At 38.2% G+C, this 72,089-nt stretch overlaps 1 protein-coding gene across 1 annotated transcript; it reads left to right on the forward strand.

Annotated features, from left to right (window-relative positions):
* Positions 1–17,084: 17,084 nt before the first annotated feature.
* On the forward strand, positions 17,085–56,250 carry LOC149012611 (helicase-like transcription factor CHR28). Its single transcript, XM_089159861.1, has 11 exons — positions 17,085–17,342; positions 22,071–22,266; positions 22,353–22,957; positions 28,979–29,050; positions 29,131–29,208; positions 29,319–30,228; positions 33,928–34,058; positions 37,528–37,749; positions 50,123–50,704; positions 51,402–51,611; positions 54,781–56,250. Exons 1-11 carry the CDS (start codon positions 17,271–17,273, stop codon positions 54,883–54,885), a joined length of 3,183 nt encoding a protein of 1,060 aa, XP_089015987.1. The 5' UTR covers positions 17,085–17,270; the 3' UTR covers positions 54,886–56,250.
* The last annotated feature ends 15,839 nt before the right edge of the window (positions 56,251–72,089 follow it).

Consider the following 72,089-nt stretch of genomic DNA (forward strand, 5'->3'; position numbering starts at 1 on the left):
GGGGTCCAGTGGATGGCTTCCTTAGGCTCAATAATATTTGAAAGACTTGTCCAATTTCAAAGGGGACCCAATATGATACAATTGCATGGGAATGGACCTAATGGGCCTGAATCCATTACATATCAAGACCTACGAAAGGTTAAGAATACTAGAATGCAATAGTTGAGGACATTGTTATCTTAGCCATAGAGTTAGTGACTTTATTAGCTTCCCTTAGTTAGAGCCAAACACGGCCACCATCAATATTATTTATAACAAATACATCCTTTACCTTTTTTTATTTGCTTAATTTATTTAGTAATAGAGATACAAAGTTGTAATACTGAGAGGTAATTCCAAACTAGTATCTTGATTTTGGATTTTTGACGAATCAAGCCAAACAAAAGAACAAGAAAGTAAACAACCCACGTTAACACTACAAGAGAAGGCCTAAGAATGACTAGGATTGAATCACAAATTGGTCCAAATCCAATTGAAAAACCAATAATCGATTCCAAAGTGCTTCTCAATCTTGAGTTGGAATCCATAATGAATCGACTTGAATAAATATTTTATGTTGTACACCATTGTACACAACAGTGCACATATATATTAATAAAAAGCTGAGAAAACAAAGGAATTAAAAGACTATTTTGAACTTTTTAAGTTTAAAATTATGATTTTAATCTCAGTCTTTTATTTAGTATGAAAAGTGCACTGCTGTGCACATCACATAATTTTTTTTCCAATCGACTTTCACCTTATATGCTTATATCCGAGACAAAGTTAAATTGGGAAACCCTAGCCAACCATGGAAATGTGCACCATTAATTCTAGCCGGCACTCACGCTCACTGCTTTTTTATTTTTCGCTTTTGCTAAAAAAAGGTCGACTCCGTATGAAGGGAACAAGTGAACAAGGCAAAATCTCTTCTCTCCCTCCTATTGGCTCGTGTGCTTCACACTTCCTAGTGTTCCCACAACCTGCATTGTTTCGATATGTTGTTTGACATTTAATGACTAGTCTTTATTTATTTTTGGTAGGAAAATAAAGACTTTATTTATTTTACTGGAATCCTCGTGGGATCTTACACATTAAAGAGTCAAAGAGTAAAATCCAAGATAAAGAAGGGGGGGGGGGAGAGATGATACATGAACCAGTCATGTGAGTGGGCCGCTGATTTAGCGAGTTCATCGTCAGCAAAGTTGGCTTCACGCAGTATGTAGGAGAAGGAACATTCAGTGAAGGACACTGCCAAGCGAAGGATGTCCGCAACGATGTGTGAGATTTTCCAACTTGTACAAGACTCTGTATGCGTTATAGAAATAAAAAGTGGTTGGTTGTCGCTCTCCACTTGAAGATGTGAGATCCAGAAGTCGAGGGCGAGGCTTAGACCCCTTCGAACTGCTTGTGCCTCAACGATAAGAGAGTCCTGACAGCCCGTGCCTTGTCCAGTAACAAACACTACCTGATGAAAAGAGTCACATGCTATACCTCCAATTCTTGAGCGATTTGGATTCATAAAGGAAGAGCCATCCACATTTAGTTTGATCCTGCCCTGAGGTGGAGGTTCCCAACTGATGAATGGTATAGTTTGCGAGGGGATTGAAAGAGGGGGGGGGGGAGAGGGTGAACTCATGGATCGCATGTTGTAACCACATCATGACAACCTAAAGCCTTGGGGTCATGGAAGAGTGGGTACTCGAAGTATAGTATCCCCAAAGCGCCCAAAGGGTGATAAGAGTGTGAAAGTGCTGTTGACTGTTAGGGGCGGGGTTAGCAGAGTGGGTGACAAGGTTGTGAAGTTGGAGGTCGAATGGGCGTGTGGGATCCCATTGGTGAAGATTAAGAGAATGCCAAAGATGATTAGGGAGCTGGAAGCATGACATTTAATGGCTAATCACTCAAAGTGAAAAACTGAAAACGGTTTAGTCTTCCATTTAATATGCTTTCTGTGCACTCCATAAGCCACTTTCTCAAGTTCTTTGAACGGGCAAGTCAAGGATGAGAAAACTAAAATGAGAGACAAAATTTGAACAAGTGAGACAAGCAGTTCTTGAAAGTGGGAATGATCGAACCAAGAGTCTCCCAAAAAAAATCAAACGCTGAATATAGATCTAGATCTAGATCCACGTACCGTTTGCAATTTCTCTTCTGTATTAGTTTCTCTGAAGATTACACAGGGTTTTCAAAGGGTTTTGTGTTTGTAGTATGAACTCGCCGTCTGTTCATGAGGTCTTACAAGAAAGCAAAGTTTGTTGTTGATGCCTTCCCGGGTTTCGCTTTGAGATTCTTAAACCAACGACCTCCAACTGAAGAGACAAGCTACGGACTGAAGCGCCAGTCTTGTTCTTCAAATTTTCCTACGAAGTTCAAACATGGGGCTAGGAGTTATGGTTTTTCTTGTTCATTGTTGATTTCTTCGAGAACCTGTTCTCGAATGATTGGAGTGAAATAGAACCACTTTCCCTTTCTTGGCTTTGGGAAAATATTTTCTTCGGCTCTACAATTCATACCCAGAAGCCTTAAACGATGGTCCAAGTACCCTGGGACCGCGATCGTTGCTATTCTTGTTGGCTCTGGTTTGGCGATTACTATTTATTTTGCGAGAAGACCGAAAGTGAGAGACATCATTGAAGCTCTTCCAAGTCCTCAACCAACTACTACAAATCATCTGGAAGGAGGTTCTTGTGGTGGATGCAGAAAGGAAGTGGAAGCAAGTAGAAAGCTAGAGAAATTGAAAATCCCTAAATCGAGTTCATCTAACTCGAGTGAACATCAGGCACTTCTTTTTGTAAATTTTAAAAAATTTGGTGAGATTTTGTAAAAAATAATAATTTATATTTACACTTGAATCCTTGCATTTTTATTTACAACCGTTAGATTTATATCCGTACACGTGGCATTATCGCAGCGGCTAGCTGCTGGCAACAGCCGCTGCCGCAAATAAAAATCTGGGGTTATTGATGTTTGCAGAAACAGGGTTGGGCAGTCCCAGCTTTGATAGGATTTTTGTTTGTGCCTGCACGGGCATTAGATTTGGACACGTAGCTGTGGAGACAACCGATGACTCCGACTTACTTGATTGAATTTAACAATTAAAAAATTTTAAATATTACAATTACCTACCCCTGAAAGTTTTTAAATTTACAATATCAATCCTTTTTTTCCCAAACAATCAAAACCCTCAACTCGATTTCGCCGAGTACCTCATGGTGTTGATTAGGTTGAAAATCCCTTTGCCGATCGCTCGGCGAAATCTGGTGTTGAAAGCATCGAAGTTGAAGGTGGATGAGGCGGTGAAGATGGGGATGATCAACTCGGCGCACGATAGCCCGGAGGAGACCGTCGAGGCTTCGGTGCACTTGGCAGAGCAACTGAGTGGAAGGAACCGGGATGGACAAGTTTATGCCCGTATAAGGAAGCCTTCGTTTCGGAGCTGTGCGAGGTTTTAAGGTTGAACAACGATAAGGAAGCTATAGCCAAAGCGGCTTCGAAGCTTTGAAATCTTCGAAACTTCACCTTCTAGTATTCGAGGAGAATTCTTGCCTTGTTGGATTAGATAATTGAGCAGAGACAGAAGCATCCGTGTGTCTTCGAAACTGAAACTGTTGCAGCCTGTAGGTTATGGGTACCATTTCGCCATTAGGATTGAAACTGCTCGCTATTGTGTTTCTGAACCTGAACTGTGTTGTTGCCCTTTGATTTGACTTTAGCAGAACACAAGTAACTTGAGATAATATTTGTCTATAAATCTGCCCCAAAAAAGGCTCAAGCAGAGAGGTTCTTCGGGTTAGAACTAGTCACTAGAGTAGGTTAGAGCTTCACCTGACGGAGAAGATGGATTAGAATACCGGAGACGGAAGAGAGGAGGATAGTTGGGTTAGGGTTTGGTTGAATCTGAATAGTTTTTTACCATCCCAAAACTTGCTTGGTTTTTTTTGTAAATTTTCTTTGCATGAAGGGTGCGTGAGTGTAAATTTGTAAAAGTTTCGAACGTTAAACAAAAATGTAATTAATTGAAGCCATTAGATGAATACCTCTACAGATGTTGAAAATCTGAGGCTGCGCGGACGATATCCACCCAGCCGCCAACAAAAATCCGCTTTGATATGGTCTTCAAACCGTTGGATCTCTGCTCAAAGGCCTGATGCTCACGATTGATGTTGGCCCCAGCTCCACGCCTCTCAAGGAAGAGGACAACTCATGGTTGTGGGATAGGGCGCACGGCGAAAGGAGGTGAAGGGAAGAAGAAGAAAAGGACTCATGGCGGATCTCTCTCTAGTCTTCATGAAGGCAGCCAATTGGGAGTGTGTTAGAAAGGTAAAATCTTTGATGGTAGAAGACTAAGATGAGATTAACTTGAAAACCAAAACCTCTCTTTGAGGTTGATGTTTTCACCGGGAGTTCTCTAATCTCTTTCCCTTAACTAGAGTTTTCGTAGAATTCAAAATTTTGAACAAAACCCATCCGATCCGGGGATGATCAACATCGAAAAGATCATCCAAATAAGTAATTTAGGAGCAAAAAATTGTCTTCACCAAACAAATTATCAATCAACAAGTTTCTTATATACATTACGGAAAATAACTTTCTTTTTATTTATTTGATTATTCTCTCAAGAGGAGAATATCTTATTTAGATTTCAGCATCAAACATAATCAAGATGCACCAAACATAAATCATTTGGTAACTCATCCAAGCCTTTCAAATGGACATTTTATGCAGACACAAGTCGAATAGTCAATGCATTTTCCACAAGCTCCTTTGCCAAACGCTTTGCAGTATCTCTTACATTCATCAATTTTTTTAGGTGTACAGGAAGCCATGGGATCTTCACGGTGAGAATCACTGCTTTGTACCATCAATTTCTTACCTATATCTGCACAAAATAAAAACTTAAGACTGCAGAATAAGAAAAAACAAATATTACTTTGAAATAAGAATTGATTACTTCTTACCGCTTGAGAATACGATCACTAGGAGAAGAAGAACACGCAAGAACGTAAATCTATTCATGGCTACTACTGGAGATGAAATTTTAGTCGGGGCATTGATCAGTCAGAGTAGTTTCATATTTATAAGCCCAATTTGAATCAACCATTACATTTCCATATTCTCTATTACTATGAATTCAATGCCTAAAAATCTGCATGTATGGATAAGAAGCAGTTCCACCTCTATATATTTTTGAAAAGACAAAATTACCCCCAATCCAATAATGTGAAATATCTGTTATACCTGTTAGGGTAGAGGATCCGGACTCATAAAACTAAGGGTAAAATTTTCATTTCAGACTCCTTAGGTTTGACCCAAGATATTCCATCTTTTACTTTTCAAAAGATAAAAGTACTCCAAAAATGTGAAATAGTATTTCCATTCATACCTTTAGTTTTTTTATTTTTGGTATATGATTCATACCCTGAGTTTTGACCCAAGATATTTGATATTTTACTTTTGAGAAGAAAAAAAATACGCCCTCCAATACTATGAAATATCTATTATACCTGTCGGATAGAGGATCCTGACTCATAAAATAAGGATATAATATTCATTTCGAACCTAGAGGTTTGACTCAAATTGTAACAACCCCCATTTTCTAACCCGGAATCCGTATTGTAGGTCCGAGAACCCGAAGGTCTAGTCGGATTAATTTTATGGAGTGTCCAGATAGGAGTCCATGATCCATATCCAGAACACATGGATCTGGGTTCTCTTGTTGAAGAATCTACCTTACTGGGAAGTTGGATCTCCGGTAGAAGGCATGTGGTGTTTGGAGATGTCCGGAATGAAGGTAAGACATCACCCATGTGTTGTTTAGGGCTAGGTTGTGTTTGGGTTTCAACCCCCTGAGCAAAGCACCCTTTTATAGCAATATACTTGGGGGCGGTTGCTAGTGGCGATTGATTAAACCAAGCGAACGCCCGGTTCTGCTTGCGGGAAAATGCCCTATTTTGCCCCCTATTCGTTATAAATAGCATCCCTCTCCCTATTAACGCATTATTATGTTCGGGATTGCTATTTTGGGCGATTAGGCAGCAGTGGAAACGTGCTAGAAGGTGGGCGAAGTGCTATTAATGATATGGAACCTTTTCTCTTCTATTCTTGATGATTCTGATTAAGGTAATGAATCTCCATCTGCTATTCTCTTCTTTTTAACCTTTGATTGATATGAACCCATCCCCATTTTGTTAGTGGTTACCCAATTGATTAGTTGTATCTCCCTTTTCAATGTTCTTGACGAGATCCTGTCCAGAAACGAATCCCTGCATTTGTTTAATGGATGGATCCCATCAAGGGGAATGATTTGGGTAATAAACCTTGGTTAATTTTAGGGTTTTTTGTTACCCCTTTGTTCTAGACCTATTAAGCTTGAAATTCGGACTAAGATCATCCCAAAACGGATTGAAATCGGATGATCAAAAGTCTGACTTTCGGAGTTGGAAACTGTCTGAAACAGGGGCGGTCACTTGTGGAGGTCGCTTAACTTAAGCAACCGCCACAAGCAACCGGCTAGTTTCCAGTGACTGTGTAGGTTTGATTTTTGAATTGTTTTGACTCTTGACTCTTATACATTCTTGCAACCCTATGCCTAGGTGTTCTCTGTTTCAAATAAAAGTCTTATAATAGTTTTTGGATTGCAAGTTAGAGGACTTCTACTAAATTACAGGTAAGGACATGCATTCTTATTTATATGCAATTACATATACATGATGATTCTGTTGTTCTATTTACTATTCTTTGATCATGTAACTTGCTGTAATTGTATAAAGCATGTGAATCTTATTGTATACTTGCTGTTAGTGGTGTTCTTTGATGTATTTCATCTTTTATTATATTGCACAACTGTTCATGGTATGATAAAAAGTGATGTAGTGTAGTTGTGATGGAGGAGGTATTCCATTGGGATATTTTGGCTGGAGATATCAGAGGGCTGTGGTATGGGACACATGCTCACTGATGCCTCTAGCACTATCATGATTACTTGATGACATACCTAGGAGAGTCTAGAATTGCATGGCTAGGTACCCCACATGCTATTACCCTTTCGGCAGGGGAATTGAAGCCGGGTGACCCGTGACAATGGTGACTATGTTTCATCCTATAGCGGTAACCAGTCCGTGCGGAGACTCAGTGGCCCACTGTTGGTCATGAATGGTAGGGTTGCATATGTTAGGGTTGGGCTCATGGACGCCCAATGAACGGACCGGGTGTCGTGAGGATTCATGAGAGCATCCGCCCTAACAATATGTGGATGACCATAGGGTTAAGGAGTGGAGTCCAACAGCGGTAGCCAGCCCGTGAGGGTTCTCACTCCTAGGTTGCGAAGGATACTGAACCGAGTTGGTTGGTGCCATAGGGGAAGTATCTGGACTCCATATAGTATGTTACCATTATGACTTGCATTGGATTAGAAACCCCGACATGCGCCAGTACTCATTGCCAATGGTCGTGGTGAGAGAGTGTTGACTTAATCCCCAGCCATGGTTTGAGAGCCAGTGTGGACTTACCCTTTTGCCCAAGATCCCTACAGAGGTAACCAGTCCTTGCCGGATCAGAGAGACTAGACCTACCCAAAGGAGGGCTGGTGTATATCTTAAAGCATGTCAGCTATTAGAGACTTGCATAGTTAGATCTTAGTAGCATTCATATTTCTGCATATCATCCATATCATTTCATATATGCATTCGTGGATTGTATTGACATATATATGAGAATTGTCTGTTCCTTACTGAGTTCGTTGGAACTCACTCCTTTCATTGTATATATTATATGAGTTGTACAGATGGTGGCTCAATGTTGGAAGTTGGAGATGATTCATATGAAAGAGCCTTCTCGTATGAAGCTGATGTGAGATAGACAGTGGTACATGGACTTGCAGAGCATGGAGCCTCCTGAAGATGCTTGTGTGCACTTTTAGCAACCCATTGATGGCCGACGGAGGCAGATTCCCAGGATTTTGATGATCGTGTGAAGAAAGATTGGAGGACATCTTTACTTGCTAATTTAGAAAACTAGTTTTTAGATTTAGAAAAGAAAACCAAAGAGAAGATTATCTAGTTTATTTATTTTGCTTCCGCTGAACTCGATATTACATTTGATTCTTGATTCTTTTCTTTGGCTATTTCTTGGATATTTATTGGAGTATTTGGACTCCTGTAACCTTTTTATTAATTATTGCTCTATTCTTGCTCTTGATTACATGTATTTGTATTTATTATTATTGATAGACTAAAATCGTGGATCCTGTGACGGATCACACCCACGGGTTGTCGGGCGGGAAACCGAGGCCGGCGGGCGGGGTGTGACACAAATTATTCAATCTTTTGAAAAGACAAAAATAACCTCCTCCAATAATGTGAAATATCTATTACACCGATCAGGATAGAGGATCTAGACTAATAAAGTTAAGGTGTCCCAAGTTTGACCCTAAAAATTTCATTAGACACCTAAGGTTTGACCCAAGTTTATCCCAAAAGAGTGGCATTTTGCATTTCTTTACCCCAATGTATCAAAAAAAAGACTATTTTGAATATTCAGTTTGAGAACATTCCCTCAGACTGCAGTTTGCATATGCCAAGGCAGATATGGGCATCTGCACTACTAGGGTTGAGAACAGAACAATTCCCCTAGACAAATTTGCTATGTCACTGCATTCAGGTTTTTTAGTGATCAGTTTGATAAGGCTATACATGGTACGATGGTTCTTCTCTGTTTTGCTTGGACTTTGTGTCTTAATGGATAAAGGGACTTAATTTTAGACCCCCAGTATTGGGAGAGACAATACAGGAACTACCTAAATTTAAAACAACCTCAGAATGCATATGTCGACCATGGCCCGTATTAGAAATGAACATACTGCTATTCTAATGTGTGCAATAGTGTACCGGGAAAAGAAGAACCGGACAGGATGAGCATGGGGACTCTATGCGAAAGACACCATTTCAACTATGGCTTGAGGAGTGAGTAACAATGCGACGATGGTAACAAAAGGGACTCTTCAAGCTGTATCACAAAGGGTATAGGATGGTGTCCAGACTCCAGAGGCAAAAAAGTCACTTCCAAAAGTGGATCCAAGAACTATCACCAATGTCGTAATCCCGATCAGACATCTTGACAAAATCGGAGTAACACATTGTTGCTCCAAAATAGTACTTAGGACCCCTTGGTTCTCTCTTGGTCCAAACTTAGTTCCTGAAGGCAAAACAAGGGTGAGAGTGGGCCGCCTATGAGGACGGGAAGCCACATCCAATTATTGAGTCAGTAAATGAAGAAACCAGAATCCTCCTTTAGAGGAATAAATGTTCAAGAAGATGAAGAAGAGAATGTCTTTTTGGAGTACGTGGTTGTAGGTGAGTAATAGCTGGAAATTCAAAGTTACCCTTCACAATGCATAGTGATGATATATATAGCTGGTCCATACCTCAGAAGAGAACAGACGCCCCACAACCCTACAAGATCCTTGTTTTTGAATGAAGGGTGGAGATTGCCTCTTGATGGTAACTTGATCAGCAAGCTAGGAAGTGGATCTGCCATACAGTTTGAGATTATATCGTTGAATCACAGGGTCAACATCATGCTGACACTGAGGTGACACCAATCCCCAGCTAGGCAGACAAAACGTGAGGACGCTGCACTCAAGGATGGTTGTGAACGAATGAGAAGCTTCCTTGCCAACAATGAGCATTTAATGATTCTCAGTGCATTCAATGCTGAAATTAATGTTGTGATTGACGTCTATACGAAAATACGTTGGATCTTTTCACAACGTCACTTTCTCCGGGAAGTCCCACTATGACAGCTGGGTCTCACCACCAAATCCACTTCTCAGCCAAGCATCCCCCCAGAAGTGCCTGATTGAGAAGTATCAAGTGAACCATCCGGATTAGGTTTGAGCCCTTGGATCGATTCAAATGGTCCATTTCGGCTCAGTGGTCTGAATCATAATGAACATAACACACATCAACTCATGAGCACATAATTAAAAATGGGAAACGTGAAAATTACTGAATTCCAAGACCAAACCATCCAAAATTGTTTTATCAATACTGCAATAGGAGGGTTAAAGAACAATAAAACTGGTGAATGCTTGAACTTCTCCGACCATGAACTATGTACTTGTGCAACTTTTTTATCAATGAATATATGTCTTTATCATTAAAAATCTCAGTTTGAATAAAATGATCTTTGCTCTTAATATCATATGATGCTATTACATAGATCACATAATGCCTCTATAATAATCAACTTCCACAAAACATTTTTTTTTCTCATTGAATCATATCTACTCTAAAATGGGTGATTAAACTGTAGGACATTTTGAATACCTATATGATCATGAATATGTGACAAATCGCACATAGGCAAGGTTCAAAACATCTACAACGTCTAAACAAAGTTTGAACGTACGTGTCTCCATGCTGCTACAACTTGCTTCAGCTACTTCTGCTATCTATGCCCAGTATGCCTCACAGCATTTGACACATTCTGCTACTGTGCTTTCAAGTGGAGCTGTGCACCTCTGATCGAAGTAATCCTTTCATAGTTTAACTTCTTCCATCATGCTACCTAATCCACAAGAAAAATATTCAAAATTCTCTTACGCAAGTAAAAAAAGACATTAATATAACTTCCATCATGAGTTAGGGTTAGAGAGACGTTTTTGGGTGATGGAGAGAGAGAGAGAGAGAGAGAGAGAGAGAGAGAGAGAGAGAGAGAGAGACTCAGTTTTACGTGGTTCAGTTGATCTCTGCAACCTACATCCATGGGAATGTGATTTGCTTCTTTGAAATTTATTGTGGTACATATTACATATTTATAGTTACTAGAGTTTTGCTCAACATTAATCTTGGATTCTTAACTCTAGAGTTTGAATTACTCAAGTTATCTATTTGTGTTTGTTATGAACTATGTCTTTTGTGTGTATGAGTGCAACTCTGAGTTTGATCCATTTGTGGATAAGATATAATTTGTTGGAGTCTTTTGAGTAGTTGAGTTTGAGTATGGTTCTTAAAATTTTGCACACATGGAGGTAGTTGAATTTTAGTGGAGTTCTTGAAGCCTTGCACGAATGGAGTAGTGGTAGCTACGGCAACCCTAGATTCGGCTAGGGTTGCCCGTGATTTTCCTGTTTTGCCTTCAGACTATAAAAAACCGTTATTATCCTTAACACGCCCTCTTAAACTCAAGGGTGGAGATGAGACTTTGAGATTGGACAAAAAAGTACTGAATCATTGATGTGATAGAGGCTTTGAGAAGAAATATGCAAGCTGATCCTTAGTAGATATATACCAAACTTGGAGATCACCCTTGGCAGCCTTATCTCGAACAAAATGAAAATGAATATCCACGTGTTTAGTACGTGCATGAAAGATAGGAGTGGCTGTAAGATATATGGCCCCCACGTTACCACACAAAAGAATAGGAGAAAAAGGCAAATAAACCATTAACTCTGTTAACAAAGATCGTAACCAAGTGAGTTCAGCAGCCGCATTAGCTAGGGCTCGATATTCCACCTCAATACTAGAGCGAGCTATAGTTTCTTGCTTCTTAGAACTCCAAGAGATAAGATTGCAGCCTAAAAAGATAACATGCCATCAGTAGATTTTCGATCATCAGGGCAACTGACCAAATCAAGATTAGAGAAAGCCAATAAAGAATTCGGAGATCGACGATGAATAGAAATGCCATTAGAGGAAGTGCCTTTTAATTGAATATTAGGCCAAGTCATAGTTGCATACTGAAGAGCACCAACGATGCTCCAATATAGAGTAGGATCCGCCATTAATTCACATGTAAACTTATTGAGTTTGTCAGTGGTGGAGGCTGGAGTAGAGACAGGCTTGCAATCAGACATAGTTTTCTGTTAAGAAGATCTTGAATGTACTAATGTTGAGAGAGATGAAGGCCATCATGAGATCGAGTGATAGACATGCCCAAAAAAATAATGAAGAGAGCCCAAGTCCTTTAGGGCAAAAACAGAGCCAAGATCACTAAGGAATCTGGCCAATAAAGTGTCAGAACTGCTAGTCAGAATAATATCATCAACATATACCTGAATAAACATAGTGCCAGCAGATCCACGAAAAATAAATAAAGAGGTGTCAGTTTTAGAGCCAATAAACCCATATTCAACAAGAAAGGAGCAAAGCTGGTTGAACCAAGCACAAGAAGCTTGTTTTTTAAACCATAAAGAGACCAGTGAAGTTTGCAATCAGGGTCAAGATGAAGGGAGTCAATGAAGCCAGGTGATTGCTTCATATATACAGTTTCATGCAAAAACCCATAAAGGATGGCATTTTGAATATTCAGTTGGCAAATAGGCCAAGATCATGAATTTGCAAGAGTCAAGACCAGCCGAATGGTAGTTGGTTTGACCACTGGGTTAAAGGTTTCATTATAGTCAAGGCCTTCCAATTGATTAAAACCCATAGCCACTAAGTGGGCTTTATGTCTTTCAATAGAACCATCTACCTTTTGCTTGACTTGAAAAATCCATTTACATCCAATGACATTATGAGAAGAAAGAGGAGGAACAAGAGACCAAGTACCATTCTTCAAAAGTGCAGTGAATTCTTCATCCATAGCCTTCCGCCAATGAGGGTATTTGTTGGTAGTAGTAAAGGACGTAGGTTAAATGTGGGTGTGATCAATTTGGGGTGAGAAAAGCCCTAGGGTTTGCTTTTGATCTAGTGATCATGGGATGAGTATTTTGTGAAGGTTGGGAAGTGATGGGTGGTAGAGTAGCCTAGGAGTCAAAGGGTAGGTCAACAACTAGATGAATAGGAGAGAAAGAGACTCGACCAAGGGAGTGGAGGGAGAGGATTCAGCCAAGGGGGTGGGGAAACCCTAGAAACGTGGGGACTAGGAGAAGATGCCATAGGGGAGGAGGTGTGGGACCCAATGGGAGAAGTAGGGTTGAAGGAGTCTCCAGGAGAGTTCAGATAAGGTGGGGCTCCTAAAGTTGAGGGAATGAGGGTAGGGTTTCCCACTAAAAGTGGAGGCCTAAAATGGAGGGAATTAGTGGGGAAGGGGAGGGAGTTACCTTATTGGCAAGGAAATGAAATTTTCTTTCATCAAACACAACATGGCGAGAAATAAAGATGTTTCCAATAATAGGATTAAAACACTTGTATCATCTATGACAAGAACAATATCACCAGAAGACATGTAGTTCAGATTGAAATTCTAGGTTATGTTTGTTATACGGTCTCAAACATGGATAATATGCACAACCAAAAAATCCTCAAGAGTCATAGTCAGGCTGAACTTTAAACAATTTGAAATATGGAGAGGAATTTTTCAGCATTGGAGTAAACAAAGCGATTAATTAGAAAAACTGCAGTTTCAAAGAAATGCATCCAAAACCTTTTAGGGCAAGATGGATGTGCTATTAAGGGTTTCTGTTTCTTTGCTACTAGAACCCGCAAATACCTTTTAATAATCTTCCCAATCTTGGGGACAAGCCCACACAAGCAAAGAAAGCCAGATGGGTTCTGATGAAATACTTGTTTTTCCCTTTTTAGACCCAAATTGTGAAAATAATGTGAGGGAAAAAATGAGTGAATTATGGTAACCTTCTGCTACATCTTTTGACAAATATGTGAACTGCCCGTGTTTTTGACTTTTGGACAATTACTCCCATGCATGGTGAACTTTTACCCATTCTTGCTTTTGAATCTGAAGAACTCGCATGTAAGCAAAGCAGAAGCTCCCATCAGCTATTTCCTTGCACACGACCCTTCTCCTCTAGTATTACCTAGTTGAGATTGTACTCCTCCAAGCTCTAGAACAAGGACTTCAAAAAATTTAAGGGCGGGTACAGAGCGGAGACAAATTAGAGATTTCAAATCTTAGATTTCAAACGGAGTCATAATTTAAAATTAAATGTTTGGTTGTGGAATGAAATTGTGGATTCATCTTAACTTTGACAACGTGTTTTTGTGAATGACAAATGTAGAGCATTTTTGAAATCCCCGGCCCCCCCCCACCCCCAAAACACACAAACACAGTTAAAAGAAAAAAAAAAAAAAAAAAAAAACAAAAAAAAAAAAAAAAAAAAAAAAAAAAAAAAAAAAAAAAAAAAAAAAAAAAAAAAAAAAAAAAAAAAAAAAAAAAAAAAAAAAAAAAAAACCTAAGAGAATTTCTCAGGATCGCCACCCTCGCCTGTGTTTTCCAACATTCCTCGCAAAAACCAGAGCTCCAACCGCGGAAGGAAAGTTTCTGATTTGGTATGAATCTCCTCTCTCTCTCATTGTGATTCTTTTACCATGTTTCGATTTCTATTATTGAATCGATGAATTTTTTGTGACAACTCCGGAATAACCTGACCATCAAATTGGCTTGGATTTAGGGTTATAAAAAACCTTTCCCTAAAGAGGGACTCGATAAAAGTTTTAAGAGGTTAGGATATTGGAAATTTCCATATTCTACAACCGTTTCAGATTTGAATTGCTCCCAAATTGGTGTTATCTTTCATTTCAAATTCATTTTCTTTATTTAGTTATAACTTAGATCGTTCAATGAAATCATTCGTTTAATTAATAGACTTGAAGCAGTCAAATAAGAAGGCAAGCCTCCCTATCACTACTATTCTATCTTTGACCTCCCACACCATATATGTTGGAAATACGGAAATTTTTAGTCCCACCCTCTGAGTTATCCGTTAATTTTAGTGTCATCCCTTGAGTTATTCAATTTATTAGTCATACCCCCTATTGATAACGCTACTAGTATTTGTTAATTTCTGTTTATCAATTTCCAATATTACCTTCACATCTTAAGTTAAAAAAAAAATATTATTCATGAACAAAATCTCCAAAACATTTGAGAATTTACGATTGGGAGAAGAAGAAAAAGTTTTAGACGGTAGAGGGAAACAAAGAAACGAGTCAAGTGTAGGGTTCTTTGTTTAAGATTTTCAACTTGCTTACATTTAGGGGTGTCAATAGAATCCTGTTGACCCAAAGCTGCCTTGAGCCCGACCCGTTTTCGGCCTGATTTTTTAAACTCGAAGGGCGAGCTTGGGTAACAAAATATTTAGCTTTAATACAGTCAGGTCGGGTTCAAGTTTAGCCCTTCGGGCAACCCGGCCTGGCCCAAGTCAACCCTATGTTAGTTTAATTTAATTAAAGTTATATGCATAGTTCCTCGTGTCGGCGATATATCGCTGACATGGGGCGACATTTCGACGTGTCGGCGGGGGGTGACACGACACCCCCCAGCGATACCGATAAAACAATAAGTCGGCGACATATCGCCCTGTGTCGGCGATATATCGCCGAAAAGTCGATATATTGCCGAAAAGTCTATATATCGCTACATTCGCCATATCTAACAGCCTTTCGCTTGTTTTTCGCCGATTTTTCTTTCACTTTTTGCCAAAGTGACATAGAGCCGGACCTCGTGTCCGTCGGCAACAATATGTGAAGTATGAGCCATATTCAACATAATTGTATAATGAATTGTAAACTTTAGTACATCTCTTTACTAATTGTGTATTTGTGTTCTCTTTGCATATTTACATTAGTTTATATGAATTTTCCAAACTTCCAGTTTTGCCCGCATATAGCTGGACATGTGCCAATTATAAACTTTAGGTTAGGTGATGTTTTAGGTCAAAATAACACTCCCAATGTGTTTATTGACCTCAAATTAAGTTACATGTCAAATTTCAGGTCAAAATGACCTGAAATACCCTTCGACACAGCGACACGGGCCAACATGTCGAACCTTGGTTATATGTAAATTTAAAATGGTTTTAAAAAAAAGGGAAAATCCTTTTGTTTTGGTGAGTAACAATCTGAGTGTCCGTTCTTTTTTAGTAAGTAATAATATTAGTATCTTTGACAAAAAAAAAAAAAAAAAAAAATTAGCATCCATTAACCCTAAAAATCTAAATATTATTTTACAAATTATTAATCTATCAAAAATAAAAATTAGGGGACAAGATCAAGGTAAATTAGGGCTAACGTAATCCTACCCAACCCTATCAGGATTAATTAGGGCGGGTTGGGTTGAGTAGGGCCTTATTAGGGTCGGGCTAGGGTTAGAGACTTTTAAACCATAACTGGGTTTGATAGGGCTGGTTAGAATTTCACACCCTTACTTGCATTAATACTTAATAACTTCTTAATGATAGGAAATCTTTGATATAGTTTCATCCTATAGGTCTGATTGATAAAATCGATAATTCAAGAAAAGGCATTAATTTTAGGGACAACTCAAAAATTGGTGCTGAATATTTCTAAAAAAATAATTAATTATTAATTATAGATAATTGGGTTATTCGTAAGTGTGATTGTTACTAGAGACGAGTACCATGCAAGCTTTGCTAATGGATGAGAGAGAAGCTTGAAGAGAGAAAAGCTTGAAGAACATTAGTTCGGTTAAAAGTTGTCACAATTTTTTGACTTCTTGGCGAAATTTTAAATTCTACCCATTTGAAGACGTCATTACTTAGTTTGAAATCTATTCAAATGGCCAATAGTAGCAGACAAAAGAATTAAGAATAGCAGCCACTGGTACATGGTCCCTACATCAGACCAGCTGACCAGACCAGTTCTAAACAAACCGTTTCATAGACCAAAACCTTAATGCATTTCCAATCAAATCAACCCAAATCATTTCGTCCTGGTTCATAAATATATGACTCAAGAGTGTGACTGAAGCACATAGATAGAGGATTCGGAGTCATTGTGTAGGTACATCAGATCGGTCCATACCAATCAGATTTGGTAATAAGAATGAGAACCCAAATCTTCTACATTCAAGTGATGTGTGTATTCGTTTGTTTGATTGTTGGATGCTCTGTCTATGATATTAAATAATCAGATCGGATATTACAAGTAAGGTATCCAGCAGTTGGATACGCTATGGCACGCCCTGCCTGAACACATAAAATTTGGATCCTACAAGCCATGGCATTTCATAGATGACACGATGAACTAGGTCTTGGTTCGATTAATCTATGGTCTGGTTGGTCGTCGAGTAATTTGGTCTGATCTGGTCCATTTAAGGATCAACCGTTCAGTCAAAACCGCGGCGCACGTTTGCTACGTGGCCGGCTGCAACTGCGCATGTTAGTCGCAGAATCGTGCGGGAAAGCCGCGAATTTTCCCAACTCTCTAATTTCCTTTTCCATATTGTTGTGGGAATCAGATTAGCCGTTACTGTAATGTACATAGTAGCGTTTACATTAATTTCTTTTGGGATGAAGTACATATTAGCGTTTCAAGAACCAATTTTTATGTTGATATTTGAATTAAGGATCGCCCAAGCCACTCGATTTTATGTCTCTCTTCAGTAGTTTGTTTCATCTACGGCAAAGTAATCTGGATTATTTGTGGTTAATTCTTCGCAGTGTAAGTTCAAATCGCCAATGTAAAAAATTTGTGTTTCTTTTTTTCGAATTAATCTATTTAGCTTCTAGGTTTTGGACTTCCATTCTCCTGCAAATTTCAATTGCATGATCTATTTCCTTCGGCTTAATTTCTTAGTTTTTTTCCTTTTTTTCTTTCTTCCGAGATGGGGTTGGGAAGTTGTTTTTTTTTTTTATTTGGTTATATATCTGGTTGCTGGAATTTTTGATAGATTTTTGCTAGGTTTTTGTTGTTGAGATTTGGTATGTTCTGTCACTAGAAGTGTTAATACTTAAGTTCCTCTTTGTCTGTTAGCTCAGCTTCCTTTCCAACCCCCTTCTTCAAGAAGCATGTAGAGAGATTTTGTGCTTTTTTCGCGAGGAAAAGTTCCAAGAGACAATGCTGATTATCTGGGCATGTTACATAAGTTAATGCATTATACTTTGGGTTTAGAAAAGGTTTTTCTTTTGTCCAGGGCTTTGGAAACTTAGGCTGGAAGTGCTATAACTCTTTATTGGCAGATGAAATTGAGATGGTAGTTGCTCATGACACTTGGGCATGGAACGTCTCTTTTCAGCTAATTGTTAGCATCACTAAGTTCTATAACAATATGCACTGATTAAAAATGATTACAGTTCTAAAACAGAACAAAAATAACCTCATAACTATTAATAGAAAATGCCTTAAGTTTTCTAGAGGCACTATGTTGAAAAGCAAGAGAGAATTTCTACAGGCACTATGTCGAAAAGTGAGAAGAATAGGACATTAGTTATGCAATAGAGAGATGAAATTAGCTGTTTTTGGATATTATGGTTTCTTGTTTGGCAACTTGTCACTATTTTACATACTGGTTTGTATGTACTCATGAACGTGATGGTTAGATGTTATTTGTTTGGAATGGTCAAATGTATTACATGAGGGTGACTGGATATAATAATGTGAGTCAATCAGCATTATGGAATGCATTTCTGTTTGTGGGTATTTTCTTTGCAAGATATGTTTTTGTATATGCTTGGTTTTTGCTTATTGAGGCCTACGTCTTTCAGTGCTTTCTCCAATGAAGAAGATTGCAAACTGTTTGGTTGAGGGACTATTAGATTTGCCTCTGGAAATCGATTAACTTAAATGTTATTGGGAGATAGGCTTGGACTGCAAGATTGATCGAGTTGCTTGAATATAGCTACAGGATGCTAACAGTTCAACCTCCACCACCACCATCAAAGCCTTTGCTGACCTATTTTTAGTAGGCTAAAGTGAATCTAGTTCTGTCTTTTTGTTTATTATGGGGCAATATCTTCTCTTACATTAATTGCCACTTTTCTTTTACTTGAAAGCATACTTTTCTGGTCTTCTTCACATTGAATTGAAGGGATCAGGATTGGGTCTAGATTCGCCGTAGTAAGTTCCCTGTTCTAGATTGGGATGAATGCTCAATCTTTTGATTGGATCTAAAGGTCCTGCATGGATTGGTCCAATCCAGTCTGGTCCTCTGCCCCACTCTCCCCCCCCCCTGCCCAAAAAACAGAAAAGAAAAAAAAAAAAAAAAAAAAAAAAGAAAAACACCACAAACACTACATAGTTAGAATCTTACAACAGGAAGTTCAAATCCTTCTTGAATGATGCATATGTTAATGGATAGCTGAAGGTTTCTCACCAGTCAGCAATCTCTTTTTTTATTTATTTTTTAATTTTTTATTTCTAATAAGGAAAACCTTGAACCTGCCAGGCCTTGCAATTCAGCCGGTAACACCCGGCCACAAGAACCCCCCCCCCCCCCCCCCACAAAAAGAAAGAAAAAGAGCCCACCCAAAACCCCGACACAACGGGCATGAACCGGACCCAGGACCAAGCACAGTGAACCAGCCGCGAGCCCCCGGGGGGAGGGTTGTTATGGTTCTATTCCTCCGCCAACACCTTCAACCTTGTAGTGGTTGATCATTTCATTTCAGGATCCAATAGTGTGGATTGGATGCATATTCTTTGCGTAGCACTTGGTTCTTTGCAAAAGCATTGTGCTTGCTGTTTGTCTCGTGCACTCTGATTTTATACATATGATGTAGGGAACAGGGTTACGATCAGATTCTGGGAAGACTTGTAAGTAATGATTTGTATATTTGGTTCACTAGATTTCTGCATCCAACTGTAGGGAGCACTGATTGCCCCTTCCTTGTAATGTCATGCCCGAATGTGTGTCTTTTTGAAACTTCAGTTCTTGTTTCCCTATGTTCATGGACATCTTATGTTCTCTGGAGTACATGTATGGACAAAAAATGACATTACTGTGGCTGTATTGGTATGGTAAATGTGTGCCAAATGTGCCAAAAATCCATAACACCTGGACATGGATGTGAAGAAGAAGGTTGAGACAGTGTCCCACTTTTTGACATATCAAATCACCTTCTGTCTATATGTTCAGTTGAGTCCCAGGACCTGCATCCTTTTTTGGACACATCCCTGTCTTTTAAGTTTTGGAGAAAAGATGGATCAGTACATACTTATCCCTGACCATGTACTGGTCCTAATGTAAGTCTGCAACTCAGAGGTTGCAATCCCAAGTATGAAGATTGACCTCCAGTAGTTTAGTAGGACAACCCAGGTACAATACCAGAATAGAAGCAAATCAGAATTAGTAATTTAGTAAATAGATACCAAGTCAGCCAGCAGAATTGATTCAAGTTATGATCAAACAGGTGCTGAAAATCTCAACAACTTCTGGTGGCTCAAACAAGAGATTTGAGGCAACAGCTCCCAAATTTGTAATGTGGATGCTGCAGACCAGACTAGCCACCACTAGCACCTAAAGTTGGACCCAGTGGTGCTTTGGTGATGGTGAGAATGCGTTTGAAGTTTAGTTAAGTTTTGATGGCTGGAATGACGGTCTTAAGGAGGTGGGCAGAAAATAGAGAATATGTGGTCATAGGCAATTCAGAAGGTGAATGGAATGAATTGGTGGGTCGAACGAAAAAGGGGATGGGATGGAATGGCAGTCTAATAAACCAGAAGGGTTTATAAATGTAAGAAATTGAAGGTTGCAGCAAGTAGTAAACTCGCAGAACAGTGACAAGGCCTTCTTAATAATCAGCAACAAATAGCTAGCAGTCAGTGGTGTGAAGGATTTGCGACTGTCTTCGATTTTTTTCACAGTAGCAAGAGCAAATTGGTTCAATTGGAAGAAAACAGCAACAGATGCTTTCACAGTTGCAATTGCAAGCACGGTACACATGGAGAATTGAATTCAAAGATGGAGAAGAGTAGTTGGAAAAAGAAAGGGGGTCAGGGGCATGGGGTGTCTCAGAACTGGCTCTCTTCCTGCAACTATCTCAGCTGCTGAACTTGTGGTACTCCATAAAGCAATTGAAACATGGCCTGCAAATTTGATTTCTCCAGATCTGTTTTAATTACAATTGAGGGGCCTATTAATAGCTTAGGCAAGCTTAGACTGGAAACAGGAACTATTAGAATTCAAAATAGAAAATCTTAGAGGTAGCATTCATAAAAGTAGAAACTGGAAGTCCTAAATCTTCCATGCATAAAGACTCTATGCTTGGGCCCCACAAATCTTCTAGTAATTACCACTTAAGTCAAACATGGCACTGTGGCACTTTGTATGTGAACAGTAACTACTAACCAAACAGTGTTTTGGACTTTGTTGAAGACCACCATGGCTGATTGAGCTGGCTTGAACTGGCCTGGTCCAGTGCTGGTTCTTTTGGTCCTGAATCCATGCTGTTGTCTAATTCTTCTTCTGCCAGCCTTTGGTTCTGCATCAGGTCAACGGAATCCATGTTAGAATCTTATACACTGCAGCGTATTCATTTATTGAAGGTGGGCCGCAATTTGACTATTAGGTTGCTCTGTTATAATCTGGTTGTCATGGGTTTGAATATGGGAACATCCTCTCCACAAAAAAATTGTTTACGATTGAGCATGCTGCCTCTCCTCAGATCCTGCTGTAGTGGTAGCTTCTTGCACTCAGGTGTATGGCCCTTTTTCTTATTAAGCGACAAGCTATAACTGTAGCATTTGATGGCTGGTTGATGGCTTTGGAGTTCTGCCTTCTCTCCTCTCTGGGGTAATAAAACTGGAAAAAAACCTCATATATAAATTCACTTGGGGGTCTGGACCTACGTTGGTACTTGCCATTGTTGCTGTCATTGTTCACTTGTATCAAGTATGTTGTGGGTCCTATCTTGAAGGATACCGGTAGCATAGTTTATTCTATATGTTGAAAATTGTTACCCACTTGGAATATTCAAAAAATAATGATGGTTGATAATTGATTCTTATTCACCAAACAGAAATTATTCTTCAACTGTTGAAACTATATGCTTATTGCTTGCTCCAGTCAGCTTTTATTTGAAATCAGCTTTTTTCTGTTGTTGTATACATGAAATTTACAAATCTTAACACAATATCTTGTAGGTTGCAGTAACTCAAAGATTCATTTTGGATTCTGATCTAGTGAGGTTTCTTCCCATCAATGTGCAATTTCTCTAGAAAACAGTATGCATCTCAGTAGATGCAACTGATCCAATTGCCCATGCATCTCTGCACAATTTCTTTGTCTTCCTTCAAGATGCTTCTCTTTCTTGAATAGATGGATGCAGATTAATTTTGAGAAATTGCACTGTCTTGGGGATTGACCTCCGCTTGTTAGTTCTCTTTTATGAAACCTGTTGTCTGATGTTTCCGGTTGATGATTAGGATGTTGATATTTTTCTTCAATTGCAGATTGGGCTATCATCCAGGGTTTCTCGTATTGAGTATTCTGCAGAAAGACATTGTTCAAATTCAATGGATCTTATAGATTTAACATCTTCAGATAGTGAAAAGGAAGTCAGTCTTGAAAAGCACACCTCACTTGCTGAAGGTTCTACTGCCTCACAAATTCCAAGAATGGTTCCTTCACAGGCTTCAACGTCTACATGTAGAGACTAAATTCTTGTGAAAATATTCTGACTGTGAGGTTTTTTTCTTTTTGTTATGGGTACTGAATAATTGCTTAATATGCAGGTTATAATGGGTCTTCTCAGAAGTCTGTATTGCTTGAAAATACATCACCTTCTATTGAAAGGTCAACAAACCATGATCACTATCCAAGGACTAAACTCCAAATGAACCCAGCTTATGGTGATACCTGGAAAATCTCAAATCAGGAGAGTGCCCTGATGGATGATGCTAAATGCTCCAGAGAAAATGAAAATACAAGTTGGTCAATGAATTTTGTAGACATTGAAAATCTTGGAAAAACAACTGATTCCTGGAATGATGAGATTCTTGGTACAACTTCTGGGAAGGTTTCATCCCAACAAAATTCAAGGAGAATTATTTCACCAATTCATAATCATTCTACACCAAGTACTAAATCAAAAAGTTCTTTGGAGAATGGGACTAGCAACTACATACCAGATAATTATGGCAAAACCTATCATAATGACGATGATGATGTTATTATGTATGAAAATAGAGGAAGTAGGCTTCTACCTACATCTGTGATGCAGGTCAAGCCTACTAGTTTATTGTACAGTAGTTCAAGTGATCCTGCATATCGTCTTCGTTTGGGAGAAGAAAGATCTGCAGAGAATGATGAGAGAGTTATCTTTCAAGCAGCTCTACAGGTATATTCCAGTTTGAACTTTAGATCTCTTCCTATTGTCTTATTATGTTTAAACTGTGTACCGATTTGTTAGTAAACCTTTGAATTTATTTCTATTGTCTGAAATCAAATGATTTATCATTGTTTCCTAACAAGTGACTGTTTATCATCTATTCTTTCCACAGTGGAAAAATGATTACATCAAGACTACATAAAATGAAAAATATTAGTGGAGTCATTGCTGAATGCAGGATCATATTGCCCGGTTGAAACCGGGAGGTCTGAATTAGAGTTGTGTAAAATCTTTTAAACTTGTTCTGAGCACCTTGAACACCTTTGGTATTCCATCACTGGTGGCATTGTCTCAATCAACATTAACTGCATGAAATTTTCAACACAAAATTGATAGTTGTACTTTACAATGTTTCTTACTTCCAGCACACATGAAATGCACAATCACAAATACTGACTGGCTGGGGCAGTGCAAAGTTTGACAGTCCCACATACAGTCATTGCGCTTTTGCTTTACCACCACAAGGTGACCATGATGTAACCCCAGGTCAAGGGCCAGTCTTCAGGATCCTCTTTCAGAGAAACCAGCAGTAATTAGGGTTTTAACTTTACTGTTTTAGGTCAAGCTTCACTTCTAATGGACAGCAGCTGTATATGGTCTAACATCAGCTAGGGTTAAGGAGGGTCTAGGGTTGATTTAGGTACGATGAGAAGGAGAGTAGGATTTGACTAAGCTGTAGTCAGGTGGGAAATTGAGGAAAACAACTCTGTTTTAGCAGAATTTTAATTATAGTATTATTCCTCGACTAGGGTTTTCAAATTAGGGTTTTTTTGTTATTTATTTTTTTTATTTTCTAGGGTTTTGGGGATAGGGTTAGGGGTGGGACTGGGAGGGAAGGTGGAGACTGGAGAGGGGGAAGATGATGGTTATCCTAGGGGAAAAGGTTAGATTAATGCTTTGTGGTCAAATATGATGTGCTCTAAGATGATATTTAGGATCTTGAGGATACATAACCCATCCAATGGGAGATATAAGATAAATTCCTTGAGATGGAAGCTTGGGTCTCTAGGTGTCCGAGTGGGTTGAAACTTGGAGGGAATGTAGGTACTGATATCGGGATATGATCCCCCAAGTTTTGCTGGGTTTGGGTGACTAAATTAAAAGATATTAAGGTTCTTGTTTTTAGGGTCTTGGGAAGTACGAAAATTCAAGAAAATAATTATATCTTAAAATTGGACGGTCAAAATGGGGTCAAACTAGGGTCTAAGGTCACCGAGTTTGTCCCTTAGGCAGAGTGCTTAATCTACCGCAGTTAGTCCAAACTTCCTTATTACTTGAAAGTTAGTCCAAACTTCCTTATTACTTGAAAGTAGCTCTTGTCACTGTAACCTTGATAATTCATGGTAAGTTAGCTATTAGACCTACTTACTCTTCACTAAAATGCACCAAATGCTGTCAAGGGTTAAGAAACATCCTACTGGTACTAGAATTTGTCAATTGCAATTGTCATTCTTCAGTCTAAGTAGAATTTTTTTTGTAATTATATCTGTTAACAAACACAGCTGGGGACTTATTTTCCCTTAACTTTTTGTTGCTTATAATTGGTGAGTATTCTGAACACTGAAAGCAGCCATTAATTTTGATTAGGCCATGAAAACAAATATGGTAGTAAATTCTGTTGCAGCTGTTAACACCCAGTTAGCATGAACTGTAGAGCATGTAGTTTACCTTGCAAGCAGGACCTGAATTGTGTCTCCACTAATTTGTTAGCTAATGCAACTATGAGCTTGGCCAAGTGGGATAATTAAGCTTAATCATTTAGGTCCTAATTATCATGCCTCTTAAAAGGGCTGCAAAAATTCAAGGGCAGAGTGGAAATGCACTCTACATTTAAGGTGATCTCCCTTGCATTAGTACATGCTGATGGATACATTAAGCAACAAAAGCAACACACCCCAAACTAAAAAAAATTAAATGATTAGCATATATTACACAATAAGTACCCAAACAGAATCACCATTTCAGTTCTAAAGTTAAATTTAAACCTCAGGGTCATACCAACCTACACTATGCATGGACCCAAATGACTCCTCTTCAAATTTCAGTCCTCTGCTGGGTGAAACAACTTACAGGTGGCTATAACAGAAACATGGTTGATACAAGAAGTAGTTGAGCAGTTGTTCAATTCTATCAAAATCTAAGGATTGAAGAGGAAGACAAACCCAGAAGTTAGGAAAGCAATCAAAGACAGCAGTTCAGTCAAAGTTGTTTGACCAAAAAAAAAAAAAGTTAGTCTCCATTTTCTTTTCAAAAGGCAGAAAGAAAGGAGGAAAATGGATACGAAAGAAAATATAATATGAATAGAACAATGCCATGAGTCCCATGACTCAAACCATTCCTCATAACATGAAAAGGGTTTTTCTAAGAGAGACACAAATTCAATTGACAGATAGATCTAGATATCAAGTCAATACATGAACATTCAATATATACTGGTATTAGACATTCATTATCAAACCAGAACTTCACAAAATAGAGGACAAACATAGATGAAATATAGGTTCAAGTTCCACTACCTTCTAACACGAGATATACATTAAACAGACATCTACAATATCACCAACTTCCATCTAATTCATTGAGTCAAAAAAGGGTGAAAAGCTAAAAAAATAACAAAAGCAACTCCAAGTAAAACCACAAAATAGAGAATATTTCAAACCAATTGTTGATGCCTGCCTTTGATTTGGTAGAAGCCGAATAAGAAGAAGATGTAGGACCAGCTTGATTTTGCAGAAGCCAACGAAGAAGAAGATCTGAGACTTGCAGCGAGAGTTGCAGAGAGACAACTCAAGAGTCGATCGATGGAGTTTGCCTTTATCATGAAACAAGAGACTAGGGTTATGAGTCGATGGACATCGCCTTTCTCAACATTTTGCAGAAGAAGAAGATTTGAGAGACTTGCAGCGAGAGTTGCAGAGATACAACTCAAGAGTCCATCAATGGACTCTGCCTTTCTCGGGAGACAGAGACTAGGGTTGAGAGTTAGAGTTCGTATTTCTCAAGATACAAGGCATTCTATGGAATCACCCATATTTATACCATGCTTGAATTTTCATGATTCTATTTGGGGAAACCACCTCTTGAGGTGGCTTCTATGGAATCAAGTTCTTACACTAAGTTGCGGAATCCACTGGATTCCATGGAATCACGTTGATTCCGAGTCAATATAGAACCAAACGTTTTTTTCTTCTTCTTGGAATCATGATTCCCTGGAATCCGGGAATTGCGGAACCAAACACAGGCTTAGAGTTTTAGTTAGTTGACTAATCGAGATAAATTAAAGGGAAATTGATCTGAAGTGGGAAGGAAGCCCGGTAACCTTTGAGGTTCTCTGGCTTCTTCAGCTGTAGCAGCAGTAGTGATGCAAACCAGGGTTTAGGGTTGGATATCCAGGATCCTCTTAAATAAGAACCAGCTCTGATTAAGGCTTCTAGGTGTTTCAGCTATGGTTTTAAAGGGCCTAAAAGGTTGCTGGAATGCTGAAAACAGGTCTGAAATTTAAGAAAATTCTAATTCAGAATTCAAAATTTGAATTCTAGGTCAAGACTAGAGTTTGGTTGGGTTGGGGATGGACTGGGGTGGTTGTGATTAAGTTTCAGAGCTGTTTCCCAATGATACTTCAACAACCTTAACCAGTTTAGAGGGTTAGAACTCAGAATTCTAGAAGTCTCTAACTAAGGTAGGTTTGCATAAAAGAAGACCAGATCCCTATTCAGCAGGCTTGGCGACTCTAGGAAGGGTATAATAGGGTGTTTTGGGGCTGGAATGAGGTAGTCATAGTTAGGATGGATCTAAAAATGTGGGAAGAAGGTTTGGGAAAGGGGCTGGAATGATGGGGAAAGGGCTGTACTTGTTTGTGGAGAAGGATGGCTGTGATTGTTGATTGAATGCTGGAAGAAGAAGAAACAACTTGAAAATTGCAGAAACAAAGCTCAAAAAACAGCTGCAGGTCACCCTCTCAGGGATCCCACGATTATACCAAGTCTTTCTTCAATTCACGATTTCATTAACTCAAAACTGAAAAATTGCATGAATAACTAGGCTATTTATAGCGTCCAGGCCCTCCACTGACCTTCCTAGGCTCAACTAATGAATCCTTACTAAATTGGGATCGATTACCCACTTAAATAGAACTTGAACTAAAATAGACCTTTTAAGATAAGGTTCCTAAAATTGGGGAATCCCATCCTTACCTACTAACAACTCCAACTAACAATCAAAGACCAACATTAACTCAACAATTAAGACCCCAAATTAGGAAATAAAAATATAATTATTTTTCTAAAATAAAACTGGACTTGGTCAACCAAATATGACTCAATCAATGGGTAGGAAAATGACCATTCTACCCCTGGATGGGCTTGGGCCCCTTTCTTGGCTCTTTTGGGTTGGTTGGGGACTGGATACATTTAGTAGGTATTTAGATCACTTCATAAGTTTCTTGAAGAAGGATCTAATGCATGGATAAATCAGTAATGGGTGGCCGAACACCAATAAAAGCGAAAGAAGGAAAGGTGATCAAAGCCGAGAAGAAAGGGTTCCTTGAAGGTGATCAGAGGCAAGAAGAAAAGGATTCCTTAGGCTGATACAGAAGCTTTGATACCATGTCAGAATCCAAGATCTTGTAACCAACCCAAGAGCAGAGAAAAGAGAGAAGAATAGAGAAGAAGAAAGAAAAAGAGGAGAAGTGTCATTGCAAGTCAAGGAAGAAGGCCCGTAATTAGATGATTTTTCTAATTTCCGAAATCATAGGGTTGGTTTCTAGACGATACCTGCATATCTTATTGAAATGCTCCTCCTTTTCATTACAAATGGACCAAAATTGTCCATTTTCGGTTTGATCCTAGTGGGATGATCAATCTTGGTTGAAATTTCGACCTAGATGGATCGTAGCTTAGTACTAATTTTTTGGCTGGGACAACTCATATTGGTTTATTTTGGTCAGTTTGACTGAAATTTGAAACAATTGGTGGCACGACCACATTCATCGGAAGCTTTTACATGCCCTTGTATGGAGAAGTGATCCAATTGAGATCGAAGGAATTAGAACTTAGAAGAATTAGGGGCAGACCTAAGATAACTTTTAGGGAAAGTGTTGAAAAAAGATATGCATAAGTTAGCAATGTACCTAGTATGGCCTCAAATAGAGCTGATTGGAAGGCAATGATCCATGTAGCCAACCTAATTTAGTTGGGAGAAGGCTTATTGTTGTTGGTGTTGTACTCTCTCAACTTCTTCATCCTCAAGATGCTATTGAATCTCTCAGCTTCGTAATCCTCAAGATGCCAGATGTGTCATTTTTTCTGATAGGTGAGACAATATCCTAGGAGAAATCAAAAGAATAAATACAGTATCTTGTGAGCTATCATGGTGTCCAGGAGCTTTGTTACTGCTTAAGTGTCTGGTGTTGCCTCAGCTCTCAGCCCCTCAAGCACATTGAATTGCCTAGATGGGTTGACAACTATGGAGCCTACATCTATGGCATAATGTGCTCATAGGGCTCAATCTGCGAGGAATGCTTTACAGAAACAATGGCTTAGAATTCCTTATGCTTCTTCAACTCTTCCCAATACAAGTAAATGATGATTCTTGCTGCGACAAAGACTTAGGAGATCCTTCTACTGCTCCAATTCCTGATGATGACAAAGGCTAGGACAATAATGCCAAATCTTAAACAAGCACCAACTGGATGGGTTTGTAATTTTAAATCATAAAATTGTAATAACCCAGTTACATCAGTGGTCTAGGTCTTTCAAAATTCAACACTGCCTAAAACCATAAAAGTGGTATCTGTGAATGTGGATTACCTTGACTGCTCCCCTAGACATAGAAATCAAACAGAATTTGGGAAAGGATTTTTTTGGGGTCCTACGTTTCATCTTTCAACCACAAATGATGTTTGATCTGATTCAGTGCTATACTGTTTTGCTATATGGAACATTTGATCCTCTCCTTTGCTTTTTGTTGCAGGATCTTTCACAGCCAAAGCTAGAAGCTACTTTACCTGATGGTCTTTTGGTGGTGCCTCTATTAAGGCACCAGGTATGTTACTTTGTTCATGGTTGCATTTCTCCATAATTGATGTTTCTTTTATATTAGACGATGTTATGTTATTCATACAGAAAATTGCTCTGGCATGGATGCTGCAAAAGGAAACACTTAGTATGCATTGTTTAGGTGGAATTCTGGCCGATGATCAGGTTTCTTGTTCTTCTTTATCTGATTTCTCAATTCTATTCTGTTTATTTCGTAGATTTTTTGGGTTTTTGCTTAACATTTTTCCTGGGCTCATCCTGTTGCTATCGAACAGGGCCTTGGTAAGACTATATCGACGATTGCCCTTATACAAATGCAGATGCATTTGCAGTCAAAATACACTGCAAGAGATCAATGCACATCAAAACCTGAACCCTTGAGTTTGGATGACGATGATGATAATGGTGTTTCTGATTTTGTAAAGTTAAAGAATGATGAAGAATCGAGCGACGTTAAAAAGACTCCAAAGTTAGTTAGTGCTGTTCCTGCATTTTGTAAGGTTAAACCTTCAGCGGGTACTTTGGTTGTGTGTCCAGCCAGTATTCTTCGTCAGTGGGCCAGGGAACTGAATGACAAGGTCCCTGATAGTTCTAAATTGCAAGTTTTGATTTATCATGGAGGCTCTAGAACAAAGGATCCTGTTGAGCTAGCAAAATATGATGTGGTTCTCACAACCTATTCCATTGTAACTAATGAAGTTCCAAAGCAAGCTTTAGTTGATGATGATGATGATGGTGACCAAAGAAATGGGGAAAAGTATGGATTATCATCAGAATTTTCAACCAGTAAGAAAAGGAAAAAGATGTCTAACTCCAGCAAGAGAGGAAAGAAAGGTAGGAAGGGAACTGATGGTTCATCTCTTGACATTGGTTGTGGAGCACTTGCTAGGGTTGTTTGGTTCAGGGTGGTATTAGATGAAGCTCAAACCATAAAAAACCACAGAACTCAAGTAGCCAGAGCTTGCTGTGGTCTTCGAGCAAAAAAAAGGTGGTGCTTATCAGGAACTCCGATGCAAAATTCAGTTGATGATATGTTCAGCTACTTCAGATTTCTGAAGTATGATCCATATGCTGTCTATAAAAATTTCTATCTTCAGATAAAGAACCCAATATCTAGAGATGCATCCAGTGGTTACAAGAAACTTCAAGCTGTTCTGAAGACCATAATGCTGCGCCGTAGAAAAGGTGACTTTCTTTGTTCTTTTTATTCATTGATGACAGAGTACTGGTAGCTCAAATGATCTAGGATATTTTCTAATCTAGGGGTGCATGTTAAGGGATCATTTTACTTGACTTCTATTTTACTGCCAAAGCATCCTAAGTCCTAACAGGATAACCTGAAGATGGTTAAACCTATCCAGCACCACTTTTAATGTTGGATCTGTTCTTCCAGGATCTATATGAAGCAAACTTGAACTTGCAAATTAAAATTAGGGTTTCAGTTCCACTGTTTGGATCAAACTCCCTTTTTTTTTTGGGTGGGGGGGGGGAGAAGAGTGTTGTCCTATCCAATATATACCAAAACTGATGGCTAGCATAATACTTCTGAAATTTGGGTCTTCATTGTAGAAACTGATAGAGTCCAGATCTAGGGTTTCCAGTGCAGGGTTGGGGCTCTAACTTGGATGAAGTGAAGGGGTTGGCTAAAATCTTCCAATACTGGAGAATTTTGAAGGGTGGAATGGCTGAACTTAATGACAAATGGTTTCTAGGTCTCCTTTGTGAGTTCTCTGTGAACTCTATAAACAAAAAAACAAAGATCTAGAGAAGATGAATTGGATCTCCTTAGAAACGACAACCAAATCATTATGTGGAGTAGAAAGGAATTCCCCTTTGATCCTTTGAAGATCCATTCTAGCCAAGTCATCTCCATGGTTACTATGATTGGGGTGGTCTCACAATGACTTTATGGGAAACCACTTCTTTTCAGTAACAGACTTCCCAAGGCAGAAATTTCTAGGGCAGATCTCTGTAGCAGACTGATTCCACAGTCAGAGAAAAGAACTAGGACTCTAAACACCTAGCAGCCAACTTCCTCCTGGACTTCAACTAGAAGGGAAACCAACACTTGAGCTTTAAACATCCAGCACCATCAGTTACCTGGATTTTTGACTTTGGAGATGAGAGAACTATCTCCTGTAGAGAACAAAGGCTATTCAAGTTTGCTCAATGCAAAATTTTATTCCTCAATATAATTTCATTTTCCCACAATGAGCACATTACCTGGGGGTTGTATCAGTGAAATTACAGGTTCTATCCCTATATGGAGTGGATGAAACTAGTCAGTGTAAACACTAAAATACTGCAACTTAAATTGACCGAACTGTTTTTACTTGAGTCATCTAACTTTTAACTGGTTACATGACCTCTAAAATGAAATTAAACTAATTTGTAAGCCATCTTCCTACTTAGCCTAGGTAATCAATTTTCAGCCCATGGCTACAAACCTTAGGACAAAGGCCCAACAACTATCTATTCCAAAGGAAAACAGCCCAACCCTGGTTCGATCTGCATCACCTCTGCTTAAAATCTTAGTTGGACTAGTGTATACCACACAAATAGTGTCTTATCATCCAAAGCATTTCTCTTGCCACATCGGACCTGGATTGTAAGAAGAGTTCCATTGTAGCTGAGTTACTTTCCTTTTGTCCAGCTTATTAGTCAGATAAGTACTGCAAATCTCAACTTTCCATGTCCTACGCTCACTTTGTAATTATTGGTAGAACTTACTGAGGTGTGAAATAAACCTAAAATCTCAAAGAGGACTTTAGACATGTATATGTACTCCTCGAGACACCTTCCCTGGCCAGCTCATTAGCCATGAAGATGTGAATGTCCTCATGGGACATCTTTCCCTCTTTTACATCCAAATATCTGATGGAAGACCAAAGCTGATTATCGATGCATCAAAGCCTTGGACTAACCCAAATCCATTTGGGAACCCCGATCAAGAAGCGGGTCTGCAGAATAGATTTTAGACTAGTGGAAGTTTGAGATTTTATCATTTATTTTATTTGGAAAATTATGTAAGTAGATCTTTTAATTTGGGGTGGGGAGATATAAAGGAATAAATTAAGTTAATTTTAAATTGTTAAAATCCTAATACAATTTTTTCTTATTCAGCTGTGTTTGTTTTATTATTATCATAGCTCAGGATGTTGCTTAGATCTCGGAAATAGATTGGTAGTCGGTAATAGCAGTCTTGGTAATGTGACGAGATGACATGCTAAACCAAAAAGTTAGATCAAATCAACCAACAGTTCAACCAAATTATAGAACTTTCCAACTCAACCAAGAGTCACTAGACCTTCCGAGACATTGACAGAACTTGTTCTATGCACATTGTTTTTTGCTCATGCAAATTCAACTTCTGGAACTTGCAGTTTTTGCTTGATTTCAGCTGGGAAATTAACCAGAGCTGCTGTATAAGTGTATTGTTGCTAGATACATCTACAAGAAATCCAACATAGATATAAGTAAACCATTTTTGGTGTTCCATCATCATGCCTGGTTTCTGAAGTTGTCACTGTGGTTCACATCCCTCATCTTTAGTGTTGCAGACATCATGAGCTGGAGATTCCCTTGTTGAACTCCCACTGGATTCTCCGCTGAAACTCCAGAGTTTGTTGGACGTTAGTCCAATCTCTCTCTCTCTCTCCCCATCATTCTTGCTTGTTATTCATCTCAATTTTTGTTTCCCAAAATTGGTCCCTATCCTATACTTATTATAATTTGATCTTTTTCGTTTTCACTTCCTGAGTTTTATTTTTTACTTCCCAGCATTGTCCTTCCCTCTTCTCTAATTCTATTTTGTCTTTATCAGATTCCAAGTTTAGCCCTCACCACCTATCATTGCACACAATACATCACACTACTTGTTTTAGTTTGTTGTCCAATAAATTTCATTTTTGCTGTTGTTATCGTAAACCCACTACATCATTGAGGTTGATCATGAATAGCATTAGATCGTTGGCCCATCAAAGCCGATGTTTATGAATGCTGATCTTTTCACTATATAGAATTCTCGGTTGAGGTTATGCAGCACAGAAATTTTATAAACTACGGTAAATTTTATGCAGCACAGAAATGGACCAACCCAGATCTGTTCGGGAAAGCAAATCGAGAACCAGATCCAAATGTGGATTTTAGTTTAGTGGATGTTTGGAATTGATTGGGATAATTAAGTAAGCAGATTTGTTAATTTGGTTAAGGATATATAGGAATAGTTTAGTTACTTTAAATTGTTAAGAGTCCTAGCATAATTGTTTTCTTATCCAGTTGCTTTTCTTTTATTATCTGTATGCTTATAATTAAGGTATTGAGAAATAGAAAAGGATGGTTAGAAGCTTGACATGGATTTGCTCTTTTCCCCAACCCTTTTTTTCTTTTGCAGTTCCTTGTCCCTCCCCTTGCAATTCTGATTCTTCTCAGGGTTCCTCTCTTCTCCTCATTTTCTCTTTTTTATTCTTTTTTCCCACTTTTCTGGTCCTCATTACTTGTACTTCAGGTTCGTTTCAGAAGATAAAATAACCATGTGATAGGGGGATGGATGCTGGTTTCACAGCATCACTAAATGCATCATGAACTCTTTTAAGTAGGCCTCAGAAGTAATTGCAGACGATTGACATCATCCTGGAAGGCTAGAATGCACAAAAATGTCAGTGAAGATGACAAAACAGCAATAGGATAAGCTTAGTGACAGGTTGTAGCTATTGAATTTCATGTAGAAACTGATGCCATATTCTCTCATTCATTCTAGAATAAAATCTTTGTACAATTGAGTGATGCAGTCGTGTAGTATTTGACTTATATTTCATAGCAGATCCTGTACTTTTGATCATGCTCATAGCTTGGCTGCACTGATTTTGGATAATTTTGTTATAGATACGCTGCTTGATGGGGAGCCTATCATTAATCTGCCACCAAAATCAGTATTCTTGACAAAGGTGGAGTTCTCTACTGAGGAAAGGGCTTTCTATTTAAACCTAGAAGCAGATTCACGTTCGCAGTTCAAGGTATTCATGATGCTCTCACTCTCTTTTTAATGATCTTAATTTAGCCAACCTGGATTATACTCTTCATGGCTACGATCATAGATCTGTCATTAGCAAATTTGTTGTTTGCATCAGCTAGTTTATAATAGCTTTGGGAAACCAATACTTAAAATGCGTAGTGTTAGAATTTTTATCTTAAGTAGCTCTTGATGTCTTAACTAGTAATAATGAGCTTATTCTGACCAATTAATTACTAGTGTCTGCTGGCTGGTTGCCTCATGTAAATGTTGCTTACTTTAGATTGTATTTCAATGGTTGACACCAACATGGTGGAAGACTCCCGGAGATCTCGCACCATGAAAAACGAGATCTCGACATTTTGACTTTGCAAAAGGTCCCGTAGGCTAAAACTTGGTTTTTAGCCTATTTGATGCCTTTTGAACAAACTAGTGGCCTTGGATGGGACAGCCCTAAGTATGATTTCTAAGTCTGACCCAAATTGGAACTTCAGATTAGAGAATGCAAGGTTTATAACATGTAATATAAAACCTTAAGGCATTATGAATCATGTGTATCAAATACATCAAAAAACAAAAATGTCAACAAGAAAACATACATAAGAAAAAAAAAACTAAACTTCCAAAAAAAAAAAAAAAAAAAAAAAACCCAATTAAAAATTTTAAAAAAATAATAAAAAAAAGTTATAAAAAAAAGGGGGGGGGGGTGTGTTTTTTGTTGGTGTTGTGGGGGGGGGGGGGGGGGGGGGTGTGAGGTTGAGTTTGACAAAAAAAAAAAAAATGTAAGAGTAAAAGGGGGTGGGGGGGGGGGGGGGGGGGGGGGGGGGGGGGGGGGGGGGGGGGGGGGGGGGGGGGGAGAGAGAGGGAGAGGGGGGGGGGGGGGGGGGGGGGGCGGCGCGGGCCCCCCCCCCCCCCCCCCCCGCCCCCCCGTCTCCTCTGCGGTGTGGGGGGGGGGATATGGACTCAAAATGATTTGGATTCTTGTATACTACCTATTTCAAGCATAATAAACACAATGGAACTAGTATTTTGTAAAAAAAAAACCATTTAAATTTATCATTCAAGTATACTAACAAATGACTGGTTCCGACAAGTGCGAACTGTATTGCATACATGCATAAAATCAACAACATACATGAATTGTTTGGTAGAATGGTTACATATACAATAAGTCAATAAAATAAAATGACCGACTAGATCAAGTGATGGTGTCTCAAATATATTAAGCTAAAGCCTATATATCATATATACAAAAAATAAAAATACATAATTTTAAAAAATAATTATTAAAATAAAAAAAATGAAAAAATGGTAGCAAATAATAAAAAGATAAGTTTTAACAAAACACAATCATAGATCATAGTCTTAGGCTAAACATATATTAATTTCAAGGCAATACAAGATCATTTAAGGCATGAACAAAACAAAAATAAAAAAAGGGGAAGTTTGGAACTGTTGGGTGTGGCTCATGCTTCACATTCTATTGTTGCCGGAGTTTCCTTTGTAGCTGTTGTGGCTTAAGAGGTGTTTGGAGGCAAAAAAAATGAGCAAAAGTGGTGTTTAAAGGCAAAGGAGTAGGGGAAATTAGGTGAAAATGGGATAGAAATCAACAAAAATTAAGGAAAAACAAGTTGGAATGCTGAAATGTCGAAATTTTGGTTGAAATGGTCGAAATCTCTGAAATTTCGGTCGAAATTTGACACTTTTCCAAAATAATTGGAATTTCGTTTCGTTTTTTAAAAATGCAGACATTTTGACCAAAATTTCGACAATTTCGGTCGAATTTTCTTCTATGGTTGACACTCACTTGAACAGATGGTTTAACTTGTCGATATTGGTAGCCTGTTCCATTCCCTCAAGGTCACAAGACTCAATGGATGAGAACTTTCAAAGCCTTCTGCCTAGCCATTAGTTTGTACGAGAGGTCAAGTGTTTTATTCTGAAGTGAGTTGACAAGAATGTGATTTGGATGGGATTCTGTGATCTCTTAAGCATCTGGAGTCTCCTAATGGAAAAAGAGAGCAGAGTGTTTAACAAATTTCAAGGGCAGTCAAGGATTATGATAGAAATTAGTCTTCTGTTATTTTCAGATGTAAAGGGATGCTTTATAAACTAATGTAGTTGAAGCTTTATTAGTCTTTTATTATTGTTTTTAGGATTGTCTGCCTAGTTGGTTTCCCGCCATAGTTCAAGTTTGGCCGAGATTTCTTGTCGCCCTAGTTTCCTGCCATAGTTCAATTTCAGCCAAGATTTATTGTCACCGAAATCTCGGTTTTAGAAAAAAACTAGGGGTATAAATGGATAACCGAAATCCACTCCCGAATTCGCATCCGCATCCGTTTAGCAGTATCCGAATCCGTCCGGTTACTAATAGGATGAGAATATGGTATGCCCCTTTCTTACCAATTATTATCCGGCCGATTAAATTATCCGATTAAGTTAGTTGTTTGGATTTATTTTTCTATTTTTATAATTTTTTACTTCAGATATGTGACAGTTTTCTAAATTTTCTACTAAGTTAACTACCGAAGTTGCTAAATTCTTAAATTTCAAACCTAGCCTCACAAACAAAATGGTAGATGTCAACAGGTAGTCGAAAACTTGTATTAAATTTGTATTCAAGCCCATTTAGAAGAATCTACTTAAGAAATAATTCTCCCATTATCATCTGAATCTGACTGAATCCGTCCCAAAACTGATAGGATATTATTTGAATCTGTCCAAATATAATAGGATGCGGATATGGTATTACTACTATCCGATCCAAATCTGATCTGTTTACACCCCTAGAAAAAATTGAGACGAGTTGTTAAGGGAATTCGACTGAGAAGGGCCATTTCGGACAATTTCCTAGAAAAAATTGAGACGAGTTGTTAAGGGAATTCGACTGAGAAGGGCCATTTCGGACAATTTCCTTAACGAGTTAGAGGTTTTGACCAAGATTTGCAAGTTTCATAGATCTCTTCTCGATCGTCTCTAAAGTTTCGACAGGTTTGAGCTTCCAAACTGATTTTTGACTTCAAACCTCTATTCTTCACTCAAATCCCTCCACTCTTTTGTTATTCTTCCTCCCATTTGTTGGATCAAGGTGGATTGAAGCTCATTTGAAGATATGTGTATTGTTCCTTAAATCTTGAGTTTTTGATAGTTGACCCATCAATACATGTTAGTTTTTGTTCAAGTTAATATATGATTAGTTTAGGAGTATGATCTAAGAATTAAGTTTTTTTGAGTCGTCCCAGTATATTTTTAGTATTCTGCTTTAAAAAAGATTTCCCTACAATGTATTATGAAAAAGAAAATACTATTTATACATGATAGATGACATTGAATCTATTATATTGCTTGTGGACACTTGAACAATCAGATATTAGTATCTGACCCCCCTCATTTTCATGAGATATGTATTAATTATTAAAGAAATTTCCTTGTCTGTAGTCAGTCCATGAAACAACAAGAGTATTATTTTTCAGGAATATGCAGCTGCTGGCACAGTGAATCAGAATTATGCAAATATTCTGTTAATGCTCTTGCGTCTCCGCCAAGCTTGTGATCATCCTCTCCTTGTGAAAGAATATCGCTCAGATCCTGTTGGAAAAGCTTCCTTAGAGATGGCAAGGAAGCTCCCCAAGGATGTGCTGGTCAATTTATTAAATCTCTTGGAAGCTTCTTTGGCAATTTGTGGTGTATGCGGGGTATGTTCTATTACTTATATTTATTTATAGGATCTCGCAATTTTTGTCTGCTAATACTATTTTATTCATATTTGTATTTTAACTCTTATAAAAGTTGATATGGCCATTTGCTTGTATTGTATATGTAAATAAATGATTTGAAATTGGCTACTTTCTAATGATCTAGGATTCTAATGCCCAAGGTGTTGATTGTTTTTTACGGCAGAAAACCAGAGAACTTTTGACCTCATTCGGGGATATTTTTCTTTGAACTTTGTGTAGATGATTCTCAATAAAACAATGTCTTACTTGCTTGCTAGGCATTTTTTTTATTAATGGGATTGTCATTGGAACCTTGAGTTAATTAATTGTTGCTATTCAAGCACTTGTGATTCGGACGATTACACCATTCACTAAGGCACCAATTTTTGAACATATATACGGAGAATTCGATGTCCGAAGTAAAAGAAGTACTAAGGAGGATGAAACTAGGCAAGACACAAGGTCCTAATGAAATTCCAATAGAAGTATGGAAGAGCTTAGGAACCTACGGGCTAGTTTGGTTGACTAAGTTGTTTAATAAGATAATAAGCACAATGAAAATGCCAGATGAATGAAGGAGTACCATTGTGGTTCCAATTTACAAAAATAAAGGAGATATTCAAACCTGTAATTAAACTAATGAGCCATACTATGAAATTATGGGAGAGAGTAATTAAAACTCGTTTGAGACACTTAATCACAATTTTGGAGAACCAATTGGATTTATGTTGGGAAGATCTATAATGGAGGCTATTTAACTAATTAGGAGACTTATGGAAAGGTATAGAGAGTGTAGGAAAGACCTTCATATGGGATTTATTCACCTAGAAAAAGCTTGTGATAAAGTTCCTAGAGCTTTAATTTGGCGAGTACTAGAGAAAAGAAGTATTGTAAGTAAATATGTGGACATAATTAAGGATATGTATGATGGTTTAGTGACACGTGTAAGAGTTGTGGGGGGATAAAAGTAATGAATTCTCAGTTACAGTTGACTACATCAATGATCAACCTTAAGCACATATTTATTTGCACTTGTAATGGATGAATTAACCGATGACATTCAAGACGAGGTCCCTTGATGTATGTTTTTTACTAATGATATTGCGTTGATAGATGAGACTCAAGTAGGGATTAATACCAAGTTAGAATCATGAAGAGTAACTTTAGAATCAAGAGGCTATAAATTAAGTAGAACGAAGATAAAATATTTAGTTTGTCACTTTATTCATGATCGGGCAGACGATGAGGTGGTGAAACTTGATGATAAGGAGATTCCTCAGAGCGTTTGTTTTAGGTACCTAGGTTCAATCATAAATAAAAGAGGTGATATTGAGGATGATGTTTTCCAAAGAATTAAAATAGGGTGGATGAAGGGGAGAGGTGCGTTCGGGGTCTTGTGTGATCGATGTATTCCATTAAAGTTTAAAGGAAATTTCTATAGGACCGTCGTTCGACCAGCTATGATGTATAGTTCAGAGTGTTGGGCTGTTAAAAAGAATCACATAAATAAACTCAGTGTAGCAGAAATGAGGATGCTAAGATGGATGAGTGGCAAAACTAGGAAGGATAAGATAAGGAATGGTCATATTAGAATTGGTTTGGGAGTTGCTCCCATAAATGACAAGCTTTGAGAAAGTCATTTGAGTTGGCACGACCGCGTTCAACGGAGACCTGTAAATGCCCCTATATGGAGAAGTGATATAATCCAGATTGAAGGAATTAGAAGAGTTAGGGCCAGACCTAAGATAATCTTAAGAGAAGTGGTGAGAAAGGATATGCATAGCTTAAGCCTTGTATCTAGCATGGCCTCAAACAAAACTGATTGGAAGGCAAGAATCCATGTAGCCAACCCCATTTAGTTGGGACAAGGCTTATTGTTGTTGTTGTTGTTGTTGTTGTTGTTGTTGTTGTTGTATATTCAGAGTTTAAAAGAGCTTGGATTGTAATCTAGTTGAAGTTTTAATGTGGCTGTTCCACTGCTTATGAAAGAACACCAGCTGGTATATTCACCCAGCCAAATTGATATTAAACCTTTCAAAATTTATTATCAGAAAAAGTTAAGTTTTGTTGTGTTGTGTTGAACCATTATTGTCAAGGTCACCCAAGGTGGTGAGGGGTGCTTTAGCACTTCGCGACAAGGTGCCCTGCCTAGGTGCTTAAAGGCGCGCCAATGTTATTTTCTGTTTTCCTATTCTCTTAACTGTTAACAAGGGTTTGACTGAATGGTCAGGGAAGGCTGGAAGGGTAACATAAATGTATAAATCAACCCTCCGGTGCACATGTAGTCCAAGATCACATGGCACCTAGGGAGAAGCAATTTCAATAAAAAGCCTTCCGGTGCACTTCCCAAGGGGAGCACATGACCTTCCAGGTCAAATACTATATAAGCTACTATTTCACCTAAAGGTTAGAACTGTTAGGGAAGGGCAACATAACTGTATACACTAACACTAATATTATTCAATATGCTACATTATATACCATACATCACCAAATAACATTATCAAGCCACATTAAGTTGTAAAAAATGCACATAAATCCACCATCTTAGGTCATAAAAAATCATGATTAAGTCGCATTCAATATCAAGCCACATCAAGTCTTCAAATAGCAACATCAATCCACCACCTCAAGTCATCAAAAATCAGCATTAATCCACATTGTTATAAAAAGAAATCAATATAAAGCTACATAAAGTCATCAAGACTCAACGTAGAACTGGAAAACAGAAGAACTAAAGAAGCAGACAGTTGGAGGTTTAAAACAGACAAAACAATAAAACATACATTTGGTTTATACCATTCTTGAAATTGGTCATTGTCTTGGTATACCTAGTCTCAAATTTAGTTTATATTGTTCTTTGTTTATATGATCTTATCTGTAAGTATCTAAGGCTCTCTTTGGTGCAGTTTAAATTTATGATTGTTTGACCTACAAGCATAAATAGATATATTTGATATGTTGATGACTCTTGTCTCATTAAAATAAATTGATTTAAGCATAGATTCATAAGTAGATTGAGGGCTTATTTATTACTATAGACTGTTAATTTTTGTTTATATAGGTACCATTAATGAACATGTCCAGTATTACTATTTAAGTAGGGGTAAAATAGTAAATAGCAAAACTATTAAAAACTTTGTTTTCTCTCTCCAACCTTCACATTACTCCAATGTCCACTTTAACAATATTTTAGGTATATCAAAAGTCAAAACTTGCCCAAACTTGCCCAAACCAATAGAAGGAAGCCAAAACCAATTCTAAAGCCGACATATATTTTACAAGGTAAACCACAACCAACTCAAAACCAAACTGATGATACATAATATATTATCATCCAATGGTGCCCAACTTTTTTCTTGTTATGTAATATATATTATGTCTAATAGTAACCAAATGAAAATTGATTATTGATAAATAGGTCATAAACATAAATATAAATTATGCCAAAGAGAGCCTAAATTGCTCTAAATTTAGAGAAATGGTTCTTTCTCAAGAAGCTGCATGAGACATTTTATATTAGGTGAAGCACAAAACCAGCTATGAATCAAAGTCATGATTGCTTAAATCTATTTATATTGAATGAATTATGTTCTTATGAAAGCCTATTGATGTGCACAAATGCTTTCAAAGTTGCATGAATATTAATTTTCTATCAAAACAAATGAATATTTTACTGCACTTTTAGCTTTTAGCATTGTTTTACCATATTAAGGTTTATGGAATTTTTAGATTGGGGAAAAAATCCCCCATTAGAAAGTTCAAAATTTCAACTATTGTTAAAAATCCAGTTTTAGTTCCTAAAAAAAAAGGGGGGGGGGGGGGGCGTGGCTCGTTACAGAACAACAACAAGTCTTGTCCCAACTAAATGGGGCCGGCTACATGGATTCTTGCCTTCCAATTAAATTTGTTTAAGGCCATATTAGTTGTAACGCCTAACCTATGCATATCCTTTTTCACCACTTCTCTTAGGGTCATCTTAGGTTTGCCCCTCACTCGTCTAATTCCTTCAATATGGATTAAATCACTTAATCATACAGGGGCATTTACAAGCCTCCATTGAACATGACATGCCACCTCACACGACATTCTCGTCGCTTATCTCTTACCGGAGCTACTCCTTCACTAGCTCTTGTATGATTAAGATTTTTTTTTTGGAGGGGGGGTGTGTGTGGCTCTTATCCTTTTGAAAATTTGTTTTTATAGGATTCAAAGAAAGGGAGGGGGGGGGGGCATTCACTTATTTATGATTAATATCTTAAGTGAATGAATATAATGTGAGGACGCCAGTTCGTTGGTCAAGATATCTATCACTTTCTCTCCTTGTTCTCATGAATGGTATCTAGAGGTATCTAGATTGAAGTTTCTCCTTGATGAGGTGCCGGTCAACTTCAATATGTTTGGGTAGTTGGGTTGAATTGGACTGTTTGCTATACTGATAGCTACTTTATTGTCATAATACAATCTCCTTATGCTCAAACTCCAATTCTCGGATCAACTTTTTCAGGCACAATGGTTCACACTTCTCATGAGCTACACTTAATCTCTACTGCTTCACTGAATCTATTGATTGTTTCTTGCTTCTCTAGGTTTCTAGAATCCCGTCAACAAAGTTGTAATTTCATAAATTTGGTATTGGTTTCGTGACTAATTCACCTCAATCTACATTAATTTCTGCCTCATCTTTAGTTAGATATCATAAGATATTTCTAAAAAATTTGGTTAGATACCTTGGCTTGCCTTGATACCTTAATTCCTGAGTAGTATTCCAAGGTACCCAGCTCGTGTATCTAAACTGTTAGGTTCAAATATCTTGATTTTTCTCAATTCCTGCTCATCATTAAATGTTACCTCCATTTTATTAACATATACAATTAAGTGTTGTCAGTTTACTTTTTCCCTTTTAGTGAATGAGATGTGATGTATCCATATTTTGCCATGCTTGTTCAAATCGATCAAACCAAGCTTGTGGTAATTTTAGAATCATGGTGACTTCTGGAGACAACATACCTTGCCCTCAGCTTTGTGAGATTTGAATCTTGAGGTAGTTTGCAAATGCAACTCTTCTTTTAGATTGCTTTGTAGGAAGGCATTTTTTTGCATCAACTTAATGTAGGGAGGCCATTCTTGACTTGCAAGTGCAGACAATAAGAACTCTTATAGAATTCAACTAGGCTACACATGCAAAATGTTTTATGGTAATCAGCCCTATACGGCTAACCATGACCCATTGCCACTACTTTTGATAATCAACCCCCATAGTTAATCATATCCCTTTGGCCCTCATCCTATGCTTTACATACCTAAGAAGTGATACTCCTCCCTGTCCTTCTGAGTATATATTTGTTGAAAGACCTGGGTGGTTTGGTTTAGTTAGTATTTTCCTTTTCTGTAATTTCCTTATTGGGAGTTGATTTTCTAGGATTTTATTTTTCTTGTAACATTCGCACACTGGGAAGATTTCTTTTGTTTTGTATTCTAAGTTTACTGTTTAAATAAAGCTCTTGCTATGTCCTTTAGACACAAGTCAGAATTCTTCTAATTGGTATCAAAGCCATCTCTTATCCATCATTGAGCACTGGTTGAAAACATTCACATTACAACAAGCACCAACCTCTTTTCATCCTTTCACTCAATCACAAAGCATAAGAGAAAATAAAAGAAAAAAGAGGAGAAGAAAAAACTTCGTCGCCTACAACCAAAAACATCCTTGAAACACCCAACCTCCATCTTCAAACCCATCGCAATGGGACTAAATACTTGGTTGGAGCATTTCCTTCTTACCTTGCGGACCATGGCATAATACGCTAAATTGGTTGCGTCGACACTCCACCTCAAATGCGGTTGCCAAACGCAAGAATAGACATCTTTTTAAGGTAGCACATTCTCTTATGTTTACTATGCGTGTGCCTCCTCATTTTTGGGGTGATGCGGTTCTTACTGTAGCGTATCTGATCAACCAAATGCCGAGTCTTAAACCAGTGCTGCTCCTTTGAGGTTCTTTTATTGATAGTGGCCTTTACAGTACCACCTAAGGTTTTTGGTTGTGTTGTGTTTGTCTGAAACCACCACGTTTATGGTAAGTTGGACCCTCGTGGGTTAAGGTGCATTTTTTTGGGTTATCTTCCTACACTGAAGGGGTTCAACTGTTATCATCCTGGTTCTCGTCGTTTCTCTGTCTCTATGAATGTTGTGTTTCAGGAACAGGTTCCTTTTTTACCTTATACACCTCTTCAGGGGTGAGTATTAATGAAGATTTCCAGTGTTGATTATTTCTTTTGAGGTTCCTTTAGATGATCCTCCTTTCAATATTTCTCCTAAGATTCATGCAAATGATCCTCCTTTGGGAGTGATTGGATAGAAACATTTGGTGGATGATGTGTAGGGGGAGCCTAGACCTCTGAAGACCTATCAAACAAAGCAGCAAGTGACCCCAAGCCGATTGGAAGCTTCAGTTCCTAGTCCTGAAGAATCTGTTCCTCTAAATAAGCTTGTCTCTTACCTTTCTTTTGATTTTGCTTTGAACTTACCAATTGCATTAAGAAAGCATCCACGGACTTGCATCAAACATCCTATTTCCAATTATGTTTCATATAAGTCCTTATCCCCAGAATTTCAAAGTTTTACTTTCTCCTTGTCCTTTACTTTTGTTCTGAACTTGGCAATAAGCTTTATCTCACTCAAACTGGGAGGAAGCTATGGATGAGGAAATGTGAGCTTTGGAGAAAAACAAAACATGGGAATTGGTGACTTTGCCGGCAGCAAAGTGGACTATTGGGTGCAAATGGGACTATTGAGAGGTACAACTGTATAAGATAACAATGGTGGCCAAAAGCTTTACTCAGACTTATAGCGTTGACTACTAGGAGATATTTTTTGTTGTTGCCAAGATGAACACAGTTCGGACTATTCTTTCATATGCAGTGAATAAAGGGTTAAGTCTACAACAATTAGATGTGCAACTCCAAGAAGAGGTGTGCATGGATGTGCCACCTGGGTATTCTACTACTAAGACTCATGAGAAAGTGTGCAAGTTGAGGGGGGCATTGTATGGGCTGAAGCATTCTCCAAGAGCATGGTTCAGAAGTTTCGATAAGGCCATGATCTCTAATGACTATAAGCAGAGCAATGCAGACCACACTTTGTTCATCAAGAGAGATGGTTCCCACACTACTGTGCTTTTAGTATATGTAGAGGAGAGTGTGATCACAGGTAGTAGCGAGGATGATATTTCAACATTGAAAACCTTTTTGGGAATGAATTTGAGATCAAAGATATGGGAAGATCAGATGTTTCCTAAGGCTAGAGTTGGCATATTTTGCCAGTGGTATATCTCTCTTTCCGATGAAGTATACTTTGGATCCTCTTGAGGAAACTAGGATGCTAGGGTGTAAGCATGCTAAAACTCCTATTTGAGCCTGACCTACACTTAAAGGCAAAAGAGGGAGAACCAGTTGACAAGACGAGGTATCAGAAGTTGGTAGGAAAGTTGATCTGTTTGTCTCATACTAGGCCAGACATCACATTTGCATTCAGTCTTGTTAGGCAGTATATGCATGATCCCTTCTCCTTTCACTTGGACACAGTGTATCGTATCTTGAGGGTACTTAAAAGCCAATCTTGGAAAAGGGACTTTTGTTTCAGCTCATGGATATTGAAGATTGAGGCATATACAGATGCAGACTAAGCAAGATGTCTAGATGACAGGAGGTCTACCTCTAGATACTGTGTGTATGTGTGAGGTAACTTAGTGAATTGAAGAAGAAACAAGCTGTGGCTGCAAGATCCAGTGTCAAGGCCGAATTTAGGGCAATTGCTCAGGGAATTTGTGAGGTACTATGGCTGAAAGGGTTGCTTTAGGAAATTGGGTCAGATTTGAAGGTTTCTATATAGTTTTACTCAGATAGTAAGTCAGCAATCACCATAGTCCACAATTCAGTACAACCTAATAGGATCAAGCATGTGGAGATTAACAGATATGTCATCAAAGAGAAGATTGAGGCTAGGTTGATTTGTATCACTTTTGTTACTTCAGACAAATAGTGGGTTGATGTGCTTACAAAGAGCTTGAGTACCAAGGTGTTTAGTAGTATCATTGGCAAGTTGGGCATGGTAAATATCTATGCTCCAACTTAAGGGTGGAGTGTTGAAAGCCTGGGTAATTTGGTTAGATTTAGTTAGTACTTTCCTTGTCTATTATTTCCTTATTGGGAGTAGATTTACTAGGATTTTATTTTTCTTGTAAAATTCCCACACTGGGAAGAGTTGATTTGTTTTGTATTTGGTAAGTTTTCTATTTAAATAGAGCTCCTGCTATGTCCTTCAGTCACAGATCAGGATTCTCCAATTCTTCCAACAATATTCCTATTGTTTTTTGAAAGGAAATGACGGTTTGTACTGATATAGAGAGTTTTTCTCCAAAGATGCTCACTATCGTATAGGTGTTGACTGTGTAGTTGCTCTTCCTCCATCCCCTCCCAAGAATGCTACCGAAGCCATGTCTGGCATAAAGTGGACGAGAGATATGAGTGAGGAAATGATGGCCTGGAAAAGAACTGTTCTTGAAAACTTGATGATCTTTTAATGAGGAGAGTTATAGTTGGATCCAAGGTAAAAATTTCGATCGAAATGAACATTTCGACCTTGGAAAAGGTCGAAATTTGGAAAAGGTCGAAATTTCGGGTTCGAGGTTTCGGTCGAAATTTCGACCGAAACTGAATACTTTTTTCCTAATTCTTGAAAACTCAATTTCGAGCCTCAAATGCACTCAAATTGATTTGGATTTTTGCATACTAGCTATTTTAAGCATAATAAACACTATAAAACTACTTGTTTACTAAAAAACTACTGAAAATTTAACATCCAACATTCCAAGTATATAGTACATTAGTACATGAATCAGAGAAGAAGCTGGAATGTTATTACTTACAAGTCTATTCTATTCAAGCCTCAAGGTCTCCCTCTTCCGTCGGCACCCCATACAAATGACAATATAACTCCCATGATGTTTGCCCCCGCCCCATATAGTTTTGGACATAGTCAAGAACTGCACCTCTGTATGTGGCCTGATCCACATGCATAAGATTCCCTAACGGTGGGAAGTTGTGAATCTCCAAAGGAACTGGTGGTGGTGGGCCTTGTGGTTGTGGAATAGTGTGGAAGATCTGCTCAACAAATGAAAGAGCACCCTGCCCCTGGCTCTCAGGAGAAGGATAAGGATACTGATAAGGTCGCAGTGGCTGACTTCGATAATCGACAGTGGGAGGGACACCATAAGCTCCATAGGCCGCTCCATAACCATAAGGCTCCAGTCGTGGCTGACTGGCCTGACCCTAAATCTGATGGCCAGGAGGGACACCATATGGTCCATAAGGACCATAACCATAAGTCGACTCGGTAGAACCAATACTCTCCACAGCAGTATCATATGAGGACCTCGCAGGCCTATGCCATCCGGATCCTCTGGAGGTGGAGTCTCTAGCATCATCAATGCTCATCGATCTCATAGATCCCACCAAGCTCTCGGCATCGGATGGACGGTAGGACCCATATGATGGCGTGTCATCTATGCTCTAGCCATGCTGTCTCCCCTTCCCCTAACTCGAATATGTAGAGGAAACATTTTTGCCTCGAGATGCAGCTCCAGTATGGTTTGAATCATGTGTCGCGTGGGTGAACTGAATGGGATGAAAGCAAGAGAAATCAACAAAAATTTCAAAATGAGGTTGAAATGCAGAGGGCGATATCGCTCGAAATGTCAAAAATGACTCGATTTTGGGTATTTTATAACCTGTGGAAGTGTCGTTTCGGCCCGATATGGTATCGGGCCAAAATATCGACTCGTATCGACCGAAATTCCGAAGAAACGATATGGATACATTTCGTGCCTACTACTACATTTCGTTTCGATTGGATTTTTGCAGGCATTTCAATCGAAATTTCGATCGAATTTTCTTCCATTACTTGGATCTAGATGGGTATGCTCAATCAAGTAATAATCAAATGGTACTGTTGAGAGATATAACGGCAGATGTTGGCCAAACGATATAATCAAATGTGCGGATTTGACTATCTAGCAAAATTTACTCCTGTGGGTAAACACAACTCTATAAGGGCCCTTTTATCATTGGCAACCAATAGAAACTAGCCATTTGACCAACCAGATGTGAAAAAAATGCTTTTCTCTGTAGGGAATTGGAAGAGGACTGTCACTATATATGCAAACCAACCAACCCCCCCCAAAAAAAAAAGTATATCTTGTGAAGAATTTCTATATGACATTCACTAGTCTCTAAAACTTGGTTTTAAAGGTGTAGACAAGCTATTTTAAAGTTTGGATACACTTAGTGTCAGGTGGATCATAATTGATTTACCCAAGCAGGCGGTGGTTCCATCACATCTCTCATTGGGCCTGTGGATGATATTGTGGCAACTAAAAATGACCAGAAGGAGATCATAGAAAAGCAAAAAAAATAAATAAAGGAACTCAAGTCTTAGCCCATTGGTTTGAGATTAGGACTTTTGTTCCTTGCAATATTTCTTCGTTATTGAAGTATCTTGGTCAGAAAAGAGGACAAATATTTTTTGAAGGAAGTTTGTGTTGGATCTGTCAAAGGAACAGAAATGTGGGTTTAACACACAAGCTTATATATTGAGCAGAGATTAGTTAGAAAGCTTTTCTACTCTGAATCATTCAGATATCAGTTATGTTTGAGATACTGAATCAGTTCATGCATGGTCCCCAGGTGTGGGCATTGGATCGTGTTTGTCTTTTCCGTTGGCACTTGAAGTCTACCGCAAGAAAGGATCATTATATGCTATGCACATTTTGAGAACTAAAAGCTATACTGATCCTGATTGGGTAGGCTTCGTTTCTGACACAAGGTCTATATTTGGCTATTGCACATTTATGGGTTATAACCTGGTCAGATGAGCAAAAAACTGTCAGTCATGGTTGGATCAATTTTAACTGCAGAATTTTGGGTGCTGGTTCATGGAGTATGCAAACTCCTATGTTTGAGAAGGTTGCCAGTTTGATATTGAGACCTAAGTTGCTAGACTGTGAATTTGTGATGACAATGTTGCTATAATTACAGCTTAACCCCATGTAACATGACCTGTAAGCACATTGAGGTGGATCTACATTTTGCTTGGGAGAAAATTGATGCTGGATAAATTTGCACTGCTTTCGTGAATACAGGCAACCAGTTGGGTGATATCTTCACTAAGGGGACGTTCTCTGATTCTCTCACTAATCCAATGTCCTCCTGTAGCTGAGACCTGAGAATGTATGGCATTTGTTATCCGACCTGAGGGGGAGTATTTTTGTTTATGTAACAAGTGTACTTTGTTATTCTTGGTTTGTGTTTTTACCTTTTACATCCCTAGGCTGCCTTGTTTGCTTTCTTCCTCCTCCTCGTATCCTCTCCTCTTCTCTCTCTCCTTTCCTTCTGTCACATTGGTCCCTTCCATCCTTTTCAACTCTTCTATAGAATCCTTATTTTACTTATCCTGATCTAGAGTAAAAAGTGAGCTCTTTGATGGGACAGTTACGAAGAATAGATGACTCAGCAAACTATTGGTAACTGCCTCAAATATTTATATATAGTTTTACATATCAAGCTTAATCATTGATTTGGATGATGAATAAATATTTATATCTAGTTTTTAATGCTTTGACGAATATTTCTTGGATCAGATTGATCAAAGTCATCTGATCTATCTGAGTCTCTACTTACATTTTTTGGTTGGACCTACTAAGGTGTAGGTCCTGACCATCTAAAAGTTTGACATGTTGCACATTATGACTTCCCAGGCCTGAAAATTTCCACTATTAGAGAAGACTCATCGTCAACTCTTGTAATTATTCTCCATCTATACATTGCAGCTAACTTTTGCCTCCCATCTGAAGAAAATTCCTGCTGAGGAAGTTTGCACCATTCTGTGCGTGTTGTCTTTGTTTTATTTTGTGGCTATAGCTTACTGGTCACCAGTGCCTGTAGCAATTGCTCTCTCAGAGTTTTCTGGATGTGAGCATAAATAAATTGATTACATTAGCAGATAATTATCAAAGATTTCAGTTACTGTTTTGTTTTCCCTGAAAATATAGGTCTGTGCCATAACTTTTAGACCTTAGTTTCTCTTTTTTTGAAGAATTTTATTTCAATTTTCCAGAAGTGAATTTCTTTCTGCTGTTAACCATCTCTGTGGACTGTCTTCCCAACTAAATCTCGTATTTGGAGTTGTTTTGCTGGACCGTTCACATCATGAAAAACAAATAAAAAATAAAAAAATAGCTGCTATAGATTGTGTAGCTTGCTCTCTGATTCTTTTAATACTTGGTTATTTTCAGGACCCACCTGAAGATGCTGTTGTTACTATGTGCAGCCATGTCTTTTGCTACCAGTGTGTATCTGAATGTTTAACAGGCGATGAAAACCAGTGTCCTGCAAATAAATGCAGAGAATCACTAGGTTCTAATATTGTGTTTTCTGGGAGAACTCTAAGAAGTTGTATTTTTAATGAGAAGGACAGAAATTCCATTTCTGTTGAGGTTGCTGAGAGATCTGTTACTCCACAGAGTGTGTACAGTTCTTCAAAAATTAAGGCTGCTATGCAAATTCTGCAGTCTCTTAATAAATCAAATAATCCAAGTTCAGAAAACAGTTCTCAGGGCTGCGGTGCAATCCCTTCTACTTTGCCAGCCACAGGCTCAGACTCTTGTTTCTCTGATGCTAGTGATGTACAATGTGTACACCCATGCCCTCAAATAGAAGGACGTGTAAAAGCTATTGTTTTCTCCCAGTGGACTAGCATGCTGGACTTACTTCAGATTGCATTGAATGAATCTTGTTTGCAGTATAGAAGACTTGATGGGACAATGTCCCTTCCATTAAGAGACAAGGCTGTCAAAGATTTCAGCACTGATCCAGAGGTTTGGCTCCTATCACACAAGTGTTGAAAATGTACTGTGATAGTTAATGGTTTTTATTTTTATTTATTATTATTATTATTATTATTATTATTATTATTATTATTATTATTATTATTATTATTTACTTATGTATGTATATATTTTGGTTTTTGGTTGGTTGATTTGTCAGTGAAAGAGTAGAAAGGGAAAAAAATATTTTTCAAAAAAATTTATGGTGTTTGTTTTCAAAGGACAAGACTATATATGGACTTCTCTGACTCCTTCAATCCTTATCCTCTCCTCTTATTTCCCTTAACCTTTTTTTTACTCAATGTGTATAAAAAGAAGTTGTGACGACTTTCTCCACTGTTTTAAGGTCTGTTTTTTCAGTCATTTTCCAAGCAAATTCATTAATTATCTTTTTTTCCTCGACGTCCTTTCGTTGGAGCTTGTGGGACTACCACTAGTTGGATATGAAATGTGTACCAAAAATTGATAAAAATGGGGACAAGAGAACGATGCATCAGCATGCATTTCCTCAGCAATTTTGGTGTTTTCGTCTGTATTTTCCCTGCATTTGACACCAATCTGTTAGCTGTTTACTGTGTTTGATGTACATGTTTCATATCTAGGGCTTGCTGCTTTACTTGGGAATAACAATGAAGGCCTTTTACACTTAACTTTCCTGATGTGGTCGTGGTCTTTGAATATTTCCCAGGTGACAGTTATGTTGATGTCACTGAAAGCAGGAAATCTAGGTCTGAATATGGTTGCTGCTTGTCATGTTCTTCTGCTTGATCTCTGGTGGAATCCAACAACTGAAGATCAGGCTGTTGATAGAGCACATAGAATTGGGCAGACTCGGCCTGTAACTGTTTCTCGGATAACGGTCAAAGATACTGTGGAAGATCGGATATTAGCTCTCCAGGTTTATTTAATTTCTCTTCCCCTACTTTTTGTTGGTTCCAGTTATGTTTTCACCATGGATTTTGTGTTGCCTATTATTTTTTTTAGTTGTGTTTTTGAGGAAGCTTTGAAATTTGTCATGTTTTGAGATACTTTAGGACACAATATAGATAAAGAACTGAAACTCGATTCCTCTTATTATTATTTGCTTGAAGAAATATCTGATAATTGAATGTTCATTAAGTATTGGATATTTTAAACCATTTTGGTTCAATGTGGGTATTTTAGTGATTGCACAACTGATTAGGTTGTGCCCCACTGTTGTTTTAGTGTACCAGTTTATGTGGTATTCTATTTCCTTTCATTTTCCTTGCAATAGAGTTTTAGTTTATTACAAGAAGAAATGCATTTTTGATACTGATTTGCATTGGGATCTTCACGTGTTGCCCTGGGTATTTACTTTTTGATCTTTTAGCTTTGAAAAGAGAATGCGCCTTGGGCTGCCAATTTCCTTTATGAGGCTAGTCAATTGACTCTGCCATTTAATCCAGTTACTTAGAAAAATTAACATCTCACAAACCGTTATTTAATTGCATCTTCAAATATGTTCCTGGACTGGACACTGGTTTATTATCTTGTTGTATTATATTTTATTGGGAAAACGGCCCCCATACTGATAACTAATAAAACCCGCTACAAAATACGGCCCCCTTCCTAAACGGGAAGTAGCCGTAAGTTTGAATATGTAATGTCCACTTAGTCCTTCATTAAAATTAAGAAATCCAAAGACGATACTACCCCATTTATAAAAACCAGATTAAATGTCAATTTTACCCTAACTTCATTTATTTTGACTTAAAAATATTGGTTCCACCTCACTAAACTAATTTTGAATTAAAGAAATTGGCAAAATTCAAACGATTTGGTTCCCACCCCCTCAGCAACGAGGGAAGGAAACCACAAAGGGGGGGGACAGTGCAATATTGGAAACGAACGAACAACCCCCAGGGAGTTAAACAACCGCACTAACCCACCATGACGAAACCACAAAATCTGCCGAGAAGGAAACGAGAGGGATAGCCAAATTTGAGTTGAATCATCTCCTCCTCTCGGTTTCTATTTTAATTTTATTCAATTATTATCTTTATTTGGTGATTTTTTAGAGTAAAACAGAATGATTATTTTCTCTACAATAATAAGGGTAACGAACTTGATAAAAGGGAAATAAGAAAGAGATAAGTAAAAGGGATTTTGGGATTTTTAAAAATATGGAAATGCCACATCATCAGTGAACTAACGGAACTTAACAGTAGGGGGGCATTAGTAATTATAGACAAAGTTAAAGGTTGGATTAGTAATTTTGCAAAATACAGGGATACATTAGTAATAAAATCAAAGTACAGGGGGGCAATAGTAATTATCCCTATTTTATTTATTTTTTTTTTTTTTTCAAATTTACCTCCTTGAGGAGGTGTTTGTTATTCCTAATACCAATGTATTATATTAATATAAGAGAAAGGAATCCATTCTTTCTTCCATACGATTCCACTATTTTCTCTTCTTTCTTTCCTTGCTTTCATCTCCTCTTCTCAGATCATAATATCTTCTCTCATCTCTTGAATCAATGTTTCCAGTATTTCTTACTTGGTATCAATGTTTGTTTGAGAGTCGAGCAAGCTTGTACATCCATTGTACCTGTCTTTGGAAACCTATAAGAGTAGGGGCTTCCAATGGAGAATGCATACCATGTACAAAAACACACTTGGAATATCTTATGGAGTTGTTCCATTAACTATAAGACCTAACTAAGAAGATTGGAGATTGTGAAGGCTGATTTGAAGAACAAAGAAGCCTTTACACAAGTACTCCCACCTCCTTTGAGTTCTTTCTTCATGTGAAGCAAACATTTGCAAGAATCCACCGGGTCTTAGGTTGACAGACTTCTTCAAGAAGCACCATTAGATTAGGTAATGGATCTTCAACAGGATTTATTGTCTTTAAAGTCACATGTTTATCTAAATTTCTAGACTCATTGCAGATTCAACACATGGGTTCTGATTGGACTCTAGGCATTGAGGCTTAATCTCTTAGATTCGTTGTCATCCTCTGCATTGAAAGGTTTGAATAAATTACAAGATAACCTTCTCTAGTAGGGTGGACAATGTGATCTATCCAGTTTCAGATTCTCAATTCATGTGCACTAATCATCTTGTATTTAGAGTTTTCACGATTTTTGTTTTGGTCGCGTGGAAAAATCAATTTCTTAGATCATATACATGTTGAGGACTCCCTTTTTTTGGGTCAATGTTGAGGGCTCCTTAAGTGTGGAAAAAGCTATGACTTGGTCCCTCATATGCAGGACACTACAACCAGGGTCTACAAATGGGCAAGGTTTTAGAGCTCAGAATCAGACCTAGGATCATACTCAATCAACTCATAGGCAATCAGCAATGCTTCCATTTCTCGACAAATTTTTAAGTTGTTTAGCTATTACCAGATAGTATCAGAACATGGTTTCTCCAGACCTGGTTTTGACTTGGTTAATCTTGGGTATGATCCTGACTTTTAAAAGCATGATAGCAGGAGGCTAAGTTGAGAAACTAAATGGGATATTATTTTAGCCCTTTACAGTTTTAGGATCAAGTTAAACTCTTAGGTGATGACCTTTTAATTTTGGTTTGGGCAGGCATGGTGTTGGTCGTATTGAGACCCATAGGTCCTATGAGATTTTGATGGTAAATGGCATCAGTGGACTCATACTAGAATGGATGAACTTGATTACTGGACAGTGGATAAGAAACTACTCTCTTCAATGGGTCTAGATGACATAATCGATGTTTACTTGATAACAGTAATGCTGACCCATCAAGGGTTGTTAGTGTAGAAAGCTGGGCTAGCGGGAGAATAAACCTCTTGCTAGATGGACTTCAGGTTGGATTGTAGCCACTTACCCAAGATATTCTATATGAATCCCCAGAAAGGTGAGATTGGTAGTTAAACTTTGGTCTCTTGGTTGGGACTCTGGGTGCCTATTGTGCTTCTATGAGTTAGGAACAATTGAGTGACAACAAATTGTGCAATTATATCTTGGTACTATTTTGTGTGAAGGATATTCACATATTTTTGTAATCATCTTTGGTATTTGGATTTTTTCACTAGTATTACTTATCTGCTACAACATTGATTTGCAGGAGGAGAAGAAAAAGATGGTTGCATCCGCTTTTGGAGAAGATCAAGCGGGTGGTTCAGCAACTCGGCTTACAGTGGAAGATTTGAGATATCTATTCATGGTCTGAAATTTAACTTCTCTTCTATGATCAGAGTTGTCAGGTATTCCTTGTGCTCCATTTCTTAAGGAATGACCGAGGAATCAAACCTAAAGTTGAATAATGAGATGAAACATATTCAAGTGAAGTTGTTGCTCATTTCTCATGCTGCATGCTTGTCACACAGGTGGGAATGATGCACAGCATATTTTTCAGTCTGACATATCTAGCTTAGGCTTAAAAGCCAGTATTTACTGTGCAGATGTAGTTAGACAACATATTGTAAATATCTGAATATACAAGCCCATGCTTGCTTTGTATGGCATAACAGTCAATGGTTTTGATAAAATTGTTTCCTAGAGGGATTTTTTGGATAGTAATTAAAATCAAATTATTAGCCCATCCTTACTCTTAATAGTTGGAAATCATCTTCCAAGAAAATTTAGGAAAGAAATTAAACCATTCCTGTGTTCTAAAATATAATTATACAAAAAATTGAGGTGCCACAGATCTGGCTTACATTATAGATCTAGTGCAGTTAGTTTGATGGGTCCAGTCTCATGGAGACATGGACCAAATCAAATATCAGATTGGAGAGCAGACATTGGCAGCTAACTAACCTATCCTGACGCAGGTCTGGTAAATACATTTAAGTTTCATAATATTTATATAATGCCAATGAAACTGTACATGTTAATGTTTACCATTTCACCAACTTCCCCATATTTTTCATATTATTTGAAAAAGATTAGAAAGAACCACAGTTGCAAGTTTGAAGCTTGTTCATGGGCACCAGAACCAATAAAGTACCACTTTGGATGTCCATTTTCAAACAATTTGTTACACGCCGAGGCTTGCACCTGAACAGTAGGGGTACCACTGGGAAGAGCTTGACTGTTGAACAAGGATTTCATTTTCAAAGGCAGTCATTTATCAGCCTAATTAGTATTAAGCTTTTACCGTAAACAGGATATAACAATATGTAAGTGCTCTGTTAACAATGTCCAATAGCCATTGTAATTTGTAAGAGTAAAGGGTTATAGATGCAACATTCTTCCCTCTTTTAATCAATGTTTTCAACTTGTCATTGAAGTGACAAGGCATGCCCTGACACACATTGGTGATTAATTTCCTGATGCATCAGGGTGGTGAGACCCAGAAAATTTGGGATATGTGAAAAATATCAGGAATATGGAAAAGAGTCTTGGAGTACTAACCTTGCCGAAATGCCATGGTGCCATGACAACAGTTTCTTATTCTTCACCTACTGTACCTTTCACCCTATTGATCTGATAGGGTTCTTCTGTATTTGCATCTAATTCTTCCAGAACTTCCTTTTGGTGATATTGCCTTTTGTTATGGAAAAGTTTCCAATTGTTTCACCCTTCTGATTCCCAATAGTTTTTTTTTGGATGAATAATTAATCAATTAAAGACAAGACAAATACAAAGAAGGATCCACAGGAAAAGGATCAAGGGGAAGAATGGATTTGGGAGTTGAGGCCCCAGGCAATAACAATGAGCCTGTTCCTTGGGGAGTCAACAACCGGGGGGGAGGGAAAAGCAGAAATTTTAGAGGATACATCAAAATAAATAGCATTCCAAATAGCATCAATGGATCGGGATTTAGAAGTCCAGCGCCGAAGGTTTCGCTCCCACCACAGATGGTGGACTGAGGCCCCAAAAACAAGCCTGCCTATTCGGTCACAAATAGAGGTACCTGAGAAGTTACTCAAAACCCAAGACCAGTCCCTAATGAACCCAAATGATCGACGACAGCGGGGCCAAATGAAGTTAAGGGCTTTTCTCCAAAGAGCACTGGAGAAAGGGCAAGAGAAAAACAAGTGTTCGATGTCCTCAGGGCTATTCCAGCAAAGAATGCAATTTAGGTTCACAGGGATGTGGCGGGTAGCAAGGAATGACTGGGTTGGTAAGGCAGTGTTTAGGGCTCTCCAAAGGGTAAGAGAGTGGCGAGGGATATGACCTTTGAACCAAACCAATGGGGGCCAAAGAGGGGAAGGGGAGGGAGAACGAAACAAATTCCAAGCGGACTGAGTGGTGAATATTTTGGAAGAAGAGGGGATCCAAATAACTCTATCGTGGGGAAAGGAAAGGATAGGGGGGAGAGAGTTCCAAACTTGCGTGAGACAATGGTGAGGGGGAAGGACCCAGGAACCACTAGAGATAAAATGTGAGAGGCGGGTATTTTTGGGAATGCGAGTCCCAATAGTTAATTGCTTATCTTAATGAATATTCTGAAAAACAAAAAATTCTGGTCTACCTTAACTTGGCTATAAGCTACTTTGTATACCATTTGTTTGGTTTGAAATTTTAGGTGATTTGCCCAAAACCCAGTTAACCGTCCAAATGCTCCGGCTCTGCTTAATCTTGTTCCTGTAAGATCTCTGAAAAAAGAAAGTCACTTTTCAGATATATTTGGAGTGATTCTATAGTAAAATATTAATGTATATTCATGCAGTAAATTCACCTTTCTGCAGTGAAAATAAAGAAAGCGGAAAAGGATTCATGTTCCACAATCCAGATTCTGCCATACTGGTACTATCTGAAATTTGGGATCTTTCTTACTTTTCACTGTGAAGTTATGAAATGTCATTGCATATGTAATTACGTATGTAACAAAGAAAAAGCATTAAGATGCAAAGTGGCCAAGCAGTGTGATGCAAATTGAGACTTGGAAGTTAGTCAATAATGAATTTCATGTGACGTTTTCCATTTTGAGTTAACACAGTCAGTCATCTATTTCTTGGTTCTATTTGAGTTTCTGGTGCTGGACTTTGTTCAGAAATAAATAAAATAATAATAACATTTTTAGGATAATATTAGTATTGGAAATTGTAGGCAAAATATTAAGTCATACAGCTGTGATGGGATTCACTTTTTGGAGGAGACAATTCATTTTTTATATTTTTCAAGACTTCTTTTCTTCTTGCTTTTTCTTGGTGGAATATTGTGGTGCTCAGATGAATAGACTGGTAAACTATATTTGATTCTTTAATCATTCTAGAAGTAAAGTTGCTTTTCTTCTGGCTTAGACAGCATAAATGTGGGCTTTATGGCTATATCTGATTTCTGAGGTTGTTCATTTTATAGTGGGTACTTTCTGTCCTCATCTTTACTTCCAGTCTGCTGCAAGATCATATTAAGGACAGTAGTTTTGTTTCTGTTGTAAAGTTGTTCATTAGATTTTCTGCACCTACATGCCTTAAAATTGGATTTTTCTTGGACTGGAATTATTCTACTTCTTTTCTTGGCCTTATTTACTACTGGCAAAATTACCAACTATATACAAACCAACCATATGTAAAATTCTTAATTCTTCTTTATACTTTTGGGGTTTCTTAGATATCTAAGAGTTGGGACAAGTTGACTTTCCTTTGTTAGCTCTTCATTCTTCAAAGAGGGTAGGAAGGTGTATTTACTGGAAATTTTGAATTATGGAAGTCCTATGAGTAGATAAGTTGGATCTTCTGTTGTTTCTCTGAACCTGTGTGGATCTCTATATATTTGAATTTTATAACACCCCACACCAGGTATTATAAGGAGAACTCCTTTTTAAAGTGTCCTTGGAACATTTTAAGCATGGTCTAAATTCTAGACTTCATCTACTGCACGTTGATATATCATTTTAGAATTTATTTGTCGAATGAGCCCTATTTCCTTTTTGTGTTTCTGTTTTGTCCCACTTCATGTATAGATTTGATGGAGTATACTCATTCATATGGTTGCCATCTCAGTGCAATGTAGTGTTATTATCTGCCTAAATTTGGTACCACTTCTGTCCAGTTACATCTTTGTGTAAGATAATTTGTTGCCGTTGTAAATATCAATTGTTGGACAAGTAGAAAGGCTCTGGAATGAGTTATTTGATGGTGCCTGACAGCTTACTAAAATTTTCATTTTCTCTAATTTGTCACCTTTTCATACCTAGTCCGACCTTTGGATTGATCCTTATTTTAAGCACAGTTGTGAAGAAAAACAAAATATAATTGATATTGGTATTCCTTATATTTCTGTCCTTAAATCTTTCATGGAGTTCTAGGTGGCATTTTGTACAACTTTGCATCTCTTTCCAAAGTGGCTTAACAATTTCACAGTAGGAAATGAATATTATAAAAAAGAGATTGTATATTTGTTTTGATGATAATTAGCAGATTACATTAACCACTTGTTTAATCGGAATTTCTTGACTTCTGGAGCTGATCAGTTGTATAATATATACTTATCCCTTGATGGTCACAATATCCTTGTGCCTTTTCCTGTATCTTGTAATGTCTTTGATGTCTATGTGTTGACTTCATATGGGGTTTTAATTAAGGAAATTCATGATTGTATATTTTCAATGTTTAAAGGTGGATTATAGTGTCCTTTATTGGAACTGAAAAAGAAAAGCATATCTTCCTCCATCACATGTGGTATTTTGTATAACTTTGCATTTCTTTCCAAAACAGCTAAACATACTCACATTAGGAATTGAATATTAAAAATAAAATGTATATCTGTTTTGATGATTATCAGCATTCTAGATTTTTATTTTATTATATATATATATATATATATATATTTTGTGTGTGTGTGTGGTAAGCAGCATTCTACATTAACTTCTGGTTTAATGGGAATTTCTTATATTTTGGAGCTGATTAGTTGTATAATATGTACTCATCCCTTAATGGTCGCAATTGAATTTGTGATATCATCGTGTGTTTTCCTCTATCTTGGAATGTCCTTGATGTCTATGTGTTGATTTTGTATGGGGTTTTATTAAAGAAATTTTGATTATACCTTCTCAATGTTCAGAGGTGGACTATTATGTCCTGTATTGGAATTGAAACAAAAAGCATATGTTGCTCCATCACATGTGACTGTTTAGCATTTAAATCTCTCTGTTATCATTACTTTTTCTTTTTTTTTTTCTTCCTTTTAAATGTAAATATAGAGAAGGTTAACAATTTATCAGATTAAGAAGGAATGGTTTCAGCTTTCTTCCCAGGTTATTGTACTTTTTCTTTTTTATAAAATTTTTCCTTACGAAAAAAGGTTTATCCTTATCCATATTCTTCTCTTTGGATACCATGAAGGGTATTTGTTTAACTTTTTATTTAAAGAAGGGAGAAGCCAAAAAAAAGGGAAAGAAAAAAAAAATTATCCATTTGATTTATAGTTTCTTTATTATTATTGTTTTTTGTAACGCTGAAGTTTTATTTGATAATTTTTTGCTGTGAGAATGCTGCAAACTAAGTTTCTCTTTAATGTGTAATGTAAATTACATATTTTATCCACATTCTTGGTGACAGCAACAGACGAACCCGGAAGACAAGCCGCGGAGGCCACCCAAGCACCAAGACACACCCACCAACAGAGAGGGAACCAGGCGCGGGGCCCCGGCCCCCCAAATTTACTGCACCCCACCCAAGGAATTTGTATTTGTGCCGGGCCTTCCAGGGGTTCACATATTCCCATCCAACAAAAAAAAGTTAGTACATTGAAGGTTTTTTTTTTTTTTTTGGGACTGTAAGTGTGGGGTTTTGTCGTAGTAGAAAGTAAACTGTACCAAAGGTCCATAATTACACATTACACAAACTTAATATCATAGCACATTACACCTACAATTGAAGGTACTTTTGATCAGAGATGATTTGCGCATGGTTTGAGATCTCGGCCTTGACCTAGATCTCAACCAGCCAAAAAACCAAGATCTCGGCTGAGATCTCATAAATAAATCCTGCTCAACTCGAGGGCCCACCTTTGTGGGTTTTAGGGCTCAAGTTGGGCTGAAATTTGGTATATAACCTATTTTGGCTTTCTAAACACAATGTACCAAAGGAACAAGTGAATGTATGAGTTCCAACTCGACCCTAACTTTGAAATAGAAATGTTGAATGAATGAACTTGCAAACTTATCAAACATGAAATGCACAATCATCACTTGATATAAATGCATACAGAAAGGTTTAAAGTGAAATGATACATCAAACATGTTCAATGGTTCAAAATTCCAAATTATGACATTACAAAATGGTGTACAATAAAGACACCACGAGAGACAAGAGTGGAATGAAATAAAGACAATCATATGGAGTCAGCAATATTACAACATTTCAAACAAAGTATTTTCATACAAAAATTACAATAAAGATTTAAAAGAAAAAAAAGCAGAAAAGAACGTCAGAAAGTAGAGGCAAAGAACAAGACAAACCACACCCAACACAAAACAAACAAAGAGAAGAATGAAATGGGGAAGAAAACGCCCCAAGAATGGCTCAAAACACAACGTGATTACTAGTGATGAGCCAAGAGAGAGAGGTAGGGGGAGATGAGCTGCAGCAAACAGCCGGCCAAAAGGAAGAACAAGAAGCGGGCAAGAGGAGGAGAGGAGCGAAGAGGAGACACGCCAACCGGCAAGAGGGGGCAATAAAGGGAAACCAAGCGAGATCCCAATGGAATCCGACTCAAACCAGAGCGGGAGGACCCGGGCAAGGCCCAACCGAACAAAAAGAGATCCGGCAAGAGGAGACCCGAACCAGGAGTGAGGGTCAGTCCCAACCAGGCAAGATCCGCCGAGGGCAACACAAGAGAAAAACAAGACCGAGAAAAAGAAACAAGGCCAAACCGAGGGCCCACCGGGGGGAAGGGCAGGGGCTCAAAGGGACCACCAAGGCCAAACACCGGTGGCCAAAAAGAAAACAACCAGAAGAGTCAACGACCGAGGAAAAGAAACCCGGAACAAACAAGGAGAAAAAGAAAAAGAACCAGGAACACAAAGGAAAAGCAAGGAAAGAAATCAAAAACAAAGCAGAACACCAGGAGACAGACAACACACACGACCGAGAAACAAAGAAAAAAGCAAAGAAACCAAAAGAAGGTGAGACAAACAACAAGGCCAGCCCCCGGCACCAGACCGGCAAGCGCGAGGCCCCACAGCAACGGGGGGGGATCGGAGAAGGCCAACGCAGCAAGGGAGGGAAGACACGAGAACAGGGAAAGGCCAAACAACGGAAGGCACGGGAGAAGGAGGCAGAGGAGGAGGGGAGAAAGGGACGCCAACGACAACAGAAAAAAAGGGGACCAAGAGGGAGAAAGGCGAAGGCGCGGCCAAAGAGAGAGAGAGAGACCAAAAGGCCAACAAAAAAGGGAAGCAAGCACAGAAGCCAGGCAAAGCGCAAGACCAAGGAGTCAAAGGCACACGGCCGGCCAGCCCAAGTTTGCGCCAGCCAGGAACCCGCGGGCAAAGAGCGGAAGCTGGGCAGCCGGGCGTGTTGCGTGGCTTTTCGTCTCTTCGTCTTTGTCTTGTTCGTGCCTGTTCCAAGTTATTAACCCTTAGAGATGGATTATGCAGGAAGACAAAGCCATACAGAAAATCCAGAAGATGGCATTAGATTCTGTGTCAATGGAATGTGATTCTTATAATTTTTCAAGATCTGAGTTCCAGTTTCCCATTCCAGCAACTCATACAACATGCCTTAAAGGATTGCATGTCACAGGATTGCATCCACCAGGATCCCACCGATCCACACTCAACCTTCGGCCAATTCCATTCCTTACCATTCCAAAATGCATTATTACAGGACTCTATAACCAGCTCCAGCATTCCGATCAAGAGGTTAACACCGACGGAAATGCAGCTGCGTAAGGAAAAGGGATTATGTTACAGTTGTGACGAGAAATTCATTCCTGGACATAGGTGCAAAATTAAACAGCTCTTTTTGTTGGAATGTGAAGACGAAGGGTACACAGTGCCTGCTGATGTCGATGCACAAATTATAGGCGACCGACTCCCTGAAGAAGCAGCCACTGAATATCATTCACTAACTGACATCTCCTCCCCAACAACGATAAGGTTCACTGGAATGGTGGGTGGAAAAACCGCTTAGATCCTGCTTGATGGTGGCAGCACTCACAACTGCCTTCAAAACCATATGCTTCAACGCCTGAATTTTATTATTGAGGGGGTTACCAATGTGCACGTTATGGTCGGCAATGGGAATAGACTAATTTGTGAAGGGCTGGTACGGAACTTACTTATTACTATTCAAAACTACTCTATGAGGATTGATGCATATATTCTACCTCTGTGTGGGGCAGACTTGGTATTAGGGGTCCAGTGGATGGCTTCCTTAGGCTCAATAATATTTGACTACAGCGAAAGACTTGTCCAATTTCAAAGTGGACCCAATATGATACAATTGCATGGGAATGGACCTAATGGGCCTGAATCCATTACATATCAAGGCCTACAAAAGGTTAAGAATACTGGAAACACGGCCACAATCAATATTATTTATAACCAATATATCCTTTCCTTTTTTTCTTTGCTTTATTTAGTTATAGAGATACAAAGTTGCATATACAGAGAGGTAATTCCAAACTAGTATCTTGATTTTGGATTTTCGACGAATCAAGCCAAACAAAAGAACAAGAAAGTAAACAACCCACGTTAACACTGCAAGAGAAGGCCTAAAAATGACTAGGATTGAATCACAAATTGGTCCAAATCCAATTGAAAAACCAATAATCGATTCCAAAGTGCTTCTCAATTTTGAGTTGGAATCTACAATGAATTGACTTGAATAAATATTTTCTGCTTTACACCATTGTACACAACAATGCACATATATATTAATAAAAAGTTGAGAAAACAAAGGAATTAAAAGACTATTTTAAACTTTTTAAATTTAAAATAATGATTTTAATCTCAGTGTTTTATTTAGTATGAAAAGTGCACTGTTGTGCACATCACAGAAATTTTTTTCCAATCGACTTTCACCTTATATGCTTATATCCGAGACAAAGTCAAATTGGGAAACCCCAGCCAACCATGGAAATGTGTGGTAAATGATGGCCACCATTAATTCTTGCCGGCACTCATGCTCACCGCTTTTCTATTTTTTGCTTTTGCTAAAAAAAGGTCGACTCCTTATGAAGGGAACAAGTGAACAAGGCAAATCTCTTCTCTCCCTCCTATTGGCTTGTGTGCTTCACACTTTCTAGTGTTCCCACAACCTGCATTGTTTCGATATGTTGTTCAACATTTAATGACTAGTTTTTTTTTTTTTTTTTTGTTGGAAAATAAAGACTTTATTTATTTAATTGGAATCCTCGTGGGATCTTACACATTAAAGAGTTAAAGAGTAAAATCCAAGATAAAGAAGGGGGTGGGGGTGGGGGTGGGGAGAGATGATACATGAACCAGTCCTTTGAGCGGGCCGCTGATTTAGTGAGTTCATCGTCAACAAAGTTGGCTTCATGTGGTATGTAGAAGAAGGAACATTCAGTGAAGGACACTGCCAACCGAAGGATGTCCGCAACGATGTGTGAGATTTTTCCAACTTGTACAAGACTCTGTATGTGTTATAGAAATAACAAGTGGTTGGTTGTCGCTATCCACTTGAAAATGTGAGATCTAGAAGTCGAGGACGAGGCTTAGACCCCTTCGAACTGCTTGTGCCTCAACGATAAGAGACTCTTGATAGCCCGTGCCTTGTCTAATAGCAAACACTACCTGATGAAAAGAGTCACGTGCTATACCTCCAATTCTTGAGCGATTTGGATTCATAAAGGAAGAGCCATCCACATTTAGTTTGATCCTGCCCTGAGGTGGAGGTTCCCAACTGATGATTGGTATAGTTTGTGAGGGGATTGAAAGGGGGGGGGGAGAGGGGTGAACTCATGGATTGCATGTTGTAACCACATCATGACAACCTAAAGCCTTGGGTTCGTGGAAGAGTGGGTACTCGAAGTATAGTATTCCCAAAGTGCCCAAAGGGTGATAAGAGTATGAAAGTGATGTTGTTGACTGTTAGGGGAGGGGTTAGCAGATTGGGTGACAAGGTCGTGAAGTTGGAGGTTGAATGGGTGTATGGGATCCCATTGGTGAAGATTAAGAGAATGTCAAAAAATGATTAGGGAGCTGGAAGCATGACATTTAATGGCTAATCACTCAAAGTGAAAAACTGAAAACGGTTTAGTCTTCCATTAATATGCTTTTCTGTGCGCTCCATAAGCCACTTTCTCAAGTTCTTTGAACGGGAAAGTCAAGGATGAGAAAACTGAAATGAGAGACAAAATTTGAACAAGTGAGACAAGCAGTTCTTGAAAGTGGGAATGATCGAACCAAGAGTCTCCCAAAATAAATCAAACGTTGAATATAGATCTAGATCTAGATCCACCGTTTGCAATTTCTCTTCTGTATTAGTTTCTCTTAAGATTACACAGGTTTTTCAAAGGGTTTTGTGTTTGTAGTATGAACTCGCCATCTGTTCATGAGGTCTTACAAGAAAGCAAAGTTTGTTGTTGATGCCTTCCCGGGTTTCGCTTCGAGAATCTTAAATCGATGACCTCCAACTGAAGAGACAAGCTACGGATTGAAGCGCCAGTCTTGTTCTTTAAATTTTCCTACGAAGTTCAAACATGGGGCTAGGGAATGAAACAGAACCACTTTCCCTTTCTTGGCTTTGGGAAAATATTTTATTCGGCTCTGGCAATTCATACCCAGAAGCCTTAAATGATGGTCCAAGTACCCTGGGACATCGATGGCTGCTATTCTTGTTAGCTCTGGTTTGGCGGTTACTATTTATTTTGCGAGAAGACCAAAAGCGAGAGACATCATCGAAGCTCTTCCAAGTCCTCAACCAACTACTAAAAATCATCTGGAAGGAGGTTCTTGTGGTGGATGTAGAAACGAAGTGGAAGCAAGCAGAAAGCGAGAGAAATTGAAAATCCCTAAATCGAGTTCATCTAATTCGAGTGAACATCAGGCACTTCTTTTTGTAGATTTTAAAAGATTTGAGGTCGATGTTTTCACTGGGAGTTCTCTGATCTCTTTCCCTTAACTAGAGTTTTCGTAGAATTCAAAATTTTGAACATGACCCATCTGATTTGGGGATGATCAACATCGAAAAGATCATCCAAATAAGTAATTTAGGCGCAAAAAATTGGTGAACACCAAACAAATTATCAATCAACAAGTTTCTTATATACATTACGGAAAAATAACTTTCTTTATATTTATTTGATTATTCGCTCAAGAGGAGAATATCTTATTTCAGATTTCAGCATCAAACATAATCAAGATGCACCAAAACATAAATCATTTGGTAACTCATCCAAGCTTTTCAAATGGACATTTTTCGCAGACACATGTCCAATAGTCAATGCATTTTCCACATTCTCTTTTGCCATACCCTTTGCAGATTCTCTTACATTCATCAATTTTTTTAGGCGTGCAGGAAGCCATGGGATCTTCACGGTGAGAATCACTGCTTTGTACCATCAATTTCTTACCTTTATCTGCACAAAATAAAAACTTAAGACTGCAGAACAAGAAGAAACAAATATTACTTAGAAATAAGAATTGATTACTTCTTACCGCTTGAGAATACGATCACTAGGAGAAGAAGAACACGCAAGAACGTAAATCTATTCATGGTTACTACTGGAGATGAAATTTCAGTCGGGGCATTGATCAGTCAGAGTAGTTTCATATTTATAAGCCCAATCTGAGTCAATCATTACATTTCCATATTCTCTATTACTATGAATTCAATGCCTACAAATCTGCATGTATGGATAAGAAGCAGTTCCACCTCTATGTATTTTTGAAAAGACAAAATTACCCCCAATCCAATAATGTGAAATATTTGTTATATCGTCGGGGTAGAGGATCCGGACTCATAAAACTAAGGGTAAAATTTTCATTTCGACTCCTTAGGTTTGACCCAAGAAGATATTCCATCTTTTACTTTTCAAAAGAAAAAGTACTCCAAAAATGTGAAATAGTATTTTCATTCGTACCTTTAGTTTTTCCTTTACGTTTTTTTTTTTTTTTTTTTTTTGGGTATATGATTCATACCTTGAGTTTTGACCCAAGATATTTGATATTTTACTTTTGAGAAGACAAAAAATATGCCCTCCAATACTATGAAATGTCTATTATACCTATCGGATAGAGGATCTTAACTCATAAAAATAAGGATATAATATTCATTTCAAACCCAAAGGTTTGACTCAAATTATTCGATCTTTTGAAAAGACAAAAGTAACCTCCTCCAATAATGTGAAATATCTATTACACCGATCAGGGTAGAGGATCTAGACTCATAAAGATAAGGTGTCCCAAGTTTTGACCCTAAAAATTTCATTTAGACACCCTAAAGTTTGACCCAAGTTTATCCCAAAAGAGTGGCATTTGGCATTTCTCTACCCCAATGTATCAAAAAAAGACTATTTTAAATATTCAGTTTGAGAACATTCCCTCAGACTGCAGTTATATGCCAAGGTAGATATGGACATCTGCACTACTAGGGTTGAGAACATAACACTTCCCCCAGACAAATTTTCTATGTCACTGCATTCAGGTTTTTTAGTGATCAGTTTGATAAGGCTATACATGGTACGATGGTTCTTCTCTATTTTGCTTGGACTTTGTGTCTAAATGGATAAAGGGACTTAATTTTAGACCCCCAGTATTGGAAGAGAAATACAGGACCTACCTGAATTTAAAACAACCTCATAATGCATATGTCGACCATGGCTCGTATTAGAAATGAACATATTGCTATTCTAATGTGTGCAGTAGTGTACCGGGAAGAGAAGAACCGGATAGGATGAGCGTGGGGACTCTATGCCAAAGACACCATTTCAACTATGGCTTGAGGAGTGAGTAACAATGCGACAATGGTAACGGAAGGGACTCTTCAAGTTGTATCACAAAGGGTACAGGATGGTGTCCAGACTCCAGAGGCAGAAAAGTCACTTCCAGAAGTGGATCCAAGAACTATCACCAATGTCGTAATCCCGACCAAACATCTTGACAAAATCGGAGTAACACATTGTTGCTCCAAAATAGTATTTAGGATCCCTTGGTTCTCTCTTGGTCCAAACTTGGTTCCTGAAGGCAAAACAAGGGTGAGAGTGGGCCGCCTCTGAGGACGGGAAGCCACCTCCAATTATTAAGTCAGTAAATGAAGAAACCAAAATCCTCCTTCAGAGGAATAAATGTTCAAGAAGATGAAGAAGATAATGCCTTTTTGGAGTGGTTGTAGGTGAGAAGGCTGGAAATCAAAGTTACCCCACGCAAGTGATGATGCCGGAGAGACTGAATGGGGGAGCCTCTGGAGCGGAGGATTGCCACACGAGATATACGTTGAATCGAGGGTGACTCCGCTAACACTAATGTGACAACAATCAAATCAGAAGCTTACCCTTCACAATGCATTAGTGATGATATCAATGTGAAATAATGTGGATGATAGTTGGCGAGGGCTCCATTAAGACACAACCTCAATAGTAGAAAATGATTGAATGATTTCATATGAGAGAACCTCAAATGTATAGACAACATACATCCCATGTTGGTAGGTAATTATGAACAATAAAGAAAAGATATAAAAGATGGAAATACAATACAAGGAAATGTTTGTATGGAAAGATAATACATGGAAATGTTTGTATAGAAATATAATACATGGAAATGTTTGTATGGAAATACAATGTATGGAAAGAATTCGAATTGAAGGAATGATGAATGGAAAGAATTCAAATGAGAAGAGCAAATAATATGGAAAGAATTCAAATGAGAGGAGTAAATAAAATAGAAAGAATTCAAATGAAAAACAATTAGGGAAAGGATGAAAAATCATCCTTAGCACGCCTAATACTTTCTCCGCGAAGTCCCACTATGATAGCTGGGTGTCACCACCAAATCCACTTCTCAGCAAGCATCCCCTCCAGAAGTGCCTAACTAAGAAATATCAAGTGAACCATCCCAGATTAGGTTTGAGCCCTTGGATCGATTCGAATGGTCCATTCCGGGTTCAATGGTCTGAATCATAATGAACATAACACACATCAACTTATCAGCACAGAATTAAAAATGGGAAACATGAAAATTACTGAATTCCAAGACCAAACCATCCAAAATTGGTTTATCAATACTGCAATAGGAGCGTTAAAGAACAATAAAACTGGTGAATGCTTGAACTTCTCCGACCATGAACTATGTACTTGTGCAACTTTTTTATCAATGAATATATGTCTTTATCATTAAAAATTTCAGTTCGAACAAAATGATCTTTATAATGATAGTTCATAGATTACATAATGCCTCTATAATATCAACTTCCACAAAACTTTTTTTTTTCTTCTCATTGAATCCATATGTACTCTAAAATGGGTGATTGAACTGCAAGACATTTTAAATACCTATATGATCATGAAGATGTGACAAATCACACATAGGCAAGGTTCAAATCATCTACAACGCCTGAACAAAGTTTGAATGTACGTGTCTCCATGCTGCTGCAACTTTCTTCAGCTACTTCGCTATCTTGTGCCCAGTATGCTTTACAACATTTGACACATTTTGCTACTGTGCATTCAAGTGGAACTGTGCACCTCTGATAGGAGTAATTCTTTTATAGTTTAAATTCTTCCATCATGCTACCTAACCCACAAGAAAAATATTCAAAATTCTCTTACTCAAGGAAAAAAAAAGACATTAATATAACTTCCATCATGAGTTAGGGTTAGAAAGACACGTTTTGGGTGATGGAGAAAGAGAGAAAATGTGAAAAATGGAGAGAGAGACTCAGTTTTACGTGGTTCGGTTGATCTCTACAACCTACGTCCATGGGAATGTGATTTGCTTCCTTGAGATTGATTGTAGTACATATTACACATTTATAGTTACAAGAGTTCTACTCAACATTAATCTTGGATTCTTAACTCTAAGTTCGAATTACTCAAGTTTTCTATATGTGTTTGTATGAACTATGTCTCTTGTGTGTATGAGTGCAACTCTAAGTCTATCCACTTGGGGATAAGATGTAATTTTTTGGAGTCTATTGAGTAGTTGAGTTTTGAGTATGGTTCTTGAAGTTCTGCACACGTGGATGTAGTTGACTTTTAGTGGAGTTCTTGAAGCCTTGCACGAATGGAGTAGTGGTAGCTAGGGCAACCCTAGATTCAGCTAGGGCTGCCCGTGATTTTCTTATTTTTCCTTTAGACTACAACAAACCGTTATTATCCTTAACACGCCCCCTTAAACTCAAGGGCGGAGATGAGACTTTGAGATTGGACAAAAAAGTATTGAATCATGATGCAATAGAGGCTTTGCGAAGAAATTTGCAAGTTGATCCTTAGTAGATATATACCGAACTTGGAGATCACTCTTGGCAACCTTATCTTGAACAAAATGAAAATCAATATCCACGTGTTTAGTATGTGCATGGAAGATAGGATTGGCTGTAAGATATATGGCCCCAACGCTATCACACGAAAGAATAGTGCAGAAGGCAGATAAACCATTAACTCTATTAACAAAGATTGTAATCAAGTGAGTTCAGCAGCCACATTAGCTAGGGCTCGATATTCCGCCTCAATACTAGAGCGAGCTGCAGTTTCTTGCTTCTTAGAACTCAAAGAGATAAGATTGCAACCCAAAAAGATAGCATGCCATCAGTAGAGTTTTGATCATCAAGGCAACTGACCCAACAAGATCAGAGAAAGCCGATAAAGAATTCGGAGATCGACAATGAATAAAAAGGCCATTAGAGGAAGTGCCTTTTAAGTAGCGTAAGATGCGCTTGATGGCAATCTAATGATCAACAGTGGGAGAGCGTATGAATTGACAAACTTTATTGACTACAAATTGAATATCAGACTAAGTCATAGTTGCATACTAAAGAGCACCAACGATGCTCCAATATAGAGTAGGATCCGCCATTAATTCACATGTAAACTTACTGAGTTTGTCAATGGTGGAGGCTGGAGTAGAGACATGCTTACAATCAGACATGTTTTCCCTCTTAATAAGATCTTGAATGTATTGATGTTGAGAGAGATGAAGGCCATCATGAGATCTAGTGACAGACATGCCCAAAAAATAATGAAGAGAGCTCAAGTCCTTTAGGGCAAAAACAGAGCCAAGATTACTAAGGAATCCGGCCAATAAAGCGTCAAAACTGCTAGTCAAAATAATATCATCAACATATACTAGAATAAACATAGTGCCAGCAGATCCACGAAAAATAAATAAAGAAGGTGTTAGTTTTAGAGCCAATAAACTCATATTCAACAAGAAAGGAGCAAAGCTGGTTGAACCAAGCAAGAAAAGCCTATTTTAAATCATAAAGAGACCAGTGAAGTTTGCAAACATGGTCAGGATGAAGGGAGTCAATGAAACCAGTTGATTGCTTCATATATACAGTTCCATGCAAAAACCCATATAGGAAGGCATTTTGAATATTCAGTTGGCAAATAGGCCAAGACCATGAATTTGCAAGAGCCAAGACCATCCGAATGATAGTTGGTTTGACCACTGGGTTAAAGGTTTCATTATAGTCAAGGCGTTCCTATTGATTAAAACCCATAGCCACTAAGTGGGCTTTGTGTCTTTCAATAGAACCATCTGCCTTTCGCTTGACTCGAAGAACCCATTTACATCTAATGACATTATGAGAAGGAGGAGGAGGAGGAACAAAAGACTAAGTACCATTCTTTAAAAGTGCAGTGAATTTTTCATCCATAGCTTTCTGCTAGTGAGGGTATTTGTTGGCAATAGTAAAGGAATTAGGTTCAATGTGGCTGTGATCAATTTGGGTGAGAAAAGCCCTAGGGTTTGCTTTTGATCTAGTGATCATGGGATGAGTATTTTGTGAAGATTGGGAAGTGATGGGTGGTAGAGTAGCCTAGGAGTCAAAGGGTAGGTCAACAATTAGATGAATAGGAGAGAAAGGGACTCTACCAAGGGAGTGGAGGAGAGAGAGGATTCAGCCAAGGAGGTGGGGGAAACCCTAGAAACGTGGGGACTAGGAGAAGATGACATAGGGGAGGAGGTGTGGGACCCAATGGGAGAAGTAGGGTTGTAGGAGTCTCCAGGAGAGTTTAGCTAAGGTGGGGCTCCTAAAGTTGAGGGAACGAGGGTAGGGTTTCCCACTAAAGGTGGAGGCCCTAAAATGGAGGGAATTTGTGGGGGTAGGGGAGGGAGTTACCTCACTGCTAAGAAAAGGAAATCTTCTTTCATCAAACACAACATGGCGAGAAATAAGGATATTTCCAATAATAGGATTAAAACACTTGTATCCTTTATGGCGAGAACAGTATCCCCAAAAGACATGTAGTTCAGATTGAAACTCTAGGTTATTTTTGTTATACGGTCTCAAACATAGATAACATGCATTACCAAAAATTCTCAAAGAATCATAATCAAGCTGAACTTTA

The sequence above is a fragment of the Hakea prostrata genome, chromosome 6 (assembly GCF_041222555.1).
Source record: "Hakea prostrata isolate BN-2017 chromosome 6, UWA_Hpros_2, whole genome shotgun sequence".
Classification (NCBI taxonomy): Eukaryota; Viridiplantae; Streptophyta; class Magnoliopsida; order Proteales; family Proteaceae; genus Hakea; species Hakea prostrata.

What these genes read in the sequence shown, in the direction of transcription:
- LOC149012611 (XM_089159861.1), top strand. Translation starts at nt 17,271, where the DNA reads ATGTCTCTCTTCAGTAGTTTGTTTCATCTACGGCAAAGTAATCTGGAT. An exon ending in GAATTCTGGCCGATGATCAG is followed by an intron (nt 29,209 to 29,318) that starts GTTTCTTGTTCT and finishes GCTATCGAACAG; the next exon opens with GGCCTTGGTAAGACTATATC. An exon ending in CAATTTGTGGTGTATGCGGG is followed by an intron (nt 37,750 to 50,122) that starts GTATGTTCTATT and finishes GGTTATTTTCAG; the next exon opens with GACCCACCTGAAGATGCTGT.